This window comes from Quercus suber, unplaced genomic scaffold (assembly GCF_002906115.3).
Source record: "Quercus suber isolate HL8 unplaced genomic scaffold, Cork oak 2.0 scaffold_101, whole genome shotgun sequence".
NCBI classification, from domain to species: Eukaryota; Viridiplantae; Streptophyta; class Magnoliopsida; order Fagales; family Fagaceae; genus Quercus; species Quercus suber.
In genome coordinates, this window is record NW_027069566.1 from 667,713 (window position 1) to 739,801 (window position 72,089).

At 34.7% G+C, this 72,089-nt stretch overlaps 2 protein-coding genes and 3 long non-coding RNA genes across 11 annotated transcripts; 3 read left to right on the plus strand and 2 right to left on the minus strand.

Moving 5' to 3' along the window:
- Positions 1-1,636: 1,636 nt before the first annotated feature.
- On the plus strand, positions 1,637-6,454 carry LOC111985113 ((-)-germacrene D synthase). Its single transcript, XM_024016766.2, has 7 exons — positions 1,637-1,859; positions 2,045-2,321; positions 2,614-2,986; positions 3,084-3,302; positions 4,770-4,908; positions 5,000-5,248; positions 5,940-6,454. The coding sequence occupies exons 1-7, from the start codon at positions 1,731-1,733 to the stop codon at positions 6,231-6,233; spliced, it is 1,680 nt and encodes a 559-aa protein (XP_023872534.1). The 5' UTR covers positions 1,637-1,730; the 3' UTR covers positions 6,234-6,454.
- Positions 6,455-12,642: 6,188 nt separating this feature from the next.
- LOC136068143 (uncharacterized) lies at positions 12,643-15,005 on the minus strand. 3 transcript variants are annotated; one of them, XR_010629542.1, is made up of 4 exons: positions 14,929-15,005; positions 13,772-13,830; positions 13,372-13,462; positions 12,643-13,028 (listed from the first exon to the last, which is right to left on the minus strand). It is a non-coding gene; the product is annotated as an uncharacterized LOC136068143 (long non-coding RNA). The 3 variants fall into 3 exon arrangements; XR_010629541.1 differs by lacking the exon at positions 14,929-15,005 and having other exon boundaries at positions 12,648-13,028; positions 13,772-14,343; XR_010629543.1 differs by lacking the exon at positions 14,929-15,005 and having other exon boundaries at positions 12,650-13,022; positions 13,772-14,343.
- A 1,985-nt stretch (positions 15,006-16,990) lies between these two features.
- Positions 16,991-20,653, minus strand: LOC112023797 (uncharacterized). 5 transcript variants are annotated; one of them, XR_010629560.1, is made up of 6 exons: positions 20,276-20,652; positions 19,311-19,481; positions 18,971-19,050; positions 18,597-18,666; positions 17,482-17,564; positions 16,991-17,279 (listed from the first exon to the last, which is right to left on the minus strand). It is a non-coding gene; the product is annotated as an uncharacterized LOC112023797 (long non-coding RNA). The 5 variants fall into 5 exon arrangements; XR_010629559.1 differs by having other exon boundaries at positions 17,482-17,676; XR_010629561.1 differs by lacking the exon at positions 16,991-17,279 and adding an exon at positions 19,732-19,815 and having other exon boundaries at positions 17,376-17,676; positions 20,276-20,653.
- A 325-nt stretch (positions 20,654-20,978) lies between these two features.
- LOC112023823 (uncharacterized) lies at positions 20,979-27,573 on the plus strand. The gene is made up of 5 exons (XR_002884073.2): positions 20,979-21,301; positions 22,215-22,285; positions 24,402-24,461; positions 25,785-26,939; positions 27,054-27,573. It is a non-coding gene; the product is annotated as an uncharacterized LOC112023823 (long non-coding RNA).
- Positions 27,574-30,865: 3,292 nt separating this feature from the next.
- On the plus strand, positions 30,866-34,846 carry LOC111992065 (uncharacterized protein At4g37920). Its single transcript, XM_024023863.2, has 6 exons — positions 30,866-31,211; positions 31,548-31,825; positions 32,161-32,326; positions 32,886-33,130; positions 33,984-34,171; positions 34,289-34,846. Exons 1-6 carry the CDS (start codon positions 30,968-30,970, stop codon positions 34,503-34,505), a joined length of 1,338 nt encoding a protein of 445 aa, XP_023879631.2. The 5' UTR covers positions 30,866-30,967; the 3' UTR covers positions 34,506-34,846.
- The last annotated feature ends 37,243 nt before the right edge of the window (positions 34,847-72,089 follow it).

Here is a 72,089-nt window from a genome sequence, read left to right on the forward strand (position 1 = left end):
CATTTCAATTTGTGAGAAAAACACATAAGAGCATATAATTCTAGAAAAGAGGGAATGGCTTTTGTGAACTATTGTTTTACACTTATTAGGTGAGTTAGGAAGCTTATCTAATTTGCGTTCTATAGAGAGGTAATTAATTAATTAGCACAAAAAAAAGGTCTATGAGGGGGAGGTTCTAATTACGTGCCGCAGCTGTATCTGTAAGTACCTAAGCGCATAATCTCTTTCGTTCATGCTAGTGTTTGAACTTTGTAGGACAAGAGGCACACATTAATAAGGCTTAAGTTAAGCCTCTGCTCAATTTCCAAACATTACGGGGAGACTATTTCCTCTCTTATTCTAATGGCTCCGAGGTGTATGTATATATATCTATATATATATATATATTACGTGAAAAACTATCATTAATTATGTACATATGTAAAATAGGCTTGATAATAGTTGCTTGTGTTTTTGGATAAAATAATAAGATAACGTATGTAACCAAGACAAACTGTTTTGCATCTAAAAAATGAAGACGTTAAAAGTGACATCTCTTTTGACAAATTACCGATTGTAGAGTAAAATATTGAATCAAACTCAAGACTCTCTGTTTTAGTACCATGTTAATTTACCCATCATCTGAAAAGTTTAAGCTATTAGCAATAATTCTAACATCTTTACATTCAAATTCCTATACTAACTTACTTTAGTATGAAATTCATGTGAACCATCTTCACATATATCATTCAGATGATATTAGAAGGCCAAAATGGGCTTTTACCCTTTTTTTTTTTTTTTTTATAGATATCCAGCAAAATGCCCCCTATCTGAAACTATTTAGAGAAATGACCCTGTTTTGAAAATTGATTTTGTAAAAATTGTGTTTCAATTTAAAACTTGATTTTTGGACAATCGAGTTATAACGAATTGAAAATTAAAAAAAAAAAAAAAAAAAAAATTCTTGGAACTCGAGTTCAAGGAACTTGAGTTCCTTGAAAAAATCAAGTGGAACTCGAATACTTCACATGGAACTCGAGTTCATGGAACTCTTGTTCTAGAAAAAAAAAATTTCTAAGCCAACATTCGCTATAACTCGATGTTCCAAAAATCAAGTTTTACATTTGTAACTGAAATTTTAGAAAATCGAGTTTCAAAATAAGGGTATTTTCCTAATTAGTTTCAAACATGGGGCATTTTGTTGGAAAGTTTGTGAAAAATGGGTAAAAGCCCATTTTGGCTAACATTAGAAAGGAGAAAACTATGATTCTCAACTCAAAGATAGAAGAGAAAAGGGGAGGAGCTGTCATTGATATATGTTTTTTCATTTTTCTTTTAGTCCAAGAAAAAACGAAAAAATCTCTTCCAAATTTCGTATTGGCCACAATTTTATTGCCATAAGTTTTGCTCACATGCTTCTAGAAAATCAAAAAAATACAATAGTCAATTGTATCATTATAAAGCTTTATAGTTGTGGTTAATTAATGTAAGATACTTAAAGGTTGAAAAAAAAAATCAACCTTAATTAAAAGTTTCAAAATAACACCAAAAATAATCTATTAAAAAAAAAATGAAGGAATGCATTCTCAAATAGACTTACCAAATGTAACCAAAGTGCATGCCTCAGCTATATCTATAAATACCTAAGAAGCTCTTCCTCTCATGCCAGTCTTTTGAAGGACGAGAAGCATACATTAAAGCTTTTGTTAATTGCACCATTTCAACACTAAGTTGTTCTCTCACCTCCCAAAATGTCTCACCAAATTTCCATGGCTATTGCTCAAACCCAAAATCCAGATGCTAATGTACATCGTCCCTTAGCAAATTATCGTCCAAGCTTATGGGGAGACCATTTCCTCTCTTATTCTAATAAATCTGAGGTATGTATGTCTTCCACCTAACATGTTAGGTTGCATAATAAAATTAATATTCTAATATAAATTGTGATTCATTTCATAGCCAATATTCAAATGTCATGGTCTTAAAATACATCATCTTTAAATGACAAATGATGCTTATAAACAGTGGTAACATGTTAATTTTTTACTTCGATTTCCAATTTTAGGAAACTATTGATGACTCAGAGCAAGTCCAAGGGTTGAAGGAAGAAGTGCAAAGGATGTTGATGGCTCCCATTGATAATCTTCTAGAAAAGTTGGAGTTGATTGATGCAATCCAACACTTAGGAGTGTCTTACCATTTTGAAGGTGAGATTGATGAAGTATTACAACAAATTCACAAGTATCATTATACGTGTGATGTCCAAGAAAGTGATGATGCTCTTTACACCATTGCACTTCATTTTCGATTACTTAGACAGCAAGGTTATAACATTCAAAGTGGTAAGCACTCTTTTGATTGGTTATTTTTTTATTTAAGAAAACTCACTCTATGTTTGGATGGGGGGAGATGAGAGAAGGGAAGGTCATTGGAATGTGCTAAATTTTAATATATTCCAGCTTCCTTAAATCCTTCTCCTCTATTCTCCACACCTCTCCCTCCATCTCTTTTCATTCCAAACACATCCTTAAACAAGCTAAAAGTTAATTTTCATGATCAAGCATTCACTCACATCATTATTTTCATATCATATACTAACGGCTCATGCATGTCTTGTGCTGGGTGGTAAAGTAGATATCTTCAACAAATTCAAAGACAATATGGGAAACTTCAAGGAATCACTTACTAACGACGTGAAAGGAATGTTAAGCTTTTATGAAGCTACACATATGAGGGTGCATGGAGAAGATATACTTGATGAAGCACTTAAGTTTACTACCACTCACCTTGAATCAATGATGATTAATTTCAGCCCTCCTCTTGCCACACAAGTAAGCCATGCTTTAAATCGACCTATTCGAAAGTGCTTGCCAAGGGTAGAGGCTAGGCAATACTTTTCTATCTACCAAGCAAATGCTTCACATAATGAAGTTCTACTAAACTTTGCAAAATTGGATTTTAACATGTTGCAAAAACAACACCAAAAGGAACTTAGCCATATCTCAAGGTAAGTTTATTAACTATATCTCACTACATTGGTGTTGTACTTAAGCTTTGATAAGACATGATTTGACCAGCCAATTTTTGTTGAAATTGTAATTTAGGTGGTGGAAAGGTATAGATGTTGCGACAAACCTATCTTTTGCACGAGACAGGGTGGTGGAGTTATACTTTTGGGTTTTGGGAGTATACTTTGAACCCCAATACTCTCTTACTAGGAAGATACTAACCAAGATAATGTGCATGACATCAATCATAGATGACATATATGATGCATATGGCACATTTGAAGAACTCGAGCTCTTCACAGACGCAATTAAAAGGTTTAATACAAGCATCTAGGATCCTCTTCATTTCCATTTGAAATGGATCAATATCATGGTTAAAATTAAATATTATAAATATAAAGATGTATCCAATACGATATCACTTAAAATTTTAAATGACAGAGTACTCTATACACTATCAAATCAAGAAAATAAAATCATAACCATGAAATGGATTTTCTCAATTTCTAGTGCATTGGAGAATACAATTTTTCAAGGTTAGCTCTACTATATAGGCAAGTGAGGCAATTGCCTTAGACCCCAAATATTAACTAATAAGAATGTATCTTTACTTTTAAAAATATTAATTAAGCCCATATTAGCCAATAGATAAAGAATAATTTTTTAAAAAATTAAAATGCTAAAACTATTACAACTTTTACCCAAAAAAAAAAATTATCTTCTTTTAATGTATAACTAACTGTTGGTTTTATTCATGTGAGAGTTTTAGAGTATAGAACTCATAGTGTTCCACACACAAAAGCTAGAAAATCTCTCTCCCTCTCTCTCTCTCTCTCTCTCTCTCTCTCTCTCTCTCTCTCTCTCTCTCTCACACACACACACACACACACACACACACACACACACACACACACACACACAACAAAACAAAATTGAAATTTGCAAATTAAAAAAAAAAAAAGTCTCAAATCTCTCTTCTTCTTTTTTTTGGGTACATATTGTTGGAAATTTTACCACTCTCTCCATTTAAAGCATAAAAAGTAATATAAGCTTCTTTGTAGCTACATTGGACCTTCTTTTTTGTTCCTTTCAGGTTTGGCTCAGCTTCAAATTTCTATTAAAACTCTCTCTCTCTCTCGTTGTTTTTATAGGAGATCTTTTACTTTGTGTTTGTTTTACCCTTGATAGTGGTAGGAGACAAAGAAGGAGACCAATGTTTTATCTTGATAAAATGGATTTATTCACTCACTCATGTTTAGCTTAGCTTTAAGCTTTTACACAATCCATATTTATTATATTGTTCATCATTCACTATTTTTGACATAGCCCATGCAGCCATTCAAAGTTTGGGGGGTGATGTAGCATGAGTTTTATGGTGAGGGAATATATATATAGATAGATAGATAGATAGATAGATAGATAGATAGATAGAGTAGTTGTTGACAAATTTAAAAATAAATTTTGTGAAAAAAAATCAATTAAATATATATATATATATATATTTAATTACTAGTTAATAAATATAACATTTTAAGAAAGATTAAGTGATTTAACTATATTATCAATTTAAAAATAGATGTTAGAAAACTTGAATAAAAAAAAAATTAATTCATAATTTTTCATCTAATTAAACAAGCAAGTAGAATAATTTTATATTAAAAAATTATTACATAATTGATATATATATATATATATATATATATGAAGCCGGCCCTGCCCTATTTTTAAAATTTTGGGGTTAAAGTCAACATTGCAAGCATGATTCAAATGTTTACATTTCAGGTGGGATATAAGTTGCATAGACCAACTCCCAAAATACATGAAGTTGTGTTATAAAGTACTCTTGGATGTTTATGAAGAAATTGAAGAAGAGATGTGCAAGGATGGAAGATTATACTGTGTTTACTACGCAAAAGTTGCAGTATGATTATTAATTCACTTGAAACCACTATTTTTTTTCCCATTAGTTCTCATTTTATAGCTATTAATATTTTATATTTTAATGTAAGTAGATGGAAAAACTTGTTCAAGCCTACTTTGAAGAAGCCGTATGGTTGAAAGAAAAATATATTCCAACAATGGAGGAATATATGAGTAATGCACTAATATCTTGTGGTTACCTCACGCTTAGTATAATATCTTTTATTTGCATGGGAGATATCGTGAACAAGGAAGCATTGGAATGGGTCATCAAGGAGCCAAAGATTGTTAGAGCAGCATCAATCATAAATAGGCTAATGGATGATATTGTTTCCAATGAGGTACATTTAGCAAATGTTATATAGCACACATATTATTAGTGGATCTTATTGAGCATTGTGACTAAAATCAAGGGACGTTAATTATTCTATATATTTTTCTTAAAAAAAAAAAAAAAACTTGAGAAAAATCGTTACGTCACATTTGTACTACACCTTAAAATAATTATTCTTGTCACACTTGAGTTTTTTGTTATTATTATAGATTCCAGATCCACCCAATATATATGTCTAATGGACTCAACACACACCTGCACAACACATAATCAATATTCAATCAATTCAGGCATCACAATTTTAGTCCAATTAAAAGATCCTCCTACATGCAGTATGTACAAAAATTAAAAAATATATATATATATAGAGAATATACAAATTCACTCGTAATAACTATCCTTTTTTTTTTTTTTTTTCAGTATTTTTACTTCAACAGTGTATATGAGAGACTAGTTCAGTACTACAAAGAATTGGATCCATGTCTACAGATTTATGACATGGTTCAAATTTTGTTTTTGAATCTAGTAAATAATAGTGTACATATTGTTAGGTCTTAAATAATGCGGTATTAGATACACCTGTAAAATTTTACTATTTAAAGCAAGAAATTGATTCATTTCAAATGGATCCACAAATCCATTTAGGCCTAACAAAAAATGACACTCATTACATATTTTGGGAATTTATTTTTTTACAGTTTGAGCAAGAGAGAGGGCACGCTGTCTCGGGCATCGAGTGTTACATGAAGCAATATGGTGTCTCAAAGCAAGAGGTGCATGACGAATTTCGAAAGCAAATCGTGAATGCGTGGAAGGATATAAACAAAGAGTGTATTAGACCTACTGAAGTGCCAGTACCTTTCCTTACATGTGTTGTCAATTTTGCACGAGTTATGGATTTACTCTACAAGGATGAAGATGCATACACACATCTTGGAGGAGTGATGGTAGAGGGTATCACCTCAATCCTTGTTGATCCAGTACCAGTTTGAAGATATTGATGCTAGTGCTCATTATGAGAACAAAATTATAACTAAGTTGGTTCCTTAAATAAAGATTTGATAAACTGTCCTACGAAGTCAATAAAAAATATATGTGTAAGTTCTAGAGTGAAAATTTTACTTGAACTCCAAATTACTCTTAAGTTAAGTGGTGGTACTTCAGAATAAATATTGTTTCAATAGTTGATAAATGTGTGAGAATTATTTCTACATTACTTTTCTCATACCATTCCATTTTGTAGAATTCTGCTTTGTTAATCCGCAATAATATATGTTTCTTGTGCATGTGTTCTAACAACGAACAAATTATTCAATGTGACAACGCACTCTCTTCTACATAATAATATTTATCTTTTTTCTTCTCCTTTTTTGCTATTTTAAACTTGTTTTTATTTTGTTTATATTTGATCTCTGAATTTGAATTTGTAATTTAGACAAAATAAGGATTAATTCTTTTAATTGTAGTAATTGAAAATCCCAAAAACCTAAGGTGACTAAAAAAAAAAGTTATTTTATTCACTGTGGATTTAAACTCTCCACACTAAGTAAGGCCTAAATTATGACATTTTTAATTTTTAAGCAGAAGGTAGAATAGAGATAAGATTCAACTCAACATCATTGCTTTGAGATAATAATGAAATATCGGGGAAAAAAAGTAGATGAAAAGGAATAACTGAAGAAATTAACATGATTTGGTCACTAAAAGCTATGTTCACAACATTTCATTGTTTCTTGTCATCTTTTTAATATTAAGCATGTGATTTATTTATTTTTTTAAAAAAATTGTTATCTAAACATATGAATCTTGTCATGAAAATTAGAAATTTGACTAACTAGCTAATTAACAAGTACAAAAGCCATCAATGGTGAAGTGAATCATGAAGCATTGATAACAACACTTTCCAAACTTAATTAGAAATGTAACATATCCGAAGCACATGTACATTTATTTTTGAGATAGATAGATACTTTAGTCTAATCTAAGTGTATATGTATGTGAAGCTCTCTCTTGGAAACTTAAACCCCTACTCTTGCCCTCCACACTCTACAAACACTTATATTTGTGAAGTGACCACTGCACCAAGGGTGCACAATGGTGTAGCACATGTACCTTGACACTTAGAGATTGATCAATATGATTGCATGGGTGGCGCTATGCATAGTTTAGGGGTTCAAATGAACCCCTAAGCTGGCAATTGTTATTTTTAATATATAATTTATTTATTTACTTTTATTTAACCCTCATAAAATAAAATTTTAACATCCTGGCCTTAATATATTTTTTTTAAGCCTAGTTGAAATAAGCTTAAATTATATGATCCTCTTAATAATATTTTGGTCTTTTTAAACGCAAAATAAAAATTCCAACAACAAATTAGTTTTATCTAAAATCTGGAGGATAAAAAATAGTAAGCTCAATAACAAAAGTAGAAATTTGTTCATCTTAAAACTTAGAAAAACTTATTTAAATCTTAACAAATTTGAAATAAACTAATGGAAAATTCTTAATTTACATTGTATTATCAATGTAAGATTTACATTGCCTCTAAACAAATACGTATAACATTGTACACCTTTATGCAAATGTGTATAATATTGTACACTTTTTGCAAATGTGTACAAACTTTTACACATTTATTTAATCTACAATGTAAATCTTACATTGATAGTACAATATAAACATATAATTGTCCTAAACTAATATGATTAATTTAATTTTAAGTAACAATAATTAGTATATTCATTGTAATAAAAAAACTACATAGACTATAAAATTTATATGTCTCTAATCTAAGATTCATTTTCTTACTGGCCCCCTTAGAAAAAAAAAAAAAAAAAATCCTAAAACTGCTATTGGTTGATAAATGAAGTCAAAGTGTTTAATTGAACTCTTTGCTTTCAAAAATATAAAACACATGAGAATTGATCATTAATAAGTCATTAAGCACATATGTAAAATAAAAATCACACCAATTGCTTGTTACTTTGGATAAAATGAGAAGATAGTGCATGATATATGACCAAGACAAACCGTTTATTTGTATTTCAAAAATAAACATATAAAAGTCGACGTAATCTTTTACATCCAAAATCCTGTAGTAACTTAATTTAATATGGGATTTATGTAAAACCTCTTCTCATATATCGTTAAGATGACATCAGAAAAGAAAAAAATTATGACTCTCAGCTCAAATATGGAAGAGAAAAGGGGAGGAGCTAACTCGGTTATACGTTTGCTCATTTTGATTTTAGTCACAAAAAAATAATAATAATAATAATTGAAAAAATCTCTTCGAAGTTCCATATTGACCACAATTTTATTGCCATAATTGTTGTTCACATACTTCTAGAGGTCAGCAAAAGACATACAAGTATACGACAACCAACTATTTTCGTTATAAAGCTTTATAGTTGTGATTAATGCAAGATACCTATTAAAGGTGGATGAAAAAAAAAAATTTCAATAGAGTGAATTAATGTAAATGTTCATTATATAGTTATTATATTTTATGTTTTAATGTAACTAGATGAAAAAACTTGTTGAAGCCTACTTTGAAGAAGCCATATGGTTGAAAGAAAAATATTTTCCCACAATGAAGGAATAAACGAGTAATGCACTAATATCCTGTGGTTACCCCATGCTTAGCACCATATCTTTTGTTGGCATGGGAGATATTGTGATCAAGGAAGTGTTGGAATGGGTCTTCAAGGAGCCAAAGTTTGTTATTGCAGCATCAATCATAAACAGGCTAATGGATGACATTGTTTCCATGTTGGTATGGGAGATATTGTGACCAAGGAAGTGTTGGAATGGGTCTTCAAGGAGCCAAAGGTTGTTATTGCAACATCAATCATGAACATGCCAATGGATGACATTGTTTCCAATGAGGTATGTTAATCATAAACAGGCTAATGGATTACATTGTTTCCAATGAGGTATTTTAGTGTATCCCACTCTCACATTTCGCAAATGTTATTTAGCATATATTATTAGTGGATCTTATTGACACTAAGTTATGGGTTACAGACCCCTCAGACCTATAGTTACAGGTTTTAGGCTATGGCTGAAAACACAACTATAGGCCGAATTGAACTATAGCCACGTTTTTAAGAGCTATAGCCGCATTTTAAAAACACGGCTATAGGACCTTTTTTTTTTGGTAGAGCACATGCTAGCTCTTTATTGTGACTAAAATTAAGAAACATTAATTGTTGACCTGAGGAAAAAAGCTAGTTACATCTGTGTTGTATCCCAAAAGGACTAGTATAGTCACAATTAGGGCTTTTTGTAATTCTTAATAAATTACAGATCAACCCAATATATGCCTAATGTAGTGGGACTCAGCGGAAACCTAAACAACACAAAATTTTATTCCAATTAAGAGATCCTTCACATGCAGCCTTGTTAGTGCCACCTGTACTAAAATTATATATAATATAGAGGATATACAAATTCACTCAGAATAATTATCTTTCTTTTCCATTATCTTTACTTCAACAAGGTATATGACAGGTTAGTTTAGTGCTGCAAGGAGAACAATCCTTGTCTATGGACTCATTTCATGGTTCAATTTTAACCTAATAGTGTACAAAGTTTCATGTTTTTTAAAATTTTAAATAACATGGTATAAGATTCACCTTTAATTTATACTATTTAAAACATGAAATGGATTCATTTCAAATTGACCCACAAATCCATTTGGGCCTAGAAAAAATAATGACACTCATTATATAATTTGGAATTTTTTATTTTATTTTATTTTTTTTTTTTACAGTTTGAGCAAAATAGGGTGCACGTTACCTCAGGCATCAAATGCTACAAGAAGCATTATAGTGTCTCAAAGCAAGAGGTGCATGCCGAATTTCATAAACAAATTGTGAATGCATAGAACGATATAAACAAAGAGTGCATTATACCTACTAAAGTGCCAATACCTCTTCTTATACATGTTGTCAATTTCGAACGAGTCATGGATCTACTTTACAAGGATGAAGATGTATACACACATCTTAGAGGAGTGATGGTAGAGTGTGTCACTTTAATGCTTGTTGATCTAGTAACAATTTGAAGATATTGATGCAAGGTCTCAATATAACTACAAAATTATAACTAAGTTGGTTCCTTAAATAAGGGTTTGATAAAATGTCCTACCAATTCAATAATAAAATTAATGTGTAAGAGCATTCGCATCAGTGTGTTTAAAGTCATGTAAAATCATGTAAACCTCAATTTTTACACATTTTTGCTCAAAAATGCACTCCATCAGCTCTTCTAAAATTGTATAAAAATGTGTATTTCTTTACACGAGCTACAGTAATCGTGTAAATATACACGGTTACTGTAGCTCGTGTAAAGAATAATTTATTCATTTCCATTCGCTCGTTTTTTTCTCTCTCTTCTCCGGCTCAACAAACTCAGTATCTCATCTTCCTCTTTTTCCTAAGATGCACACAACCAGACAAATCAACACACAAACACATCCAGACAAATCAACACACAAAACAGAGATACACTTGCCTTAAAAAAAAAAAAAAAAAAAAAAACACAGAGATACACAAACACGGAGATCGGAGATCGGAGATGCAGATCGGAGCTGTGGCAGATGGGTTTTGTGATTTGGTGGTGGATCGGTGATGTGGCTGTGGAGATCGGTGATGCGAAGCTTCGGTGGTGGAGATTTGGTGGTGGATCGGTGGCGTTTGGTGGTCAGAGCTGTGGCAGATGGGTTTTGTGATTTGGTGGTGGATCGGTGATGTGGCTGTGGAGATCGGTGATGCGGAGCTTCGGTGGTGGAGATTTGGTGGTGGATTGGTGGCGTTTGGTGGTCGGAGCTGTGACGGATGGGTTTATGGTGGATCGGTGATGCGGGGCTGTGGAGATCATTGATGCGGAGCTTCGGTGGTGGAGGGTGGTGGATCGGTGGCGTTTGGTGGTCGGAGCTGTGGCGGATGGGTTGGAAGAGAAGACCAGAGAGTGGGTGTAGAGAGAAAGAGAGTGAGAGCGTGAAAGAAACCAAAAAATGAAAGAGAGAGAGAGGGCGCGGGTAATTAAGGGAGGTAGGTAAAAAGAAATAATAAAAAAATAGAGTGTAATGAATATTTTATTGAAATAACTTGTAAAATAAATGAATTGATGTGGGTGTTTTGTAAAAGTGAATGTGTAAAATAGAAAAAGTAAGTTTTTAGTGTAAAAATGAATGTGTAAAATAAACACAATGATGCGAATGCTCTGTGACTAGAGTGAATCACAAATTTATGTGAGCCCCAAATCATCAATTAATCAATATATATATATATATATACTAGTCACTTACCCGTGCGATGCACGGGAATAGCTATAAGATGAGTTAAAAATAATAATAATAATAATAAAACCCATTATTTTTGAGTTGGAGCAGTAAGCAAAAATGCATGAAATTTTTTTTATAAAAAAATGATATTGAAAGAAATAGCACAAAGGTTTATTAGTTGTACAGAAGAAAGCAATGTTGTTTTATTTATTTGTTTTTTGAGAGAAGAAATAAGAGACAGAATGTTAAGTCTCTAGCTTAGTTTGTGTTGTACATATAGGTATATATAGGATATGTTGTATAATGTATACACCAAAAGGTAATTATTGAAAAGTCATAACCCTTCAAATTGGATATACCAAAAAAGATCAATAAGTAAAATATAAATTGACCTTATATTAGAAGGAAACTCCCACTCCTTTACTGCGATAACATACAAAACCTAAGAGGCTTGAGAGAGTTGATATTGATTGACTTCATGTTTCAATTTGCAGAAATATTTGTAGATTTCATAAGGTTTTTTTGCCCCATGTAAAACATTTGATCATGGACATTCTCCCCTATCAGTTTTGTTAATTAACTATTTAGACTATAAAACTTATACAACAAATGCAATAAAGATGCATTGGTTTGAAAAATTTCTTATAAAAGTATTGTTTATACATAAAAGCTTTCTAATTTTACATTAACTATCATAATTTTAATAATGATTGTAAAAAAAAAAAAGGTGAACATTCTACATTGTATGAATACAATATTCAAAAAAGTTATATAACATATTATAATTCCAAAGGTTGAAAAAGAGCACTTGATTTAATTATTTCAATGATTGTTTCGGCTTTTTCCATCACACAATAGATAATAATGTGTCACCAAGGACAATAAAAGAGATGAAAAATAAGATTCATGCCTTCACAAAATCATTGCTAATTGATTTAACAACAAACACAACAATTTTAAAAAAACTCTTCCAAACTATTGCTTTCAAGTCAATATTTTAAAACTCTCCAAACTATTGCTTTCAAGTCAATAACAATTTGCCAAGGACAATAAAAGAGATGAAAAATAAGATTCATGCCTTTACAAAATCATTGCCAAATGATTTAGCAACAAACATAACAGTTTTAAAGAAGAAACTCTTTCAAATTATTGCATTTAAGTCAAGAACAATTTGTTTGTGAAAGCAAAAAAACATGTACATAACAAATAAAATATTAAATACTTTGCTGCATATGCACATTACACAATAATCAACCACGAATGACTAACCTATGCACTTTTACTTGCTATCTTTCCTTTTGCATATCCATTGTCCAGTTGATATTTGGCCCAAAAGAAAACACCACCACCAACAAAAAAATAAATCAGCTGCAACTACCCCACACTGTTACAGATTTTGGCTTCAGTCTTCTTGGAACCAAATCCCTCAGGCATAACCACCATCAACCAAAGGCTTATTTAACATCAGGTTACTACAGCAGGCCACAACCTAGTTCTAGAGAAAAAAAAAATAGCAATCATAAGTACTAAGTACTAATGTTTGGTCTATCTTTTACTACATGCTAACATAGTGATATTTAAGGAAACATTTAAACTTACTGGAATATGTAATAACAACTAACTAAAATTAAACCAAAAAAACCAAAGATTATTGACGGTATAAAGAGTTCTATAGCCTAAAATTATGGCAGAAAAAACTGATAGTAAACTCTATACTCTAATGAAAGTAAGATAGAAATATTAAAGATGAAACAAATTAGCCTCTAATGATGAAGAAATAATAACACAGAAACATCAAGTAAAATTGTATCTAGACACAACTATTCGATGTATCTTACAGCATTAGACTCATGTCCATCTGTCAGTTTGATCCAGTAACTCTTCTTGCAAAACACCAAAGTGTCGTATCTGGCAAAGAACCTTAGAAATCTGTGTTTAAACAAAGGACAGATCACAAAAGCATAGCAAAAGGAGAATGCACTATATAAAAGAGAGACTACAAAAAGAAGCTGAAGCAATCATTGTAAGTAATTCGACCACAAAGCATAGGAAAAAAAATCATAACAGTTTTACAGTTCAGTTGAATACAAAATAAGAATTCATTGAATTAAAAAAAAAAAATGAAGAAAAAGCAGATTAAAATATGCAATTTAGAGGCAAATCAAAACCAAACAGATCAATGGACAAAATTTAATTCAAATTATGAGATAAATAGAGGGAAAATCAGGCTATCCTAACCTCTTAGTTTGATGCAGCAACTCTTCTTGCAAAATGCCCATGTTGTACCTGGCAAAGAACTTAGTATTCAACAAAATGATAGGGTAAGAAGTTTTTTAAAATCACAGTAAAAAAAGATGAAAGAGAGACTACAACGAAGTGGAAGCAAACATTGTAATATGGTTTGAGTTGCAAAGATATGAAAGATTTTTCCCATAACAAAGTAATTTATCAGTCCCAAAAAATATTTAAGCATTAATGTGTAAACATACAACATATTTAGTGAATTGTCCGCACAATGTTAAATATTTTGTTGGTTAGTTTTTAATAATCTGTTGTCTATTTCCCATATGATGATGGCTAAGGATTTGGCTTCCATTAGCCAAGTATATATAAAATAAATACTTAAAGCAAGATTAACATCAAACAGTAACACTTTTTGGCACAAACTTGAACTGGAAAGTTTGTTTTCGTCTTATACATAAAGATTTTGAACAATCCAAGGTGAAATTTTACTTTTAACTACAATAAATCAAAGGATAAGTCCCAAATGTTACCAAAAGAAAAAACCAAACCAAAGCATCCGAAGAAAGAGAAGAATCAACCAATCTATTTTTTAAAAGGGTAAAAGAAAACCCTAGACAATTAAGCAGGGGAAAAAATTAATATAGATATATTGAAGAAGAAAAATGTAATTCGAGTAGTATAAGCATCAGATTTAAATTAAAATATACATATATTGAAGATTGAAGATGCTAATTCAAATAGGAGAGAAACAGTGAGATGAAGCAAACATCAAACACACATTAATTTCAATGCTCCCAAAGAGAAAAATCAAATCTGACTAAAATATGCAAAACAGTGGCAGTAGTCTAGTGGTATTTCTCTCTGCGTCTCACTGAATATGGAACCTCTGTTTCTCTCAGTGTATTTTGCTTGTTCATATTGTTTTGTTTGTGTTTTATTTATATTGAAAAGGTTTAAAACCAAGCAATTCCTTTTCTTCAAACGGTATTTTAACTTGAATACCCCAAACTAAAGCATTCTTACCCAAATTCTTTAATCAAAATCAAATTTAATCCAAACCCTAAATCAATATCAATCCGACACAAATAACAAATCTAAATAAATTAATCCATAAATTTTAACAATGAAAAAGAAAAAAGAAAAAGCTTTACTAAGTCTGATGGTGGTGTGAGATCGGACTTTGGCAGGCATACGGCCTAGTGACTCCCTCTCTCTATCCTGGTCTTCTTTTTCTTTTGGTTTGTACCGGAACGATTCTCTTACNGCAGTAAACAAAAATCATAGTTATCACAAGATTTAGGTTTTTACTTATAAAAATTTATAAAAAATCAAAAAACAAAGAAAGCAAAAAAAGAAAACTCACTCCGTAACAGTTCATTGCCGGTTGGGGGCAGCAATAATTTTGGTGGTCAAAGTCCGACGGTGGTACTGGCCTGAGATGTCTCTGACTCTGGCCCTTTCTCTATTTCTTTCTCCAGGTCTCATCGCCTCTCTATATCTATCTTCGTGTAGCAATCCTTTTTTTGTTTTTTTTTCTCTAAGCGGTTAGTTTCCTTTTATACCGATAGGGCTCTCAAACAGTGTTTTAACGTAATGAAAACAATGTCTCTAATTTATATAGGCAAATTGAACACAAACGTTAGTAAAAAATTCACTGAAACGGTTTGTTTAATCAGTCAATCCAATTGATACAATTTTTGGTGTTTTTAAATGTAATCGTGTCATTAAATTATCAAGCCACGTGGTGTAATGAGGCGCGATCAACAAAAAGTCAAACGCTTCGGCTATTAGTAATACTAGTCGCCAACCCGTGCGATGCACGGGAATAGCTACTGGATAAGTTTTAAGGGGGGGAAAAACCATTATTTTTTAGTTGGAATGGTAAGCAATAATGCATGAAAAAAAAAAAAATCTGATATTGAAAGAAATAGAACAAAGTTTAGTTAATTAGGTAGAAGAAAACAATGTTGTTTTATTTATTAGTTTTTTGTAGGGAGGAATAAGAGATAAAATGTCGCATATATAGGTATATATATATATATATACACACACACACACACACAAAAATGTGCATATTGAAAGGTCGTAACTTTTCAAATTGAATATACCAAAAGATGCCTTTTGAAATGTCATAACTCTTCATATTAGATATATTAAAAAGTGTCTATTGAAAGATTATAACATTTTATATTGGATATATATTAAAAATGTCTATTGAATGAAAATGTGCCTATCAAATGAAAAAATGCTTATTAACAGAAAATGTACCTATTGAATGAAAATATGTCTATTGACCAAAAATGTACCTATTTAATAAAAATGTGCCTATTGAAGGGTCATAATCCTTTGGGTATAAATAGTTGTTTATATTTATTTGGTAACTTCTTCTCTTTTATCTTTCTTAAAAACATAAGAAACCTGTGGGTCTTCTCCAAAATTGCTCTCTCTCTCTCTCTCTCTCTCTCTCTCTCTCTCTCTCTCTCTCCTAAGTCCTAATCTGAATGAAAGAATCTCATTTTGAAGCGCTTTCTCTCTCACGATCCAAACTCTCATCCTTATCACTTTGTGTCTGTCTTGCCTCTTTTTTTGGTATGTGTTTTTATTATTTAATCTACCACCCCTAAAAAGAAAAAGAAAAAAGACAAAAAGGGTTTTGGAGTTTGTTTTCTATTTTCGAGTTCTAGAAGGTTCTTGGTTCCACAGGAATAGATCTAGTGAATTGAAATGTATTTAGTCTTTGTGTTTGGTTTTTCTAAAAGAAAACGGGGGAATATTTCTTTATGATTGCCTTCGGCTTCCCTTTTTTTTTTTGTTTTTTGCTTGTCTTGAGAAATGCTTATAAGTTTTATTATTTTAGTTTTTTTGGGTGAAAATGTGAGAATCAAACATGCATGTGAGTTTGAGATCGCCTAACATCAAGAACCAAATGACTTTTGAAAACTGAATGCTGGGTTTGAATTTATTAACAATTTTGCGTTGTTTTGGAGGTTATGAACAAACAAAATAGAAAGGCACAATTGTTTGGCATTTTTAAATGTAAGCGAGTGGCACTAACCTATATAGTTACGTGGCGTAATGAGAAGTAGTCAACAATAAGTTACTAACTCATGTGATGCACGGGATAGTTAAATAAAAAATTAAAAAAAAAAAATTATTTTGCTACCATAACTTGGCTTAAAAAAAAAATGTTATGGTGATGACTTCACACAATGCTCAACTGCAATTAAATCTGCTATTCACCATCAATATAATCTACATTATCCTACACATTTGTTTGCATAACAAACAGGTTGTTTTCACCTTTTTAATAAAACAATCTATGGAGAGGAAAGAGATAAACTGTTCCATTGAAGGATTCATGATGAATGTCAACTTTCCCAACTTGTTTAGTGTAGAATGATGTTCTCTTTCCTCTTCTTTTGCACTGCACTACATTTGGGTAGTGTTCAGCACAAAGGATTGCACAGAACTTCTCCTAATCACGGATGTTTTGGTTGTAAACCTATGCACATATCATAAAGAGTAAATCCTACTTTGGATAGATATATTATACAATTATTCAAATGGTTAAATTAAGAAGGAAATAAAGAAGAAAAGTTGCCCCAGCCACAAACTCAATTAAATTTCTCTTGAATTAAATGGCATTATAAAGTGTTATAAAAAATGAAAAAAAAAAAATTTGAGAAAGGGGAAGGAATACTTACACTTGAAAATAGAAAAATTGAAAATCTACAAATTCAATGCTTGATAATAGATCTACAAATAGCATTCTCATATCCTCCATCTTCTGCAAGTTAATTGGATATAATTAAAAAGTTTTCCCAACAAAACGCTCTTTCCTTTCCATTATGCTTTGCATATTTTCATCCTTACAAAGTTTAAGAAGCGCTCTGTAGTCACTACATAAAGAGTGTGTGCACAAGTTTAAAATCAGTAATAGAATTAAGGTTAATCATTAAAAAAACCTGTCAACCTGCAAGAATCACCAATAAAGGATCTTCTTTAGCATAAATGGATCACAATGTGCAAGAAAATCTACAATTTTTAAGGTTGGATTGAGGCATTAAAAGATCAACTCCATAAGAAGCATCTTTCCAATATTTGGGTCCTAATGGTACAGTGCAAAGATGGTGACTTGTTACACACAATGTTCTTTTTTTTTTTTTTTTTAAATTACAGTGAACATCCTAAAGCTATTAACCAATACAGAAACTTGTATCCAGTGGTATATACCAAGTGGAGTAAATGCCTCTATATCATCTAGAGCCCAATTTTTTTAAAGCGTTTTGAATCGCAATAGCATCTGATGGCAAAAGTGCTTTTGCCAAAAATGATCAAATAGTTCTAAGCAACAAACTTTTATTATGCAATCATAGTTCTTGTAAATCTGACAATCTTAGGTAACGGATACTGAATCAATGCATTATTGATCATCTTTGCATACAATCTATAATAAATAAACGACAAAAAAAGGAAGAAAGAAAAGGTTTAAATTAATCAATAAACAAATTAGGCTAACTAAGTTGGAGAAACATGTTTCATAGAAAGAGAATCTTGTATTTGCTAATTAACCTTTCATGGTGCTACCTCAATACACAACAAAGATACGAAATTTTCATTGATCTAAATGCTCAAAAAAATAGAGAGAGTTGAGAACTATGATATCATTTAATTATGTGTGTCTTAAATTTCTTTGTTTCTATAAGTTTTTGATCTTCACTACTTACAAGAATTGCTAAGCATGAACCACCATTAAATTTTGGCTTCAAAAAGATTTATATGCTTATATAATAGTGGCTGTGAACATTAAATATAATACCTATTTCCAAAGTTTTCAAGGGCTTTAGCTAACTCCTCATACTTATACTCCATCTCCACCTCTGCAATATCTTTTAAATTAAAGCATGGACACAATAAAAATTAGTGAAAAAGATCATAAATTTATGTAAAAATTCAAAAATTCAGGAATTTAGATTCAGATTCTGTAATAAGAACAAAACGGTCGGGTATTTTATCTTAAAAGGTGCTGTCTAACACAGAACAGATTGGATTTGCCGGGTTGTTTTTTCTTTATTTCCCACTAACAAAAGTAGAGTATTGTTTATGAGAAAAGTTTGAGTTGAAGCTAAGAGAAGAATTTTTATAGATACAAAATATTATGGGAAATTCATATTGGAGTGGAAGAGATTGTACCTGTCAGAGTCTCTGTTTCAACACCTCTATAAAAAACATCCATTGGGTTTGAAGTTGACCTTCTGGGAGCCTGGCCAAAACTGCAGTATTGATTAAAATCTTATTACAATTCTAAATCTTGATGCAATCATTATTACTTATACAATATCTATTAATCCAATATAGCAACTATTTTGAAGTATCTGTGCTTCCTATTTTGAAGTATCTTTGAAACCTATTATTTGAATTATTTTGCCATGCAACAACAAGAGTTTGAAAAAAGAATAAAAAATATTATAGTATGGAAGGGCAAAAGTTAAATATAGAAAGCTTAAAGGAGAAAAAAATGTATAATTTTTACCTATTTTCACACAAAGATTGCGAGCCTCATTCCAATCTATCTCATGATAAGGGACCGTATAAAGCTCCTGTCTCAAAGACCGGATTGTGGACGTGATAGGACCAACAAATCTTTTCCCATATAAATAAGACATGGACAAATACACCATTCAGCAATGACACCACATCCTTCCTATTAACAGAAAAGATGGAAATTCATAACCAAGAAATTGAGGACAAAGCCATTCTACTGCAATTAGCAACCCCCTCAGTTGATACTCATGAATCAGAGTTCTTCCTCACAAATTTTAACAGAGAATATACAGATTGAACAAATTTTAAGTGATATATGACATTTTCCCAATGTTTTCTAAACCATATTAGTAAGATTTTTAAACCGTAAGCAATACATGATACTTTTTACTTGACGAAACTGAACATACATTGTGTTAAGGGAGAAGGTAAGGGAAGAGCCATATTTCTGGCAGCAGTGGATTATTCCTAGACCATTCATACACTCCAAGTACCTAAAACCAGAGAAAATCAACCACAAGTTTTTTGTTTTTTGTTTTTTTTTGGAAAATGTACACGTTTTCTAAAAGAATAGAATCAAAAGAAACCTAAAATCAAGTTCAAAGAATAGGTGCAATCCATAGAAGCCAGCAATTCATTTTAAGTTGGAGAAACAGAATCCAAATAAAAACTTTTGTTGGCAACATTTGTCATAATGTATGGAAAATGCCATTTTTAAAGAATGCCAAAAAAACTCACTTAAGAATTTTATCAAACAGTTTGTGTGCATGTAAAAGAAACTACATTATGAAAATGTGCAATCCACGAATTGGGTTTTATGTAATACTTCAAAATAAGTAAAAAATTTCAAATCCCACGTTCAGAATTAGGACATTTCATTCATATAGCAAATTTCAATGAAACCCACCAAACAAAAAGAGGGAAAAAAGAGTTTTGATCTTTGGAGTTATAAACCTGTTGGGCAACCTTTAAATCATTGTGCAGGACATGGGATCTGAAATCTCATTGAGGCCACACTCCCCTTCAACACACCGTTGTCAACAGCCTCAATTTAAATAGTTCGAATTCAACATGCTTCTTCATCGTTGTTAGATCCAGAGAAAGGCGAGAGGTAAGAAGAAGGACGGGTTGTAGAATGAGAAAAGGTTGCTTTGGCGCTTTAGATAGAGGGACAGAGAGAAGAACGTAGAGAGAAAAAGAGAAATACTTAACGCGGATGAGAGAGGAATTGCGGACAATGTAGAGCGTGTTTGTGAAAAAAGGAATTTGTTTGATATTTTGTAACTGCTGGGCAAGTGAAAATATAAGTAAAGCATTTCCTTTATTTAATGAAAAGGCACAATATTTAGTGTAACGTTGCAATAATATAAGCCAAACCCTCTTATTCTGTAAAATGAAAAGATACAACTGTTAGGTTTTTAAATGTAGGCATGTGGCATAAATTTATGTAGTCATATGGCACAATGAGGAGCAGTCAACAAAAAGTCAGACGTTTCGACTATTAATTATTATATAGATAGATATAGATATAGATATATATATCTTGCAATTAAGGAGGTAATAGAAAAAAAAGCGTCTTAAAATGCTACCACGAATACAGCTTTTAAGTTAAACCAGCCGCACGTTGCACCATTTGGCCATTTAAAAAAAAAAAAAAAAAAACCTCTGCCATGCTTGCAATTAAAAATGGATAAATTATATTGTTTCGTTAGGTTACGAAAATGCTCTTAACACAACCTTTTATAGCATCTCAGTATAAAAGGAAAAATAACCGGTTAAAATACAGTTTAAAGGCTTGCAATACTCCAAAAAAAAAAAAAATAAACGCAGGATACAGAGAGGAAAACTATGTTCATAAGCCGTCAATCGCCAGACTAGAGCACCACAACTGCAAGCACATGCATAGAGAAAGAAAAATCTATGGGCATCAACACCGTTAGGCTATCTATCTGCGACCATCAGATCGTCGAACCGGCTCCGGTACATTTTTCTCCATTTTTTTAGATTTGGATATGAAATATTACTTTATATTGAGTTTTTTTGTTGGATATGTTTAGATTTGATTTTGATTTTGATTCCTTTTTGTTTCGGGTTTTTGGGTTCTCCATGAAAATGTTTGTTTTCTCAATTTTTCTCAATTTCCTTCTTTTTTTGTTTTTTTTTTTTTTTTTCCCTATTTTGGATTACAGAAATCACTAAAAATATTGATCTTAATTTTGTACTTCCGTTTCTAATCTTAACAAAATAAAAAACTGGAAAGGTTGTGACTTTAAAACATTAAGCGTTTCAATTTCATTCTCTGAATTTTTTTTTTCTTCCTTCTTTCTTTAATTTTCAATCCTTATATGATGGTTGCTGTTGAAAGTTAGAGACAGAGTTATGTTCTGTTTTTTTTTTTGTTTTTGAAATTTAGGCATTAATTATGATTTACATGTGGGTATTATGGTTCAGTCGGTTATGATTTAGGTTTTTTGGTTAGGAATAGTTTTGTTTTGGGTATTTTGGATGGGAATCGAATTTGCATATTTGGATTTCACCTTCTAATTCAGAGAAAGATGAAGTTTTGCTCTCCACACATCATGCACAATCAGTTATGAATGTATTTTAGCATCATTTATTATTATGTTTGTGAGTTTTGTTTTGTTAATTTGCAAAATCTGTTTATTATTAAAAAATTCTGCCTTTCTTATGTTTTTTTCAGTCTGTTATATTTAGCTATTAAGTTAATTTACCAAGAATTTTATTTCATATAATTTAATATTTGATACCTAATTTGTAAACCTAATTTATCATATTTGCCTTTTGTTTTGAAGATATTGCGAGTGTCACCCTTGATTTTAATAGTCCAATCTGAAAGCTTAATTCTGACCCTGTAATTCTATTGAAATTACAGATATGTTGAGATCTTTGTCAATTACAACACTTGGGTAATTTCCAAGAAGAGTTGCTGGAACAAACTGATAGGTTAGGATGGTCTGATTTCCCTTCTACTAATCTCATACTTCGTATTAGATTTTGTCCATTTAGTGTATTTGTGTTTGAATTGGCCCTGATTTGCATGTTTTAGCAAGCTTTTTTCCTTACAGATTGATTTTATTAGCCAAATCTGAAGTTTAGAGTGAAGATTTTGTTAAACCCTGTGTTACTGCATATTAAGGAATTATTTACCAGAGTTTTTTTTATCTTGATATTTATATTCAAGCTAATGAGGACAATGTAATCGTTACTATCATGTAAGCTTCTTGAGCATCAATAACTATATGATATAAACCCTGTTTTGAATTCTATAAAAATACTATATAGAAACAATATTTTTTATTATTTTTAATGTTCTTTATATTAACTTTGACTAAGAAGATTAATGAAAAGGTTAGGCAATGGAGTTATTCTTAGAAAGAGGATGTAAATCAGCAGTTTATCTGTATATTTAGTTATCTGATTCCATGAAATTTCAAGTTAAATGAGTCACAAGTGAAAGGAAAAGATTTGAAAATATATCATAAATTTAAGAATCAAAGAAGACAAGAAATAGAGAAAATATATTTCTGCTTGGAAGAATTTCATCTTCACAGTTAAAATTAGAGTAGCTCATTTTTGAATATGCCATTTTTTTTTTCCTGAATTTGGGGATGAGATATGACTTTTCTTTGGTTATTTTAGTTGTATTAGTTTTGATTTACATGTTTGAGTTAGATTTGTTTTTGTTGTGGGTTTTTGTTTCTCTCTCAAAATGTTTGGCTTTCTACAATAAACCTTCTCAATGTTATACATCTGCTTTTGATATATTTTTATAGATTATAGAAATTAAAAAAACAGATTGATTTTAGTCTTGGTTTTACATTGTTAAGAAACAGAGTCTAAATGAAATTTCTCTTAAATTTAATAAATAGATTGTTTCACTCCAATATATATCGTTTGCTTTAATGGGAGAACAACTCTCACACTCTAATTTTGTTTGGTTTGGGAATTAAATAAGAAAGTTGAATGAAATCACTAACAAATGCATAACTTGCATAATATGAATTAAATTTGGTTGATTTGTAGTTGGATTAATATTGATTAACGTGCTTGGTTAATTTTGCAGATATATATGCCAATTTTGGTTGTATGAATGTTTTGTATACTTTAGTCAAATTTTTTTTTCCTAACAAAAGTGGTTGGATTCAATTAGTTTTTATTCTAAGTTCAATTGACCTGTAAAATTGTTACAATTTCATTAACTTTTACCCACCTTTTCCCGGTAGCCAAATAGATTGTTAGAGTTCTTTTTATTTTGTTTTACTTTTAAAAATTTTAGGCTATGCTTTGTAATAAATTTGGCTTATTTGTGTTTGTGCGATCTTACAATTCAGTCTAGCTTAGCAACAACTTTGTGTTGGGTTTTGAGAGATTTTAGTTTGTAATGGTGAGGGTTCTGTAATTGCTAATTTCAATTTCAAGCCATTATTTTGTATTTGATTTGTGGTCTCTAGCATTTTAGTTTTTCAGTGTTTGTGGTTAAGCTTATGATTCATAAAACATTTCATGCACCGGAACTATTGATTTTTGAGTTTTTATATATGGTTTATGGTCTCCATAATTTTCCCCTACCGATGTTTGTGAGTTTTGGTGTTTTGATTTTCAAGATACTAATTCTAAATAAGTTGGTTTCCTGTCAAAATGATTGGATATGAAGTTTTATGTTTTTTTCCCCATAAATTAGTTAATTAATATAATGCTTAATTTCATTTGTATTGTCCAAGTATATATATGCTCAATTTTGTGAATTCAGTATGTTACTATGATATGAATGGCGTTCATTATAACCACCATGTTCCATTTTATTGACCACTTATATTCTAGATGAAGTAGAAATATTAAATTGTTAAACTTGAGTTCGGTTTACTCAGCTTTCAAATGTTTTTTATTTTTTACAGTTCATTTATTTAAACCTGCCATGTTTTATGGATTTTAGATAATTATATTTGATTAGCCAGCATACGGTAAATGAAACCCAAAACTTCTATATTTTTTTTCCCTGTGGTGTCATGGTGTATAGGAACTCAGTTTCTAGAGCCTCATTTACATTGATGTCTATCAGGTATTTTTTTGAATTCAAAGGCAAAGGAAATGAAGACCTAGACAATTCATTGCAGAATAGGTATGTTCCTAAATTCTTGGTAGAAAATTTCCGTCATAACGTGTTATAATGAATCTCAAGTTCTTTTAGCTAAAATAGTATCAACAGGTTGGTATTATTGGCATGCATGATTTATGTTAGAAAAGCATTATATCTAACAGATGATGAGAAAAGTCATTGTGTTTCAGGGATGTTAAGACATTGTTTCTATGGCATATCTAACGTATCAAGTTATTAACAGAAACTCGAATCAACGTACTTCAAGTATGAAAGAAATTGTCGGAAACAACCACCAACAAACACTGCCTAAACAACTGTTGTGTCTTTCAGCCCAAACACCAAATAGTACTATTACAAAAACACTTCTTACCATAATTCATAACTTATACAAGCTAACAAATTGAGAATAAAAACTAAAGAACATTTTTAAGGCACAGAGAGAGAGGGATCACCACTATTGTCATACCAGCACATTCAGGCCGACATCCATCAAAATAACCCTGGCACTACTATCAGTAAAGGTTTTTTTAATATATAAAAAATTTGACGTTAAGTATGCTAGGTACAAGTTTACTTGATGTTTCCCTGTGTTGTTATTTTTTTCATCATGAGAGGTTGATTTGATTCATCTTTAATATTTCTATCTTAGTTGCATTAGAATATAGAGTTTACTATCATTTTTCCTGCTGTAATTTTTTAGGCTATAGAACTCTTTATACCTTCAATTTTCTTTGGTGCTTTTGTTTTAATCTTAATTAGTAGTTATTGCATATTCAATTTTAGTTTAATTCTTTTTCATAGTGACACTATTTAATCTATATATTCCAATTCAAAATTGCTAAAGCTTAGAGTTTTAATTGGTTATGATTGAACACTGATACTATCTCGGTTCAAAATTTCAAATTAGTTATCTTTTTAAGAATGTTATTGGAATTCTTATATCTCTATAATATTATTGGAATTATATTCACTTAAGTATTTAAAATCATTTAAACTGAACAAAACATTAAACAGTTTAGGACTTAACCTAGGAACTATTTAGTCTTTTCTTATAAATCAAACTCAGAAGGCTCATATAATGGTTTTTATGTTGTGAAATTGTATAGTAAATTTTCCTCCTGCTATCATCAACTTTTGTCAAGCTTGAACTTCAATCCAATTAAGATAAAAATTGTCAACCCCATTTGTAATCATAAAACTTTAGTTCTTCACATAAGTGAGTTTATGTTGTCCACATTTATTTTTAGGTCAACTCAAACCATCTTTTGTTCATTCATTAATTATTTTCTTATGTATGATGAAAGACAAATAATTATTCTTAATTTACTTTTTTGCAATTGTAAGTTACATCTTGATGAAATTAAAAAAAAAAACAACTCAAGGAGCTACATGGAGGTGTATATGCAACTCTGCTATATTGAAGGTACTGGCAGTGGCAAGCATGGGACCCCTCATGAGTTTAGGTGACCGGAGTGACATGTATTCATCTTAGTATCAGCTATTTGGTAATTATGACTTTGTGTGTTTTAAATCCCAAGTCCAAGCATCTCACCTTCTCCTCAGTTTCTCTTTATCTAAGCAATGGTAGGCATATAAATTCGTATCAGTGAGTAGTATTTTAAGCAACAGAGTTTCTCCTCTTGCTATTTAAACAATTCTTAGCTTATTGTACGTAATTTAGTAGGCTACTGTGTACAGAATGAAAAATATGCTAAACTTTTCTACTTTATTTTTGGAGCTAGGAGTCAAGAAATTCTCTTTAGGTATGTTCTATATTGTCAATTTCAAGGCATGGCATATAGGTAGAACCAAGTTAGTTCTTTCAATACTTCACAAGCTGAGCAGTTGCATTGATAAATTATAATATGTTCTGGTTGTTTGCCTGTTATAAAAACAATGTGTGTTTTGGTGGTTTAAAACCCCATGAACAAGCTTTAGCTTTGTTAAGCAGCAGCAACAGAAGCACAAAGTTTATTTAAATAGATTTTTTATATTACAATATTTTTTGAAGCTTGCTTTGTTAGCCTCACTTAGAATTACAATTTTTTTTTTTAAATGATATGAACAAATCATACACATTTAGAGGAGGAGGGGGGGGGGACTTCTAATATGCAGCATCCATAGGTCACAATCTACTTTCTTGGCAAAGAATGCGACATAATCTACACACATGTGGACATAGATAGGTGTACATATTTGCAATGTTATGTAATTAGGACACATCAAGAAACTCTGTATGCTAGGTTAAAGACCCATTGCTTTCATGTAACAATGATAGAGGATGCTTACCATATCTCACCTGGAGTTTCTCAATTTATAGTTTTTTAATGCTTATGTTGCGATTGTTTTATATAAAAAGCATGATTTGATAAGCTTTTCCTGTCATGAATTAAGCTTTTAGACTATTTTTTTCAAGCTGGATTTTGTAGAATCTAAGTGCACAACATTTCATTTGGAATCAAACAACAATTGAGTTCTTGAGCAGATTTCTTACCATTGGTCCGTATTTTTTATAACAATAATTATCTAATCAAAATTAGTATTAAAATTTGATGTCCAATTTTCTGGACTATTTGCAATTTTATCTTAGCTTCATTTGATCAATGTCTTTAGATGAAGAAGTATTAACATCAACGACGTGCAAATGACAACAGCCATGCTTCTCTATCAAAGGATATTCTTACCATTTCCTTTAACTAGGCTTTTTTTAATTGATAGAGAAATATTGTCTCCATCACATATGATGTTAAAGTTCACTATAGTTGCTTACAATGTGTTTAAAATATTTTATTTGTAAGAAATATATTGTTACATATATCGTATAATGATTCTGGACTCATGTAATCTATATAATTTGATTATTTTTGTTAATTGAAAACAAATGTCCTTAAGACTAAAGTATAAATATATATAATTAATCAAGAATGCCCATCTAACTTTCAGTCACGTCTACATATGAAAAAAGAAAATTCAGAAAAGTTATAGTCTTTCGCATGTCTAAATACTCAAAACCAAATATAACACTGGTTTGGTATTAAACTGTTTGACTTTTGGTTTATTTTAGGATTATAAATGTTATTTTGAGCTATGAATCTAAATTTTTATGTTGTTATGAAGAAATGTATTTGTTTTTCCACTATTGTAAGTTTGATTTTTTTCCGTTATTCAAAGTTTGTTAATATATGTTACTATGATGAAGTATGATTTGATTTACTTTTGAAGAAGTTATATAAAAAAGAAAAATACTTTTGAGATGCTATAAAAATCAACAACAAAATTATAAAAAATTTTAAATAAAATTTCCGTGCATTTGCACGAGTTACAAGCTAGTACATATAATAGCAGAGACCTCATGCGGGAGTGCATAAGGTCCTATCCTGTGGCGTTATAGTTTTGCATTTAACATTTTTTATTTTACCTCTTTTCATTAAGTTTTTATTTTTTATTTTTAATATTACTCAAAAGTTAACATTATTTATTTATTTTTTTTATTGTTATCTCATTAATTTCTTGAGCTTGCACCACACATTTCTCTATTCTTCATGTCTTTTAGCATATCCGCCGTTTTATTATTAAAAACAAAAGCAAAAATAATAATAATTAAGGACTAATAATAATAACTAACCAGATAAGATTTTGGGAAGAGATAGAGAGACACAAAAAGATTATGGATTGTTTAAATGAAATGCACTATTTCAGTATTATCAAAATAAAAGACCTAAGATTGACAAAGCATTTGTAAGAGAGAGAGAAGAATTTAAGGGGCCTTACCTCCGTTATACTAGCTTCTCTCTACCATTAAGCTGCTGAAACTCCTATAGGTCCTTTTTTCTTTCTTTCTTTCTTTCTTTTTAAATTAGGGGCTTAAATATGATTTAGACTTAGGTAATTTGGTTGAATAGTTTTTGTTTTGGGTTTACAAGTAGAGAGAATATTTGGTGCTCAATGTAAAGTCATATTCTACCATACTTTTAAATTATCTATAAGATACATGCATGCACACTTGCCTATACTATATCTTAATGTTGCACTATTGATGAGTGGAAAATAGTGAGAGTTGGGCATATTTTCATTTCATGGTATGCAATCTGTGAACACAACACAAATTAATTGATTTTAATGGTCTTGTTACTCTTTTGCATTTATTTTTGGCTTCACGATTTTTATAAAATAATAATAATAATATTAATAATCTTACCTTAAGAAGACTACAAATTTGTAGTGAAGTTATTAAACTAATTTTTAATATCTCAAAATGTATATATTTCTTTAACCTAATTTAGTTTACTTTATATTTATAATATATGTACAACATTTTCCAAAATTTTCTTACATAAAATGTCACAAAATTATCTATGCATTGCTCGGTCAACTTACTGGTTACTCTTAAAATTAGGAGCTCAATGCTTTTGAACTTTAAAATAAGTGTTCCATGGATTATATATATGTGTTGGTACTTCAAAATAGGTATAGTTTCAGTAAGTGATTAACTTATGAGTATTTTTTTCTACATTACTTTTTAACCTGTGCTGTACATGTGTACTTTTCCACTTGTGCGTGTGTTTTAACAGTGAAGAGATTATTCAATGTGCCAAGGATCTCTCTTACACACACACACATATATGTATATATATATATATATATATTGTAGTTTTAGTTTTGATTTTTGATTTTCTACTTTTATTTTAAGCTCAATATGAATATGCAATCTAGAAAAAACAAGGGTGCAAGGTTATATTTGAAGGGGATGCTAAGATTTGTTTTGATGCCATAAACTCTCTGAGTCAGTCTTATCCATGGTGTATTCGGACCCAGCTCCTGAATACTATTGCTTTGACTGATTGTTTTTTTTCTTGTTCTTTTGATTGGATTAGTAGGAACTGTAATGGTGTTGCACACCAAGTAGCTAAATTTTCTTTGCTTTCCAAGTTGGCTTTTGTGTTTTTGCATGATAATCTGCCCCCTGCCTTGTTGGCTGTTTGTAAGGCAGATTATCCTCTTTGCGCTTCGTTTTTTCAATAAAACATTGCAGATTATCAAAAAAAAAAAAAAAAACAGTCTCATTGAGCTCAAGGAAGTAGAGGAACACACGGTACCCACTGTCCACTTTGTCGAGGTCTTCGTGGAACTCCAATCGCTGAAAATCGTTTAGAGCTGTTTGTAGGACTTGTAGAGGTGCATTGACATTAGTAGCAGTGTAGTTGGTAACATTGACAGAGAAGGATGATTTTATGGTGGCTGTTGAGTGTTGAATTTGTACTTGGTTGCCAAATTCTGTCACTTTCGTCATGTGGGTACCTGAAATTTGCAAATGTCAATCATAGGCACATGAACTGGACATCTAGTCTAGGTGACAAGCACTACAAAATAGGCAAAAGGAAATGGGAGTTGCTCTTTTTTTTTTTTTTTAAGCCTTGGACTCTCTCTTATTATTGTATTCTAATAATGATATTTTGATTTTTTATTTTTCCAATTTAGCTATTTGTTCGGCTCAATCCTGTGTAGAAATGAGTCCAAATCTTCTATCCCACTTTTCTTGCTCCACTTTATACTCTACTAATAAATATTTGTCACGTGTTCACCTAATTAATTAAATACCACTATTAATTAATAGCTGTAGTATTAATAAGTCAATAATGATAGTATTTAATTAATTAGGTAAATACGTGGCAAATATTTATTGGTGGAGTATAGAGTGGAGCAGGAAAAGTGAGACAGAAGATTTGAACTCGTGTAGAAATATGGTTTTGAAACGTGTGCTGTTTAGCGAACATTAAAAAGAGAGATTCAAAGTTTTTAAGGTCAAACCAAAATCCCAAAATAGAAACATGATAATGTCATAATTAATTTTATAATTATTTAAAATATAAATAATTATATTAATTAGTAAAAATTAAAAATTGACTAAAATAATTCAAATAAATATAGAGTTCTTTCTTTCAAATGTATTTTTTATATCATAACTTTTATAATATAAATAAAAATATGAAACCTAAGCAAACATAATAAATAAAACATATAACAATATCATAGTTGATTTACTAATTATCAAAAGAAAATTATTAATTTACATTGCACTATTCATATTTATATCATAAACTAAATAAATGTGTACAATATTATACATTTTTATGCAAATATATATAATATTGTACACTTTATACAAACTTGGATCACATTACTATTACAATATTAACCAATAATTATTCCGCCAATGAAACATAATTGATTTATCAAAACTACTGTTTAAGTAAACAAATAATAAACTACCAGTATCAAATTTAAATCTGACATAAAATATTACTAAAATATTAACAAATATTACTAAACAAACTGATATCTTTAAGTAATTTTTGATTCTCAAAAAAAAAAAAAAAAAAAAACTTTTGTATTCTAAACGACGACGAATTGAGACATTTCTTCAACGTTGTTGAAGGTTTCAGTGTGAACTACGAAGAACATTTGGTAATTGTTATCTACAAGCTTCATAGCTAGTCCAAGCAAAGCAGCTGTGCTGCACATCAACCATGAGCGTGAGCGTAAGCAATTTTCTGGGATTGGAGCTTTCACTCGCACCCAAACCCTCTTTCTTCAACAACACCCATATCATAAATTCCTTCCCTTTCACTGAATTCCTATCCCCAACTCCAACCTCTCTTTTCCCACACTCCAAACACACCTCTAGCTCTAACTCCAGCTACAAAAGGAGAAGTATTACAACTCACAGCTTCAAATCCCACACTGCCCATTTCAACCCCAAAAGCACGACCAGTGAGTTTTTTACTTTCTTTATTTATTTGCAGCGCTTTTTTGCTCTCACTTTCTTTCTTTTTTAATTTCTGAGAATTGGGTTTACTTTTCTTTGTCAAATTTATGGCTTTCTTGTAAACAAAAACAAAATAATGCATAAAAAAATCAATGATTGACTACTTAGTACTTTCCAATGTTTTATGGGCAACTGAAGAAAGGTTAAAGACCAATGTTAGTGTTTTGTGTATAAGGGTTTTTATGGGTGGTTCTTAATTTCTATTTGTAGTTTTTTTTTTTTTTTTTTTTTTTTGGGTCTCTCATAGAAAAAGCCAAAAAAAAAAAAAAAATGATGTTCAGGTGTTCAAGCCAGTGATATAGCCACTGCTCAAGTGGAAAAGCAGGTAGAGGTTGAGGTTGCTGAGGGTTATACTTTAACTCAATTCATTGATAAGATTATTGAGGTCTTTCTGAAGGAGAAGCCACAATCAAAGGAATGGAGGAAGTATTTGGTGTTCAGGGAGGAGTGGCAAAAGTATAGGGAAACCTTCTACAATCGGTGTTGTTCGCAGGCAGATGCAGAAGGCGACCCTACTATGAGGCAAAAATTGATTTCACTAGGAAGAAAAGTGAAGAAGGTAGAACAATGTCTCTATCTTTCATATATTTGCAATCATGCTTTGTTTTTGTTGCTCAAAGAAGTTTAGGAAAAGCAAAGAAAGAAGAGATTTTTCAACCAGATTTTATAGGTTAATTTAGTTTCTATATTAAAAAAAAAAAATTGAGGAATTTTATCCAATTTGACCAGGTAGTGGGACACAAGCAATTAAATTTCAGGTTTAAGCCTTTACTTTTGTTAATTTTGCTACCTTTCTCAACAAACAAGCAAACAGTTGTTCAATTGAATATGCATATATTTGTTTAGTTTTAGAGGTATCTTCCTGTTCTGTTTCATCAGGGGTAAGCATTGCAGATTGATGATGAAATGGAAGGTCATAGTGAACTTCTGAAGGAGATCCAAGACAGCCCAACTGACATTAATGCCATTGTTGCACGGCGGCGCAAAGACTTCACAGGGGAATTTTTTCGCTACCTCACTCTACTGTCGGAGACTTATGACAGTTTGGAGGACCGTGATGGTAACTTTTAATATTTGGATGAATTTATTACAATTAATGGCTAGTTGGCTCAATTGCATATCATATGACTTGTGAGTAAGCCTCCACTTGAATCAAACAGTAGGAGGTTTATAGAAGCTGATGCAAAGTCCAGTATGAATTACCCTGAGGTTACAAGAGTGAAAATGAGCAATAACTAACTGAGATTTTGATTTTTATGCGTTTGGATTAGCTTTTTTTGCCGAAATTTTATTTCTTTTTTTATTTAAAGTTAGCAAGAGTACAGTTGTACCTAAAAAATGTGAGTTTTTAAAAAACTATACATAAGCAAGTGAAAAGCTAATCCAAAGTCACCTTCATCTGGCCTAAAATAAGTCTGTATTGATTGTTCATGACATTTTAACCTGAAAATAAAAAGAAGGTCAATTTGTGTATAGCTTGGTCTCGTCTCTCTTATAACATTGCTCCATATTTACTATATATTTTTTTTTTTTTGACAGCCGTGGCAAGACTGGGGGCCAGATGCTTGTCACTTATAACATTGCTCCATATTTACTATATATTTTTTTTTTTTTGACAGCCGTGGCAAGACTGGGGGCCAGATGCTTGTCTGCTGTCAGTGCTTATGATAATACGCTGGATTATGTGGATACATTAGAGGTTGCTCAGGCCAAATTTGATGATATCCTTGACTCTCCCTCAGTGGATGCGGCATGTGAGAAGATTAAAAGCCTTGCCAAAGCAAAGGAACTAGATTCCTCATTGATCTTGTTGATAAACAGTGCTTGGGCTTCTGCAAAAGAATCCACAACTATGAAAGATGAGGTATGGATGGCAACCTTTTATTGAGGATATTCCCCTTGATGGACCAGAGGGGTCACTTCCTAACTTGCTAATGCATCATAAAATGCACAAGCAAGCTGGACGAGACCTTAATAGTCACAAAGTAAACCTTGTTCTAAAATATATATTCCATATAATCTTAGTATAATGCAACATTGGTGGTTACAGCTGTGATGGTATTTAAAGTATGTCTCATTTTTATGAGTATGTTTTGTTAAATAGATTATACACCAAGAAAAAGGATTATATGCTGTAGATCTCCTGAAAAAATGCATTAGATTGTATGGGATTGCCCTCTATGCATATGAGCAACAACTTGCTGAAATTTATGTTATTCTCTTTAGGTAGTAAAGTAGTCTAACCCTCCGTCTCAATGTCATTGTATGGCAAAAACACTTAAATTATTTAGACTGATCATGTAGAATTTTCCTGAATAGAGTAGAGCCCTTCAAAGGTTGGTTTATGTTTCATAGACTAACCAAATACTTTGTTTTGCGTTGCCATTATTTGCTGACACTGGAATAGTTTCATTTCATGGTGCAACATATGTCCTTGAAAACAAATAAATCTGCAGCTATCATGTGACAGATGCACAATTCACAGGCTTTGTTACCATGAATAAAGACTATAACAGCATCAATCGCATGGTTCAATACTTGAGATTGATTTCTAGAGTTGTTAATTCTCACATGAAAATATCTGGACCCCACAAAACCTGACACTTGAAATCAAGCTTTGATTTGTATAATTTCTTTCATTTCAATGTTTTTAAATGCCTTTATTTGCCAAGTTTTTCCTTGTTTTGTATTGTTTAATCTTAGACATGTAACTGCAGGTCAAAGATATAATGTATCGTTTATATAAAGCAACAAAGAACAGTCTTAGAAGCATTGCACCAAAAGAAATAAAGCTACTTAAGCATTTGCTGAACATCACTGATCCTGAAGAGCGATTCTCAGCATTGGCAACTGCTTTCTCTCCGGGTGATGAACATGAAGCCAAGGACCCTAATGCACTTTACACGTAAGAGAGCTTTCTTGTTTCTTTAGGTTACCATAGTACCCTTATGTTAGTATCTGAGAATCAGCTTCTGTTCAGAGTATGACATCCTTGGATTTATCATGTTTTGTTATTGAGCAGTACTCCCAAAGAGCTGCACAAATGGATTAAGATAATGCTTGATGCTTACAATCTCAGTAAGGAAGACACTGACATTCGAGAAGTCAAACACTTGACTCAGCCTGTGGTTATACAGAGGTTGTTCATCCTCAAGGAAACTATAGAAGAAGAATACTTGGAAAGTGGCAGGTTTCAAGACTCTAAAACAGAAGGGACCACTAAATCAGAGGAGTTGTGAGGTGCTGCTCTTTTTGATCCACAGCACTACTGTTAGCTGTCACATTCATTCTACAGATGAATTTGCAAGTTTGCATTGAAGCTTTGAGTTGTAAGTCGTCAATGTTGTGTGAAGGTTTCTCTCTTTTTCTTAGACTTTTCTAAATTGAGAGAAAAATGGGAGTAAGGGAGAAGTGAAAGCTGGAGCCAGAGGGGATATTGGAGGCTGATGTGTTGTGGTACACTTAATTGAGGATTGTTCATCTATATTGTTATGATATCTAAAAGTTAAAGTGTAGTATTTAATGTTGTTACTCTACTTTAAGCCATATCAGCATAGTATTTTGATCCACTTCAGTTCAATCAGTCTATTAGCTCTTGAGTTAATCTAATTATGTTGTCCAACTCTATTAGTTTATGAAGTTATTGAAGCATTTTTTTAAAGTATCGATACTGTCTAGCCACCTCACCACCGTGAGATTTTGACATATAAGGCATAACATTTACTGGGGATTTTGAGCCTTAAAAGAAATAAGGGTAAGATAAGATGGTGAGGTGGCTGGGCTTTCTATCTTTGGTCCATAGATACTGTCTTCAGGCCCTAATTGGTTGAGTGGGATTTGTGTTTGGACCGGTTTATACCCATTTTGATCAGATACTATCTAAGACTAATGGCATGTTTGGATGTTTAAAAAAGGAGGGAGAGTAGAGTAGAGGGAGGGAGAGTAATGCAATTACCTTGTTTGGAAGTTTTTTAAAGAATGAGGGGGAGGGGTTTGGAGGAGTTTGGAGGGGTTTGGACTCCCTCTAGCCCTCAAATTTTAATTCTCCCAAATTGGAGAGATTTGGAGGGGGAGTAGAGTACATAAACTATTGACCAAGTAAATTACCTAATTTATCCTTATTATATTAACAAAATTACATAAGGGAAATGACTAATTACTCCCTTCCCCCTTACTAATTTTAAAAACATCCAAATAAGGTGGAGGTGAATCATTCTCCTCTACTCTCCTCCCCACTACTCCCCTTCCCTCTACTCCCCTCTACTCTCCTCCCTCTCTAAACTTTCAAACAAGCCATAAAAGCTACATAAGCCCCCTCCATTGAAAGTCCCAAGCCAATTCTCTCCATTTAGGCCCAATCTCAATGCCTTTAGGCTCCGGCCCACATCAAACGTTAGTTTCACCCAAGCCCGTGACATTTCTTAATTAGTGACAACTTATATATATATATATATATAATTATTATATGTATAATTAGTGACAACTTTTATATGTATATATAATGCCGCTAAATTCACATATAAATACTTTATAAGGGATGCACTAATTATTTATGCAAAATTACTTTTAATGATTATAGGTATAAGATTTAAAAAAATAAAAAATAAAAACCATTTGAAATTGACATTCTTTCACAGATTGAGTTTATCTAGCAACAATTAAAAACAAAGTGAGTCAAAAGATAAAATCAAAGTGAATTGCACGTAATCAAGAATGTCAAAGACAATAAGCAAAACTTAAGTACGATTCTTTAAGTGCAATATATTAGGTTGCTCCTTTTTTTTTTTTTTTGAAAAATAAGTTGCTTAATTAAATTAAACAGTTGATTGCATTGACCAATGAAGTATAAATAGTGTTATTTTTCTAAGAAAATAAAATTTAATGCAATTAATTCATACCCTTGATTATCCTCTCTTTCTAAAAAGAATTAATATTATTAGAGTTAAACCTTAAAAAGAAAAGTAAAAAAAATGATATGTCCACAACATAAAATAAATTTAACAAAATATTTCAAAATACACCACGTGTCACGCAAAGCATCAACTAGTAATTGATAATTAGGTGACAAGTGAGGAACATGATTTTTCCAATTTCAAATCAAAATGTCTTCCTTCCTAGGTCCACTTAACTGGAATAAAGCAATTCGCTCCATATACCATCTCAAACTTCGTAATACCTAGGACACGAATATAAATAGGGAAATCATTACGAATATTTTACACAAGAAAAAGAAAATGACAGATATCATTTTCTGGTTCAAAAATATGACAGATATCATTTTACACAATTGTGTTTTTTAGCCTTTATTGTGCAACGGAGGCCAACTATGAAATAATAAAATAAACAAAAGCTTGAATGTAATACATCTTCCAAAATAGAATAAAAATTCATGAACCACCTCATCTAATTGGTATTTAATTTTACATTTTATTTAAAGAAAACAATTCTACAGCCCAACAAGTACATTATGTTTGGTTTGAACGAATCAGTTTCAAGATTCTTGTGAGCAAATCATAGATGAGGTGTGTTGAGGCTCATTTTTTTTATGAAGCCCAGCAGGCCCAAGGCCCAGAGTTGCGGGCGAACTGAAAGAAGCACCAAAAAAAAAAAAAAGGCATATGGATGGTTCAAGGGTCCATGAGATGGGTCCAGAAGAAGCAAATGGGCTTGAAGAGGCCCGGAAAGAGAAAAGAAACAAATCCATGGAAAGGATGAGGAAAAAGAAAGAAAGGGCCACAGCAGGCCTACTGCAATAAGAAAAAAAAAAGAGAGTAACAGGCAAATGGAGAACCTATGAGCCCAAAGGATAAAGTTTATAGAGAAAATTGGGCCAAGGAAGCCTAAAGTGAGTTAGTAAAAAAAAAAATCCATGTGTGAAACAAAACCAAAATGGGCCAGGGATGCCCACAAGAAAAGAGGGACGTTGGAGCCCACAAGAAATAAGAAGAGGAACCCAGTAAGCATACTGGGAGGGAAAGCACACGGTAGGCCCAAAGGGGCTCGGTAGGATTAAAAATGAGCAGCAGGAATAGCAACTTGGCATGGCAGGAGGCGCAAAGCCATAAAGCGAAACGCCCAAACTAAAGGGAAGCCCACTACAGAGCTCAACCCTCTAAAGAAAGGGACAACACATGGGAGTTGGCCTGCCGGAAAATAATCCACACCAGAAAATGCCAAAAAAGCGCACGGCAGGATATGCGCACCCATTTTCAGACCTCGGCAAACGAATGAAATATCAATAAGGTAACGCATGTGAATGACCCAGGCATCACTAGCCTATACCCAGCCACTATGGGAAAAGGTGACGTCATAGGTGAGGGCACGGTTTGGCGGTGGGGAGAGGAGCGGGAACCCGTTTTGCGTTTCTTGCCCAGACTCTTTCGGTAGGCACAGTCCTGCTGGGATGACATGCCACCCAAAAGAGGCAAGGGTGGGTAAGAACCGCTGGGTGCATGCCATGAGAGACCGAGAGAAAGAGAGGACACACTGGACAAAGTAGAAAAGGAACCTTCGTTGTCTGAAAGCCACAGGTCAATGGTGGATCTGAACCACTTTGACTCGGTAAGTGGATGGCAAAAGGTTACGATAACAGAACAGGGCCATAGGAAGGCTAGAACAGTAAAATCGGCCACGGCAGACCCTATATAAGGAACCCGTGGCTGTGTGCAGAAAGGGGAGGCTGAAAAAGAGAAGTCATAGAGAAAACAGAGAGAAAAGAATTGGAAGAAAGAAAACAGAGAGAAAGGAATTCTAAGAGAGAAAAGAAAAACAGAGTGTTTATGGCAGGCATGCACCTAAATGGGTTAACCCCCCTCTCTCCCTCAATAGCCTTGTCCTCAATAGGAAATACAAGTCTATACCTGGGCGCATACCATTTAGGACCGTCCTCTCAAAGCAATTAATTTCATCAAGTGAAGTTACTTGCGTTGAGGGAGTGGTTTTCCCTTCCGTGGTTGGAATCCTGCGGCAATACTTAGTCTGGCAGACTCGTTCTTTTTTACTCTACTAATCCCGCTCTAATCCTTTGTTTAAGTGTTATTCTTTAAAAGCGAGGCCTTTTAAGTTGTTTATCTTGTTTATTGTGGCAGAAATAGAGACTGCATTTTCTTTACGCTTTTCTATATTACGTCTGCCTGCCATAACTTGTTAACAATAACTCTGCTTGCTGTGGACTCCTAAATAGACTTTGCCAGACGCGGCAAAGATTGTGCACAAGCCGGGCCAAGGTGTGCTCCAATTGGGCCGGTCCCGACTCCTCACCCAGAAACAACTTGGGCTTGGCGCGGCAGGAATTTGCCCAACATCTCCATCAAGGCCCACCCCCTTACAATTGGCGACTCCGCTGGGGAGTTGGGAAAAAAAAAGTTTAGGGACAAAGTACGACTTCCCTTACAAATAATGCCACCAAAGTCCAGAACGACGCGAAACATGAGCGCCGTGCCATCACAAGCAGAGTCCAGGCCAACTACACCTAGCCAATAGCAGGTTAACCAAACATAAGGCGCTAATGGAATGGGGGCTGGTCCCCAGCCACCGCCAAGGGATCCCGCAGACAACGCAGACAACACCAATACTTTCATGGAAATGTTACAATCACTGCAACACTCCCAACAACAAATGATGGAAGAAATCCGTCAGCTGAAGGCAGAAAAGACAAAAGAGAAAGGGAGCCAACATGTCCTAGATCATGCGACGGACAAGGAGGAAACGCCTGTCCCGCAGAATACAGAGCAACGCTTCATCACCATGGCAGAAGTAGCAACTCTCCTCGAGCAGGAGAGAGCTAGAGCGCTTAAAGAAAGGTTTTATGCACGCAAACCACCTTATCCATTAAAGGTGCTCAGCAAGCCATATCCTGAAAGGTACGAGCCACGGGCTTTTGCCCAGTACGATGGCAGGAGAGGAAGTGCTGTTGAACACGTAAGCAAGTTCATAGATACTCTTGGTCCTTACGCGGCAGACGAGGACTTGTGTCTGCGGGAATTTTCTAAATCACTATGCGACCGAGCGTATACCTGGTACATTGGCCTAAAACCAGGATCCATCCCAACTTGGGACGACATGGTGGATGTATTCTGTACTAAGTACTTTCATGGAGAGGAAACAGTAACGCTTGCAACTTTGCAAGCAACCAAGCAAAGGAGCGGTGAAAATTTAATGAAATACATAAAAAGATTCAGGGACATAGCGCTTGACTGCTATGACCATTATGAAGAGAGGACCTTGGTAGAAATGTGTATGACCAACATGATACGGGAATACAGAGCAGTCTTGGAAAATCTAGACATCTCCTAGTTCGCATAGTTGTTACAAAAAGCCAGAAAGACAGCCCAGTCGGTAAAGCCAAGCGCTGACAAAAGAAATGCTCCACAAGCAATGACGGTGACTACTGGCGAGTGAAGAAGGAAGACGGAGGGGAAGGAATATGATACTCCCCCACCCGTACCATGCACTCCAAAGGAACTAGACGTGCTGCTGGATAAATGGATAGCAGATAGGGTCTTTAAACCCAACCAGGTCTCAAAAGAACCCACGGAGGAAGAACGAAGGGACCCACGCTTCTGTCGCTTACACAACAATGTGTAACACCCTACCGCAGAATGTTGGGCGCTTCACAGGCTGATACACCGCAGGATAAAAGAAGGGACCCTGGAGTTGTCACAGTCAAAAGTCCAAAGAAACCCACTCCCAAATCATAAGGGGAAAGGTGTAGTGGCGGTCGTAATCTGCGCGGACCCAGGAAGGGATGAAGAGGAGAACCTAGCTCTGCTTGCCACGGCTATCACCACTTTACAACAGAGTACCAAGTTCAAGAAATTGTTTGACCAACTGGGGTTCACTATGGGAGAACGAAAGGTAGCCACAGAGGCTTTGGTAAGTATCGCCTCCGGAGCAGGGGTAGAGTGTTTAACCACAGAAAGCACAGGGGACAAGGCCCTCTTACAAGAATCAAGTGAAATCACTTTCAGCAATGAAGACATGGACGTGGAATATCCAGATCATTGAAGGCCACTTTACTTGGCGGCATCTATAAATCAAGTCCCTATAAAGAAAGCCTTGGTGGACACAGGCGCCTCTGTGAATCTCATCCCGTTGAGCACTTTGCAAGCAATGGGAATTTCGGAAAGAAAAATCCAAGGATGCCCAATGAAGGTAACAGGCTTTGGCGGAAGGGGAGAATATACCGCAGGATACATTCAGCTATGGTTAACAACGGGAATTTCGGAAAGAAAAATCCAGGGATGCCCAATGAAGGTAACAGGCTTTGGCGGAAGGGGAGAATATACCGCAGGATACATTCAGCTATGGTTAAAAGTAGGCCCTATAGCTTCTCTAGCTCGATTCCATGTAATAAAGATAGAAGTTTCATACCATGTGCTACTAGGGAGACCCTGGCTGCACAAGCACCGGTTAGTCCCATCCACCTACCACCAGTGTGTAAAAGGAAGGTTAAATGGTAAGATGATACGCATAACGGCAAACCAGTCAACGTTTGAGCAAGCATAAGCCTATCTCGTCGAGACTATGTTTTATGACCAATGGGCACCACCCGGAGAAAGTTCATTAGCAAGGCCACTTGGTACCTTTGTACCTAGGTGGGGGGACATTCAGAGTGATCCAGAGCCCGGTTTGAGGGAGTTGTTAGCACAAAAGAAGAAAAGAAAGACAGCACCCGCTGCAGGAACAGAAGACGCACCACAATGCGTTAGAATCTGAGGTCCTGATGGCAGAATTATTTACAAGTTATGAAGGTGCGCGGGGCCCACGAGTGAGACACAAGCGGGCCCCAGGCGAGAGTGGCAGCACAAGAGTCTGGTGTGTTGCGCGATTCAAGATAGTTCAAAAGAAAAAGATAGCGAAGAAAGTCACGAAGAAGCTATGGCAGAAAAGGATCCTCAGGTTATGGCAGAAGAAGAATTAGAGGAGGTCAACCTGGGGTCTGACTCACAGGAACCAAGACCTATTTCAGTTAGTTCAAGATTGTCGGAAAAGGAAAAGTCAGAATTGGTGCAATTGTTAAAATAATTCAAGGATGTTTTCGCATGGGACTATAGTGAAATGCCAGGACTTGATCCAGGACTAGTAGTGCACACGCTGAACGTTGATCCAGGAGCTAAGCCAGTAACCCAGCCTGCCAGGGTATTCCACACGAAAATAGAAGGGCTGATAGTCAAAGAGGTGCAGAAGTTGCTAGCCGCAGGATTTATTAAACCCATCCAACATCCACGCTGGCTATCCAATATAGTGCCAGTAAAGAAGAAGAATGGACAGATAAAATGCTGCGTGGACTTCAGAAATCTTAACAAGGCTTGCCCAAAGGATGAGTTCCCATTGCCAAACATGGACTTGTTGATAGATTCTGCAGCAGGGAGTGCTATGTTCTCATTTATGGATGGATTCAGCGGATATAATCAAATCAGGATGGCACCAAGGGATGCGGAGAAAACTGCCTTTAGAACACCCATAGGCAATTTTTACTATACAGTAATGCCATTTGGATTGAAAAATGCAGGTGCAACTTATCAACGAACAATGACGGCCATATTTCATGACATGATGCATAAGGAATTGGAAGACTATGTGGATGACATAGTGGTAAAGTCAAAGAAGAGAGAGGAACACTTTTACACGTTGAAGTAGGTGTTTGAGAGATGCAGAGCCTTCAAGTTGAGAATGAATCCCCTCAAGTGTGCGTTTGGGGTGTCCTCAGGAAAATTTTTGGGCTTTTTGGTCCATAGCAGGGGAATAAATGTGGATCCTGCCAAAGCCACAGCCATAGCAACTATGAAGCCGCCAGCCACAGTGAAAGAATTGAAGAGTTTCTTAGGAAAAATCTCATATATTCGGAGGTTTATCCCTGGACTGGCATCAATTACTTCTGCTTTCGCCAGACTACTCAAGAAAGGGGAAAGCTTTGATTGGGGAGGAGCACAGCAGGTAGCCTTTAAAAGACTACAGCAGATCATGATGAACCTCCCCACCGTGCAAGCCCCAGTCTGCAAGAAGCCCTTGCTACTCTACCTGGCCACCAGTTCATCCGCCGTAGGGGCGCTGATTGCTCAGGAAAATGAAATTAACGTGGAACAACCAGTATACTACATCAGTCGCGCTCTAAAAGATGTGGAAACTCGCTATCCAAGAGCAGAAAGGGCGTGCCTGGCCGTTGTGTATGCCTCCCAAAGATTGCGCCATTACTTCTCAGCTTATGAGTTATGGCTGATGACCAAGTCCCATGCTATCAAGGTTTTGTTGCAACAATCGATCCTCTCTGGCAGGCTATCCCAATGGTTGTTACAGTTAGCACAATACGACTTGAGAATAGGGACACCCAGGGCAGTGAAAAGTCAAGCGATAGCGGATTTGTTGGCACAATTTCCAGGGGAAGAAGAATTCCTGCTGGATGATGAAGTCCCAGGGGAGGTAGCCATGGCAGAAAAAATGAGAGAACAATGGATAATGAAATTTGATGGGTCTTCTACTACCCAGTCCGGAGGGGTGGGAGTAGTCCTGTATCGTGAGGAAGACAAGGCAGTGGCACTGTCATTTAAGCTAGAATTCCCTTGTTTAAACAATACAGCCGAATATGAGGCCTATTTAACTGGGCTAGCTACAGCTCTCGAAATCGGGGTCAAACATTTGAGGGTACTAGGTGATTCGAACCTAGTGGTCTGCCAGGCCAAGGGAAGTTTCTCCCTAAAGGAACCCAACCTAGCTCCGTACAGAGCAATGGCCCAGAAGATGGAGGAAAAGTTCTTTACCTTTGAAATAGAACATGCCCCAAGGAATGAAAATCGATTTGCAGATGCGTTAGCAGTGTTAGGTTCGCAGATAACCTTTGAAGGAGATAGTGCCACGGTAGAAGTCAGTAAAAGAAGAGAATCTATCATCGAAACCTTGAAGGAAAGGTTCCAGGAGAAACAGGACGAGAAAGACTGGCGGTTCCCCATAAGAGAAGCTTTGATGAAGGACGAAGATGCGGCAGAACTAAAAGTGTTAAAAGACTACGCTTTGGTAAAAGGAGAATTGTACCGCAGGATGCCAGGAGGAGTCTTGTCTAGGTGTGTGGGGTAGGAAGAAGCCCAGAGAAAATTAAAAGAAGTACGCGACAGGACCTGTGGATCCTGCGGAGAAATCAGTCTTTACCACAGGCTCCAAAGAACAGGCTTTTATTGGCCAAGTATAGGCAAAGATGCAAACTAGATTCAAACTCAATGTGGGACCTCTCAGCTTGCGGCAGACAGGGGAGAAAGTTACGCTGTATTGACTAGCGAAGACTGGAGAAGCCCATTAAAACTATACCTAACAAAAGGCATCCTGCCACAAAAGCATTCTGAAAGTTATAAACTCAAGAGATTGGCAACACGTTATTTCTTGCATGAGGAAGTCCTTTTCAGAACAGGGTATGGTGGAGACCCATTAAGATGTTTGGGCCCTGAGGAAGCAAAGGAAATAATAAGAGAAGTGCACTCAGGGGAATGTGGGGAACACCAAGGGAAGAAGAAGCTATACAGATGTCTACTGCAAATGGGGTATTATTGGCCTACCATGAAGAAGGATGCAGCAGAATTTGTAAAAAAATGCCACAGCTGTCAAGTACAGGCCAATCTCATTCATACCCACCCGCAAAGCTTGCATAGTTTGGTTACTCCATGGCCCTTTCACACTTGGGGGCTGGACTTGGTAGGACCAATCAACCCTCCATCTCGCGGATATATATGGATTTTGGTAGCCACTAAATACTTCACCAAATGGGCAGATGCGATACCACTTCGCAAGGCCACAGGAGGGGCAGTGGCGAACTTTATCAAGGAAAATATAATTATAAGGTTTGGGGTGCCGCACATAATCATCAGTGACAATGGTACGCCATTTTTCAATAGTGAAGTAAGAAAAATGTTGGAGTTTTACCAAGTTAAGCATCACCGTTCATCACCATATTATCCCCAAGGAAATGGGCAAGCAAAGGCGACTAACAAAGTGCTCATAAAAATCATCAGTAAGATGAGTCAAGAGTATACAGGAGGATGGGCAACGCACTTGCCAGACGCCCTTTGGGCTTACCGAAAATCACCCAAGTCCGCCACGGGATTCTCACCTTTTTCTCTGGTATACGGAACAGAAGTTGTGAGTGTTGCGGAAATAATGATCCCGTCGCTAAGAGTCATGCAGATACAGGGAAAGGAAGAAAAAGAAATCTTTGCGGCAGAAAAATGTGAAGATTTGGAAGGGCTGGACGAAAAAAGGGAAGAAACCCAGGAATGTGGCCGCAGATACAGGCAAAAAATGGCAGAAGCCTATGGCAAGATCATTAAAGAAAGAATATTTGCGGAAGGGCAACTCGTGTTAAAAGTAACGGACTATGTCAAAAGGGGTATGACAAGACCATCCAAGTTTGCACCAAAATGGGAGGGGCCCTTCGTGGTGAGAGAAACCTACCCAAATGGATACTACCGACTAACTCAAATGGATGACAAGAACTTGGTGGATCCCATCAATGGGAAATGGTTGAAGCGTTACTATGCCTAAAGTTGAGAACAAGACGTTACTCTCCCTCTATGCTGTGTTCAACTAATTCCAAGTTTGGCTTGTTCCCTTCCCTGCTTTGTTATTTTGCTTTCCTTCAAGTGACCATGTCACAAGACAAGTTTATAATATGTTTTCATGAATTGTGCAATGAAAATTATGCTAAGTATTATATATAAAAAAAAAAAAAAAAATCTCATAAATAGTAGCAAAAGATGACAAAGTGTAGCATATTAAGTTACAAACCCCAGATTGTATCAGTCTTGCCAAAATAGTTAAATAAGTATCCCTGAAAACCATAATAAAGTGTGCTAGACAAAAAAAAAAAAATTGGCGACTCCACTAGGGAGTTGGGAAAAAAAAAAGGTTAGGGACAAAATACGACATCCCTCACAAATAATGCCACCAAAGTCCAGAATGACGCGAAACATGAGCCCCGTGCTATCACAAGCAGAGTCCAGGCCAACTATCCCTAGCTAACAGCAGGTTAACCAAACAGAAGGCGCTAATGGAATGGGGGCTGGTCCCCAGCCACCGCCAAGGGATCCCGTAGACAACACCAATACTTTCATGGAAATGTTATAATCACTGCAACACTCTCAGCAACAAATGATGGAAGAAATTCGTCAGCTGAAGGTAGAAAAGACAAAAGAAAAGGGAGCCAACATGTCCCAGCTCATGCGACGGACAAGAAGGAAATGCCTATCCCGCAAAATACAGAGCAACGCTTCATCACCATGGCAAAAGTAGCAACTCTCCTCGAGCAGGAGAGAGCTAGAGCGCCTAAAGAAAGGTTTTATGCACGCAAACCACCTTATCCATTAAAGGTGCTAGCAAGCCATATCCTGAAAGGTACGAGCCACAGGCTTTTGCCCAGTACGATGGCAGGAGAGGAAGTGCCGTTGAACACGTAAGCAAGTTCATAGATACTCTTGGCCCTTACGTGGCAGATGAGGACTTGTGTCTGCAGGAATTTTCTAAATCACTATGCGACCGAGCGTATACCTGGTACATTGGCCTAAAACCAGGATCCATCCCAACTTGGGATGACATGGTGGATGTATTCTGTACTAAGTACTTTCATGGAGAGGAAATAGTAATGCTTGCAACTTTGCAAGCAACCAAGCAAAGGAGCGGCGAAGATTTAATGGAATACATAAAAAGATTAGGGACATAGCGCTTAACTGCTACGACCATTGTGAAGAGAGGACCTTGGTAGAAATGTGTATGACCAACATGATACAGGAATACAGAGCAGTCTTGGAAAATCTAGACATTTCCCAGTTCGCACAGTTGTTACAAAAAGCCAGAAAGACAGCCCAGTCGATAAAGCCAAGCGCTGACAAAAGAAATGCTCCACAAGTAATGATGTGACTACTGGCGAGCGAAGAAGGAAGACGGAGGGGAAGGAATATGATACTCCCCTACCCGTACCATGTACTTCAAAGGAACTAGACATGTTGCTGGATAAATGGATAGCAGATGGGGTCTTTAAACCCAACCAGGTCTCGAAAGAACCCACGGAGGAAGAACGAAGGGACCCACGCTTCTGCCGCTTACACAACTATGTGCAACACCCTACCGCAGAATGTTGGGCGCTTCGCAGGCTGATACACCGCAGGATAAAAGAAGGGACCCTGGAGTTGTTACAGTCAGAAGTCCAAAGAAACCAACTCCCAAATCATAAGGGGAAAGGTGTAGCGGCGGTCATAATCTGCACGGACCCAGGAGGGGATGAAGAGGAGAACCTAGCTCTGCCTGCCACGGCTATCACCATTTTACAACAGAGTACCAAGTTCAAGAATTTGTTTGACCAATTGGGGTTCACTATAGGAGAACGAAAGTTAGCCACAGAGGCTTTGGTAAGTATCGCCTCCGGAGCAGGGGTAGAGTGTTTAACCACAGAAAGCCCAGGGGACAGGGCCCTCTTACAAGAATCAAGTGAAATCACTTTCAGCAATGAAGACATGGTCGTGGAATATCCGGATCACAGAAGGCCACTTTACTTGGCAGCATCTAAATCAAGTCCCCATAAAGAGAACCTTGGTGGACACAGGCGCCTTTGTGAATCTCATCCCATTGAGCACTTTGCAAGCAACGGATTTTGGAAAGAAAAATCCAGGGGTGCCCAATGGAGGTAACTGGCTTTGGTGGAAGGAGAGAATATACCGCAGGATACATTCAGCTATAGTTAAAAGTAGGCCCTATAGCTTCTCTGGCTCGATTCCATGTAATAAAGACAGAAGTTTCATACCATGTGCTACTAGGGAGACCCTGGCTGCACAAGCACCGGTTAGTCCCATCCACCTACCACCAGTGTGTAAAAGGAAGGTTAAATGGTAAGATGATATGCATAACGGCAAACCAGTCACCGTTTGAGCAAGCAGAAGCCCATCTCGTCGAGACTATGTTTTATGACCAATGGGCACCACCCGGAGAAAGTTCATTAGCAAGGCCACTTGGTACCTTTGTACCTAGGTGGGGAGACATTCAGAGTGATCCTAGAGCCCGATTTGAAGGGAGTTGTTAGCACGAAAGAGAAAAAGAAAGACAGCACCCGCCGCAGGAACAGAAGACGCACCACAATGCGTTAGAATCCGAGGTCCTGATGGCAGAATTATTTACAAGTTATGAAGGTGCGCGGGGCCCACGAGTGAGACACAAGCAGGCCCCAGGCGAGAGTGGCAGCACAAGAGTCTAGTGTGTTGCGTGATTCAAGATAGTTCAGAAGAAAAGGATAGTGAAGAAAGTCACGAAGAAGCTATGGCAGAAAAGGATCCTCAGGTTATGGCAGAAGAAGAATTAGAGGAGGTCAACCTGGGGTCTGACTCACAGGAACCAAGACCTATTTTAGTTAGTTCAAGATTGTCGGAAAAGGAAAAGTCAGAATTGTGCAATTGTTAAAAGAATTCAAGGACGTTTTCGCATGGGACTACAGTGAAATGCTAGGATTTGATCCAGGATTAGTAGTGCACACGCTGAACGTTGATCCAGGAGCTAAGCCAGTAACCCAGCCTGCCAGGGTATTCCACACGAAAATAGAAAGGCTGATAGTCAAGGAGGTGCAGAAGTTGCTAGCCGCAGGATTTATTAAACCCATCCAACATCCACGCTGGCTATCCAATATAGTGCTAGTAAAGAAGAAGAACGGCAGATAAGATGCTGCGTGGACTTCAGAAATCTTAACAAGGCTTGCCCAAAGGATGAGTTCCCATTGCCAAACATGGACTTGTTATAGATTCTGCAGCAGGGAGTGCTATGTTCTCATTTATGGATGGATTCAGCGGATATAATCAAATCAGGATGGCACCAAGGGATGCGGAGAAAACTGCCTTCAGAACACTCATAGGCAATTTTTACTATACAGTAATGCCATTCGGATTGAAAAATGCAGGTGCAACTTATCAACGAACAATGACTGCCATATTTCATGACATGATGCATAAGGAATTGGAAGACTATGTGGATGACAGTGTTAAAGTCAAAGAAGAGAGAGGAACACTTTTACACATTGAAGCAGGTGTTTGAGAGATGCAGAGCCTTCAAGTTGAGAATGAATCCCCTCAAGTGTGCGTTTGGGGTGTCCTCAGGAAAATTTTTGGGCTTTTTGGTCCATAGCAGGGGAATAAATGTGCGATCCTGCCAAAGCCACAGCCATAGCAACTATGAAGCCGCTAGCCACAGTGAAAGAATTGAAGAGTTTCTTAGGAAAAATCTCATATATTCGGAGGTTTATCCCTGGACTGGCATCAATTACTTCCGCTTTCGCCAGACTACTCAAGAAAGGGGAAAGCTTTGATTGGGGAAGAGCACAGCAGGTAGCCTTCAAAAGACTACAGCAGATCATGATGAACCTCCCCACGTGCAAGCCCCAGTCCGCAAAAAGCCATTGCTACTCTACCTGGCCACCAGTTCATCCGACCGTAGGGGCACTGATTGCTCAGGAAAACGAAATTAAGTGGAACAGCCAGTATACTACATCAGCCGCGCTCTAAAAGATGCGAGAACTCGCTATCCAAGAGCATAAAGGGCGTGCTTGGCCGTTGTGTATGCCTCCCAAAGATTGCGCCATTCTTCTCAGCTTATGAGGTATGGCTGATGACCAAGTCCCATGCTATCAAGGCTTTGTTGCAACAACCGATCCTCTCTGGCAGGCTATCCCAATGGTTGTGTACAGTTATCACAGTACGACTTGAGAATAGGGACACCCAGGGCTAGTGAAAAGTCAAGCGATAGCAAAAAAAGACAAGAATAGTCTTTATTCGCATATAAACCGCTGGAGCATTTCATATGCTCAGGGGGCTAATTGTTGAGGCTCATTTTTTTTATGAAGCCCAGCAGGCCCAAGGCCCAGAGTTGCGGGCGAACTAAAAGAAGCACCAAAAAGAAAAAGAAGGCATATGGATGGTTCAAGGGTCCATGAGATGGGTCCAGAAGAAGCAAATGGGCTTGAATAGGCCCAAAAAGGGAAAAGAAACAAATCCATGGAAAGGATGAGGGAAAAGAAAGAAAGGGCCACAGCAGGCCCACTGCAATAAGAAAAAAAAAAGAGAGTAACAGGCAAATGGAGAACCCATGAGCCCAAAGGATAAAGTTTATAGAGAAAATTGGGCCAAGGAAGCCTAAAGTGAGTTAGTAAAAAAAAAAAATCCATGTGTGAAACAAAACCAAAATGGGCCAGGGATGCCCACAAGAAAAGAGGGACGTTGGAGCCCACAAGAAATAAGAAGAAAAACCCAGTAAGCATACTGGGAGGGAAAGCACACGGTAGGCCCAAAGGGGCTCAGTAGGATTAAAAATGAGCAGCAAGAATAGCAACTTGGCATGGCAGGAGGTGCAAAGCCATAAAGCGAAACGCCCAAACTAAAGGGAAGCCCACTACAGAGCTCAACCCTCTAAAGAAAGGGACAACACATGGGCGTTGGCCTGCCGAAAAAACAATCCACACCAGAAAATGCCAAAAAAGTGCACGGCAAGATATGCGCACCCATTTTTAGACCTCGGCAAACGAATGAAACATCAATAAGGTAACGCATGTGAACGACCCAGGCATCACCAGCCTATACCCAGCCACTATGGGAAAATGTGACGTCATGGGTGAGGGCACGGTCTGGCGGTGGGGAGAGGAGCGGGAACCCATTTTGCATTTCTTGCCCAGACTCTTTCGGTAGGCACAGTCCTGCTGGGATGACATGCCACCCAAAAGAGGCAAGGGTGGGTAAGAACTGCTGGGTGCATGCCATGAGAGACCGAGAGAAAGAGAGGACACACTGGACGAAGTAGAAAAGGAACCTTCGTTGTCTGAAAGCCACAGGTCAATGGTAGATCTGAACCACTTTGACTCAGTAAGTGGATGGCAAAAGGTTACGATAGCAGAACAGGGCCATAGGAAGGCTAGAACAGTAAAATCGGCCGCGGCAGGCCCTATATAAGGAACCCGTGGCTGTGTACAGAAAGGGGAGGCCGAAAAAGAGAAGTCATAGAGAAAACAGAGAGAAAAGAATTGGAAGAAAGAAAACAGAGAGAGGAATTCTAAGAGAGAAAAGAAAAACAGAGTGTTTATGGCAGGCATGCACCTAAATGGGTTAACCACCCTCTCTCCCTCAATAGCCTTGTCCTCAATAGAAAATACAAGTCTATACCTGGGCACATACCATTTGGGACCGTCCTCTCAAAGCAATTAATTTCATCAAGTGAAGTTACTTGCGTTGAGGGAGTGGTTTTCCCTTCCGTGGTTGGAATCCTGCGGCAATACTTAGTCTGGCAGACTCATTCTTTTTTACTCTACTAATCCCGCTCTAATCCTTTGTTTAAGTGTTATTCTTTAAAAGCGAGGCCTTTTAAGTTGTTTATCTTGTTTATTACGGTAGAAATAGGGACTGCATTTTCTTTACGCTTTTCTATATTACGTCTGCCTGCCATAACTTGTTAACAATAACTCTGCCTGCTGTGGGCTCTTAAATAGACTTTGGCAAACGTGGCAAAGATTGTGCACAAGCCGGGCCAAGGTGTGCTCCAATTGGGCCGGTCCCGACTCCTCACCCAGAAACAACTTGGGCTTGGCGCGGCAGGAATTTGCCCAACATCTCCATCAAGGCCCACCCCCTTACAAGGTGGTATTACCATTTGGACAAATGCCAATGATTAAACCTTTGTTTTGTTTGGCATATGTTAAAAAACTTGAGTTGATTTCTTATTTAGTTATTAACTTATTATATATTTGTCAAATTATTTTTACGTTAAACAACTTAAATTAAAATTACTGAATTATTTGTAGTTATTATTGCTCTTAAATTGGTGTATATTTACCATTATATGAAAATATATTTAATAATTTGTAAATAAATAAATAAATAAATATATATATATATATAATAATTTATTAATAAATGTATCCTGCCGTATCCACACCCTAATTTTTCAAAAATTGCCGAGTCTTACACTCGCATCTGCACCCACACCCAAACCCAAATCCGCACCCATGCTTCATAGTCCAGACCTTTTGTCAATTCACTCTCATTCCACACTAAATGATCATAATTGCAATCATTGAAATCAATTAGATGAAAAGTGGATCATCCAGACTATCATCAATTTTATTTAGCTGAAAGTATGGGAAAAAGACAACACAAAACAACTTGGTAGCTATGGACTCAATGCCTTAGTCCAAAATATATAGTGCAAAAAAGAATTTGCCACTTGCAAGTATTAGTCCAGAATCCATAATGCGAAAAAGAAAGTCTGATCATTAACATCCAAAGGTAGTACAATAGAATCCGACAGGATGGAAAAAATGTGCAACACTTGGTAGCCATGGACTCGATGCCTTAGTGGTCCTCGTGCTTCACCTCAAAAAGCCAATCAAAACCTAGATCCCAAAAGAAAGACACCAAATAAATTTGTTTGACATGTGAATAATAAAATACACAGATATCTGGAAGTAACATCAAAAGAATATGTTTAAAGGATTGATAAGAAGGAAAAAATAAATCAATAGTCATGCTTCATTTAATCAGCTTAACTCACCTAATCCCCTTATTTTACTCCAAGAAAGAAAAGTTGTGGAAGACTATTTGCATAAGTTATGAAATGGTTTCAACAAATCATGTTGCAACAGTTGTAACCTATGGTACTTCAACACCTCAAATTAGAAAGACAGCAAAAAGTACTTACACAATGAATCTCAAAATAGCAAAGCCCTAAAGTCAACCAAATAGAGACAGCTGACAGATCTAATATAATTAAATCAAATGCAGCAACATACAAGGTTACTTAGAGGATAAAAATAAAAAATAATTCAAGGAAGCCAATGAGTAACTAGATCACAGCATCATATTTTATAGCTCTCAAACAACAAATGGAGATATTACCACGCAATGAGAACAAGCAAACAAATTGATTACAAGTTGGCTACACTTCCTAATTAGGAGGAAACAAATAAGTAGTTCTAGCAAGACTGAAATGAGGAGTACAAGGACCAATGAAAACTCAAAGAAACAAGTCCTAAACCGAGTCAATGACATACACAACCAACCTGAATATATATTAAAACACTAGAAACTTCACTACAGCATGCCAGCAAAACAAAGTTGAACTTCAATAACCAATACTATGAATACATAGTGTCAACAAACAAGCTAACCGAACCCTAACAAAACTATTGCATATTAAATCTAAGTTAAAATGGGATTAATGGGTTATAGTATGAGCAATACGTTTAACCCAATTATACTCAAACCTAATAGAAGCTTTCCAAGATAAAACCCTAACCTTATTCCTAAATTTCTTTAGGGGGAATTACACAAGAAAATTTTCCTATGCAGAATCCATAATATGAAAAAGAAAGTCTGATCATCAACATCCAAAGGTAGTACAACAGAATCTGACAAGATGAAAAGAATGTGCAACACTTGGTAGCCATGGTCTCAATGCCTTAGTGGTGCTCGTGCTTCACCTCAAAAAGCCAATCAGGACCTAGATCCCAAAAGAGAGACACCAAATAAATTTGTTTGACATGTGAATATTAAAATACAAAGATATCTAAAAGTATCATCAAAAGAAAATGTTTAAAGGATTGAAAAGAAGGAAAAAAATAAATCAATAGTCATGCTTCATTTAATCAGCTTAACCCACCTCATCCCCTGATTTTACTCCAAGAAAGAAAAGTTGTGGAAGACTATTTGCATAAGTTATGAAATGGTTTCAACAAATCATGCTGCAATAGTTGTAACCCATGCTACTTCAACACCTCAAATTGGGAAGACAACAAAAAGTACTTACACAATGAATCTCAAAACAGTAAAGCCTTAAAGTCAACCAAATAGAGGCAGCTGACAGATCTAATACAATTAAATCAAATGCAGCAACATACAAGGCTACTTAGAGGATCAAAATAAAAAATAATTCAAGGAAACCAATGAGTAACTAGACCACAGTATCATATTTTATAGCTCTCGAACAACAAATTGAGATATTACCACACAACGAGAACAAGCAAACAAACTAATTACAAGTTGACTACACTTCCTAACTAGGAGGAAACAAATAAGTAGTTCCAGCTAGACTGAAATGAGGAGTACAAGGACCAATGAAAACTCAAATAAACAAGTCCTAAACTGAGTCAATGACATAGTCAACCAACCTGAATATATATTAAAATAATAGAAACTTCACCACAGCATGCCAGTAAAACAAAGTTGAACTTCAATAACCAATGCTATGAACACACAGTGTCAACAGACAAGCTAACCAAACCCCAACAAAACTATTGTATATTAAATCTAAGTTAAAATAGGATTAATGGGTTATAGTATGAGCAATATGTTTAACCCAATTATACTCGAACCTAACTGAAGCTTTCCAAAATAAAACCCTAATTTTATTCCTAAATTTCTTTAGGGGGAATTACACAAGAAAATTTTCCTAGGCAGAATCCCTAGTGCGAAAAAGAAAGTTTGATCATCAACATCCAAAGTTAGTACAATAAAATCTAATAGGATGGAAAGAATGTGCAACACTTGGTAGCCATGGACTCGATGCCTTAGTAGTGCTCGTGCTTTATCTCAAAAAGCCGATCAAGACCTAAATCCCAAAAGAGAGACACCAAATAAATTTTTTTGATATGTGAATAATAAAATACAAAGATATCTGAAAGTATCATCAAAACAATATGTTTAAAGGATTGATAAGAAGGAAAAAATAAATCAATAGTCATGCTTCATTTAATCAGTTTAACCCACCTCATCCCCTTATTTTACTCCAAGACAGAAAAGTTGTGGAAGAGTATTTGTATAAGTTATGAAATGGTTTCAACAAACCATGTTGCAACAGTTGTAACCCATGCTACTTCAACACCTCAAATTAGAAAGACAATAACAAGTACTTACACAATGAATCTCAAAACAGCAAAGCCCTAAAGTCAACCGAATGGAGGCAGCTGGCAGGTCTAATATAATTAAATCAAATGCAACAATATACAAGGTTACTTAAAGGATCAAAATCAAAAATAATTCAAGGAAACCAAAGAGTAACTAGACCACAGTATCATATTTTATAGCTCTCGAACAACAAATGGAGATATTACCACGCAATGAGAACAAGCAAACAAACTGATTACAAGTTGGCTACACTTCCTAATTGGGAGGAAACAAATAAGTAGTTCTAGCTAGACTGAAATGAGGACAAGGACCAATGAAAACTCAAAGAAACAAGTCCTAAATTGAGCCAATAACATACACAACCAACCTGAATATATATTAAAACACTAGAAACTTCACTACAGCATGCTAGCAAAACAAAGTTGAAGTTCAATAACCAATACTATGAACACACAGTGTCAACAGACAAGCTAACCAAACTCCAACAAAACTATTGCATATTAAATCAAAGTTAAAATAGGATTAATGAGTTATCGTATGAGCAATATGTTTAACCCAATTATACTAAAACCTAACAGAAGCTTTCCAAGATAAAACCCTAACCTTATTCCTAAATTTCTTTAGGGGGAATTACACAAGAAAATTTTCCTAGGCAATCCCTTTAAGGTGAAACTATTCATAAAAGTAAGCTATATTTGGAATTTATGCATGACACTAGTTGCTTATTACATACAGCTAAGAAATGATTAAGCCTATGTACCTGACCAATAATAGCCATGGATTTGCTGCAATCACTACAAGAAAAAATGTTAATGCAACGAAAAAAACCATTGCAATAACATTAGAGTCATTGCAATAGTTGATACAAGATGTTGCAATAAAATTTGAGGTAATAGGTTTATGAAACAAAATTTTTTGTTGCAATAAACTCCAAATATTTTAATAATAACTTTGATGCAATGATATATATATATATATATATTGTTGCAATAAAAAATTTACTATTTTGAATATCTTGTAAGAATAGGCTATTACTTCACGAAACTTGTTGGAATAGATTGCCAATAATTGAACAAAATAAATTGAATTAAATTGCTGCAATGTTATCTTCATTGTAATAGATAATTAATTCATTTTGTCATTGACTATGAAATAATTGATACCAAGTTATTGCAACGATATATTCGTTGCAGTTATATGTTTGTCATTGCAATAGATTGTAAAAAAATTAATATCAAATAATTGCAACGGTAACTTCGATGCAATAAGCTATTAATTCAAAATTTTCATTGCAATAGATTGCAAAAACAATTGGTATCAATTTATTACAACGATTCTTTCATTTTAAGTTATTGTAACAATTTTTCTTAATATATTAAAGCTTCTATTGCAGCTAAAAATTATAAGTTATTGCAACTTATTATTGTTGATGTAATAATTTAACACTTTTAAGTTACTATTGCAACAATTTTAACTTGTAAATGCGATATTTTGTATAAAACTACTATATACATATTTTGTTGTATTAACACTTGATGTAATAGACATTTTTTGTGGTAGTGAATGGTTGCCCTAGTCGCAATGACAGCATCCATCCTTCCCTTTATCTTTGCCAAATCAACATTAATATTGTTGATTCCCCTATTAACAATGACCATGTTACGATTAATTTGTTAAACTTTATGCTCCAGGCTTCCTAGCCTTTTGGAAATTTAATAGGTAGAAAGTTCAAAAGCTAAAATCTGGGTTCCATGTTGAATGTAACCCTTATATTTGGACTACCACAATGCAAAACGAGCAGCTTGAAAGAAAAGACCAGCAACAAACCTGTATAGAAACAACAACAAAAATAATTCAAATACTTGTCAAATTGGAATTAGAATCTTCCCCCTCTCTCTCTTCTCCTCAATTCTCTCACTTGAGCTCTCTGACCAAAGAAAATGGAGCTTCATGACAAACACCAGCAAGAAGAAATAGAAATAACCTAATGAGACTGGATTTTGGAATCAATCAATGTATATATATATATATATATATAAGTAGAGAACTCATGTTGGAGAGTATAAGGTTATGCCTTGTGGCATATTCCTTAAAGTTTTCTTCATTTAGTGTTCTATTTCAACAAAATTTGTATTTATATTAAAGTATTAGTTCATTGAATTAGCCAATAGAGTAAATACATATATTAATTATCTATTGTTATGCATTAAATTTTTTTTTTTTAAAAACTCTTAGAACAATAGCATTAATTATTTATATTAAATGAATTTATATGATTATTTTTATAAACTCTATATAGAAAATAATTTTTAGTTGGAATAATAATAATAAATTTAGAATATGACATTCTTATTCATGTTTAGCTGTTTTGATGACAATTGTCACAAAAGCCATAAAAAAATTAAATATTTGTGAATTCATTAAAATTAATCTTAATCCTTTAAATTTCCTAACTCCTTTGTGTGTGTGCGCACATATGTTTTTTGTGGAACTAACACTATAATATGTATTCTATGTAATTAGAAAGATTACTAATATAATAAATATATGTATTTTGTTATATTAATTATTTTTAACATAATGACATTTTAATACCATTTTTCTAAGATTTATATGAGAAACGATTGGTTTTTTTTTTTTTTTTTATGTGAGAAACAATTGATTTGAAATATGGTATTTTTACTCAAATTTAGTTGTTTTAGCAACAATTGAAACCATGTCCAACAAAAAGGGAAAAATTATATAGTAACACACAATCAAGAATGTTAAAAAAAATAATAATAATAATTGCAAAATGTAGGGTTAGGATTTGTGGCCCAAGCCCAAAACAATAAATTTGTAGAGAATGGGTGGAAGAGCTAGGTTGATTATGGAATCGACAACAATTAATCACAACCCTCAAGCATAAACCAACATGAATTTACTCGTAAAGAATTGGTGTCCGAAGAGGCATATTATTGATTATGTGGTGAATACAGATCCTAGGGTTACAATAAAACTTTTTTGTTTTCTTCTCCCTCGTTCTCCCTCCCCTTTTCTCAGGAGCTTCTTTCCTTCATATAGCCTCCTTCCCCATCATCCCCATCGTCCACTTGTTCCTCATTTGTGACTCTACTTGAGTATATGTCATGTCAAGTATTTCCTCTGGCTCTCTGTGAGTGGCGGTAGGTGAAGTTATATTGTTCAGAGGTCTTCTCCACATAAATACGGCCAGAGAAGTTGCTGCAGTGCCTTAAATGCGGTGATAGCAGCTTTTCCTTTAGATATTTCTCCATTCTTATCTTCTCCAGATATACCCAGAGCTTATCTTGATCGTTGGAGTTGCTAGGAAAATCATTCGGACCTTCCACACGTTTGATCAATCAATACTATTCACGTCCGAGGAATAAAATCTCCTCGGATGGCAGGCGGTCTCCTCGGACAGCAACCATCCTTCTTTCCGGGGATCCTTCTTCCAGATGGGCCTTGCCCTTACCATCTCCTTCTCTTCAGACGCACAGTAATCCTCACATGGGGCTCTAGGCCTACTATGTTAGATTGGCCCTTTTTCCCCCCACACAAGATATATGCATTTTTTAGTAGGCGTAAAACATGCCTATCTATATTAGCTACTATATCATGCAATTTTCAATTTGTAAACACATATATATAGTATGATCAAATCATTATACTACTCTTAATATATTCCTATTTTGTCTATATATAAAATAACTAAAGATTACAATTTTTCACAATGAAATTTATTGAAACATCTTTTTTATACATTAATAGTTGGGGTTAGAGATCTAAATCCTGAATGTTTCTATTGGAAATTGAGATATCAATCAGTTGAGTTACAAAATTTTTGGCAAAACTTATCGAAATATTGAAGAAAACTAATAATAAGTTGCACCGCACATTGTGCGGGAACTCAACTAGTGTTACTAATTGGAGGAGTACTTTTCGGGAGCCCTGCACCAACAATTGAGCTGTTTCCTTCGGTTTTGTTACGCTTGAAAATGCCAATAAGAGCCCTTCACACCAATCGAGCGGACAACTGAGCAGACATCTAGTAGAAATTGAAATGCTATCAAAATGATTAATACAAGTCAAAAAGAAAATTTAAGAGTAATCAATTTAAACAGAATTATTCGTTAAAACTGAAATGAAAATTTAAGAGTTCTCAATTTAAACAGAGTTATTTTATCAAAATTGAAATGCTATCAAATTGGTTAATATAAGTCAAAAAGAAAATTTAAGAGTTCTCAATTTAAACAGAATTATTCACGTAAAATTGAAATGCTGTCAAAATATTAATACAAGTCGAAAAGAAAATTTAAGAGAGAACCTGAGAGAAAGAGAAAAAGAATGAGAGAGAACCTGAGACTGAGATGAATTCTTCTGTGATAGATAAAATTGCAAAGCTATCAAAATGATTAATACAAGTCAGAAAGAAAGATTAAGAGAGAATCTGAGAGAGAGAAAAAAAAAGAGTGAGAATTTATCAAAATTGAAATGCTATCAAATTGGTTAATATAAGTCAAAAAGAAAATTTAAGAGTTCTCAATTTAAACAGAATTATTCACGTAAAATTGAAATGCTGTCAAAATATTAATACAAGTCGAAAAGAAAATTTAAGAGAGAACCTGAGAGAAAGAGAAAAAGAATGAGAGAGAACCTGAGACTGAGATGAATTCTTCTGTGATAGATAAAATTGCAAAGCTATCAAAATGATTAATACAAGTCAGAAAGAAAGATTAAGAGAGAATCTGAGAGAGAGAAAAAAAAAGAGTGAGAGAGAGAACCTGAGAGTGAGAGAGAACCTAAGACTAAGACAAATTCTTTTATGATAGGTAAAATTGCAAAGCTATAAAAATGATTAATGCAAATCAGAAAGAAAATTTAAGAGAGAATCTAAGAGAGAGAGGGAGAGAGAGAGAGAGAGAGAGAGAGAGAGAGAGAGAGAGAACATGAGTGCGAGAGGGAACTTGAGACTGAGATTGAGATAGAGGAGCTTGCTTGAGATGCCCTGAAGTGGTTCTGAGGTTGTCCTGAATTTTTCAAATTTAAATATTTTGGCTTGATGCGAGTCAGTTAGATTTTTTTTTTAATTAGAAATTTCATTTTTAATAATAACTAGCCGTGAACTCGCACGTTGCGCGTAATAATTATTTTTATGGTGGTTTTATTAATCATTTTTTTAACAATTTAAACTAATGTAATAAAGAGTAGTGTATTTCATAATCATATTTTTATTTATTATAGGAACACTCATCTATATATATAATAATAGGTGAAGCAGAAAGAAAATCCAATTAGATTTCAATTGGATTCTCAATTTTGTGCCACTTGTCCTAACCAAAATTCAAAAAAAAAATCTAATTAGATTATAAATTTGACTTAAATTTTGTGTCATGTATTTTATCTAAATTTTTTAATTTTTGTGCCCAAATAAATGATACATTAACATTTAACACGGAAGCCAAGAAAACCACAATAATAATGCTCATTAACCTAAGCAATAACATCTTACCTGCACACTTTTATGGAGATTATAAATTGGACTCCAATTTTGTGTCATGTATCTTATCTAAATTTTCTAATTTTTGTGCCCAAATAAATGATGCATTAACATTTAATACGGAAGCCAAGAAAATCACAATGATAATACTCATTGGCCTAAGCAAGAACATCTCACCTGCACACTTTTATGGGTGATCTCAATAGAGTCTAAAGCTCTTCTAATTCCACAACCAGAACTAAGGAGTCCAATGAGAAAGACTATAAAAGTAAAATATCATCTCCTCCTAATTCCATATCGCCATTCCATGTCTCCTCCTCTCTCAACCTCTACCAACTAGATCCACACACTACCCTCTCCTCCTCCTTACGGATTTCTCAGAGTAAGGCTGGGTTTAAACACAATGTTCAATCTCACTCTTCCTTACTTCACACTCTCATACATTAGCGCTTCATTGGTGTCTCCAAGAAGATTCCAAGCTCAATGATAAGTTTTTATTTCTTAATGTCCCTTTATATATTTTAAATAATAAAATGCAATATTCTCTTTTTTTCTTCATTGTAGCATCACTTAAATAATAAAATGCAATATTTCTTTTTTTTATTCATTGTTTTATCTAATGCTATCCTATGTATGATAAACCAAAAAAAAAAAAAAAAAAAAGACCAATAGCATTACTTAAATAATAAAATGCAATATATATTTTTCATTATTTGATTTAATTTTATCATCTGTGTCATAACAAAAAAATTGGCTAATAGCATCATTATAATTAACCAGTCTCGTGCGGTAGCACGGGGTCACATACTAGTAAATATAATATAGGAACAATTATAAATCATAAATATAAATTTTGTTATGTCAAATGAAAACAATACAATTTTCTCAAGAATTCAAAGGCAAGTTAACAGAAATATTCATTTTTAAATAAAAGTTATTTATAACATTTTGTGAATCATTAAAAAGAATATAAAATTTGGAAATTATTCTTTTATTTTTAAACAAACTTTTTGAAACCTTATTTGTTCTGCCTACAATCCAAAATACCGAAAAACGTAACTAAAAGAATTAATAAAGCTTAACAATGATTAATTGGACCAATTAGGAAAACAATTTGCTATTGATAATCTATTAAAGTTATTTTCTTTACAGAGATTGTAATTTTGTCCACCCAAAACATATTAGCAGATAAACAATTATTAGCAAAATCTAAGAATTAAAACTTCTATATATACATTGTTATAAAATAATAATAATAATAATTAAAATAAAATTGCAAAAGGTAAAATTTGTCACCCATTCGATTATTTTTTATTGGCTACCTTTTGCTTTTCTCTAAATAAATGGCATTATAGAGTACTTCTAATACAACTATTAAGAGTAATTTGTCCACCACAAAGGAATAAAAAATAAATAAAATTAGTAAAGTCTCATACATGCTATGTAATAGAATAAGTACCAAATTACAATAAATACCAAATTATCCAAATCAAGCTATGTAATAGAATAATATTATATTTCTGTATGCTATATTTAATTCTTTATAACACAATAGGTTAACATTTAACAATAAAAAAATAAAAATAAAAATAAAAATAAAAAAACAACAACAACAACAACAACAACAATTTAAAAAACTAAACTAAATCACATTAACTCAAAGTAAAGTTTTAAAGAATATAAAAATTTATCAACTTAAAGCAGAGATGCAAGAAAAAAAAATCCAACAAAAAGAGAGAGAGAGAGAGAGAGAGATAACCTTTTTATTGTGAGGTAAAACTATGCATAAAATGGAAGAGATAGTGACAAATTTATAGTAGAGGGTGTGAATAAAAGAGACAAAAATAGAGGAAGATGAAGGGAAAGAGAAAGAATGATATTAATGTAGAGGATAGTGGAGAGATAAAAAGGTAAGGGAGGAAGAAAGGTTGGAGAAATAGTGGGGAGATGAAAAGGTAAGGAATGAAGAAATGTTGAAAAAGTATAAATATTAAAAAATAAAAAATAAATGCTAAAAACAATTATAGGAAAATTGGAAAGAAAAATAATAATAATAATAATGTAAACGCTGATGTGGCTCAACTGGAGCAAAGAAAAAATAAATGCTACGCTTCAATTTTTAGATATATATATTGTGGGGGATAAGAGGATCAGGCCCAAGTTAATGGGCCGAATACCCACGAGAGGACTGTTTCACATCCGAAGAGAAGGATGCGGAGAATGCAAGGCCCAGGGTGGGGTGGAATCCTCTTGATAGAAGATCATCGCTGTCCGAGGAGGATATCTCCAGTCCGAGGAGGATATCTCTTGTCCGAGGAAAATGTGTTACTCTGATATGATATCGGAGACTAATTGAGTAGGGAAAAAGCCTGATTGACTATCCGAGGACTCCACCTGATCAAGATAAGCTCAAAACATATTCAGGAACGATAAGGATGAGGAAATATCTGAGGGAAAGGCTGCTGCCACCATTTGGCAGACGTGACAAAGATTGTGCACAAGCCGGGCCAATGTGTGCTCCAATTGGGCCGGTCCCGACTCCTCACCGAGAAACAACTTGGGCTTGGCGCGGCAGGAATTTGCCCAACATCTCCATCAAGGCCCACCCCCTTACACATGTCAATTAAAAAAGTAACAGATAGTATGACTTTAAATGAAATAGCCAAATCTAAATTTTTGGGACTAAAACTTCGTTCTTGTTAGAAGTATACAACACTCCACTTACATATATGAGTGAGATATTGTATATTCCCGAGATACAAAATTAAAAAAGGTTTAGTTAATGACATATATTAATCATTCATTTTAAGAAAATTTTTATTAAAAATTGAAAACGTTGTCAAAAAAGTTAATCACTTTTCATTTTTCTATATAAAATTTCTTAAAATGATTTACTAATGTATACCTAAAGTCATAGGTTAGTAAAACCCAATAAAAACAAAAGGTATAACCAAACACATCCAATCATTTCTTGTTATGTTAATAATTGAAAAAAAAAAGATAATTTTTTTTATATCCATAATATTGCTCAAATAAAATGTATTTAAAATAAAAATGGGTGCGAGGTAAACAATTGTGAATACTTAACAATTCTTGTGAATCGCTGGTCCAGTTTTGTTGAATTGACAATTTGGCATTAGGTAATGTTTCGTGTCTCAACTCTCAATCAATCGGTCACGGGACCATAATATTGAGGTCATTATTTTATGTCTTGGAGATTTGCGTGTGCTATTTTGAGACACTAGTCATTTTAATTCTTATAGTTGTAGCTTTTGTTTTTGTTGTTGTTATTGTTGTTGTTGGTTTTTTATTTATTTATTTATTTATTATTTTTTTTTGCTATTTTGAGACACTAGTCATTTTAATTCTTATAGTTGTAGCTTTTGTTTTTGTTGTTGTTATTGTTGTTGTTGGTTTTTTATTTATTTATTTATTATTTTTTTTTTTAACTTTTTGGCTAAATTGAATATTAAAAACCAAAAGGAATACAAACGACTGTCACATTTTTGGAGAAATTATACTTTATTACCTTAAATTACACTTCAGATTACACCTTGCACTATAAACTATGACTTTTGTTACACCCTACACCTTGCACTATAAACATGTGCGCGGACAAGCTGGCTAGGATAGGTCTTAAGCAATCAATAGATTTTGTTTCCTTTTCTAGTTCGCCTGTGGACTTGATCCCTCTCGTTGAGGCAGATAAGTGTGGTTTGTTCATGAACAGAGTAGGCCCTGTTGGTGCCTCTGTTTCTTAGTTTGTTTATTTGAATTCCAGGTTACCAAAAAAAAAAAAAAAAAAACACCCCAATTTTAATCTTCTATTATATTGGACCAAAAGCTCAATCACATGAGTTGCATGGGACTCTTGCTTAAGTGGAACAGAGCCTAAAGACCTAAATGCCCCTCTTCCAACCCAATAGCAAGCCACTTTCTCCCTCCAAACTCTTCCACGGTTTTTGGCCACACACATCGTCGCACAACCACCAATTTTCCGTAGGGGTGGCAAATGGGCGGGTTTGGGTGAGTTTGGGGTGGGCATAATTGGGTTGGGTATATAAAACTCATTTACCCATTTAAAACCCATTTAACTAATTCTCCAAAATACCCCTCTAGAACCTAAAAATGACCAAAATATCTCCAAAACCTTTAAAATTACCAAAATACCCTCCAAAACCTAAAAAATGACCAAAATACCCCTGAAACCCAGAAATGACCAAAATACCCTAGAACCCAAAAAATGACCAAAATACTCCTGAAACCTAAAAATTACCAAAATACCTCCAAAACCCATAAATTACCAAAATATCCCCAAAACCAAAAAATGACGAATATACCCCCGAAACCTAAAAATTACCAAAATATCACTGGAACCCAAAAAATGACCAAAATACCCCTAAAACCCAAAAATGACCAAAATACCCCATAAACCCCAAAAAATGTCCAAAATACCTCCAAAACCTAAAAAATTACTAAAATACCTCTGAAACCTAAAAAATGACCAAAATAACCCTGAAAATTAAAAATGACCAAAATACTCCCGAAACTTAAAAAATAGCCAAAATAACCACAAAGTCTAAAAATGACCAAAATAACCTAGAAACCTAAAAATGACCAAAATACCCCATAAACCCAAAAAATGTCCAAAATACCTTCAAAACCTAAAAAATTACTAAAATACCTCTGGAACCTAAAAAATGGCCAAAATAACCTTGAAGCCTAAAAATTGACCAAAATAACCCTGAAAACTAAAAATAACCAAAATACTCCCGAAACTTCAAAAATGGCCAAAATAACCACGAAGTCTAAAAATTGACCAAAACAACCTAGAAACATGAAAATGACCAAAATACCCCCAAAACCTAAAAATGACCAAAATACCCCATAAACCCAAAAAATGTCCAAAATACCTCCAAAACCTAAAAAATTACTAAAATACTTCTGAAACCTAAAAAAAGGCCAAAATAACCTCGAAGCCTAAAAATTGACCAAAATAACCTTGAAAACTGAAAATGACCAAAATACTCCCGAAACTTCAAAAATGGCCAAAATAACCACGAAATCTAAAAATTGACCAAATAACCTAGAAACCTAAAAATGACCAAAATACCCCATAAACCCAAAAAATGTCCAAAATACCACCAAAACTTAAAAAATTACTAAAATACCTTGAAACCTAAAAAATGTCCAAAATAACCTCGAAGCCTAAAAATTGACTAAAATAACCTTGAAAACTAAAAATGACAAAAATACTCCCGAAACTTCAAAAATGGCCAAAATAACCACGAAGTCTAAAAATTGGCCAAAATAACTAGAAACCTAAAAATGACCAAAATAGCCCCTAAACCTAAAAATGACCAAAATACCCCCTAAACCTAAAAAATAATCGATGTACCTTCGAAACCTAAAAATTAACTGAAATACCCCCTGAAACCTAAAAAAAGACAAAAATACCCCTGAAACCTAAATACAACCAAAATAACCCCTAAACCTTAAAATGACTAAAATATCCTTGAAACCTAAAAAATGACCAAAATTCCCCGAAACCTATAAAATGACAAAAAAGCCCCTTAAATCTGTAAGTCGATAAAAATACACCCTAAACCTAAAAAATTATCAAAATCCCTTGTAAAACTAAAAAATGACCAAAATCTCCTTAAACATAAAAAATGACCAAAATACCCATAAACCTAAAAAATGACTAAGATACCCCAAACCCCTATTTTGGTAATTTTAAAGGCTTCGAGTGTATTTTGTTCATCTTATAGGATTAGTTGTATGTTGGTCATTTTAGATATTTTGAGGGGTATTTTGGTCGTTTTAAGGTTTAGAGGTATTTTGGTCGTTTTAGACGTTTCAGGGTATTTTTGGAAATTTTAGAGGTTTCACGTTGTTTGTGGCCATTTTAGCGTTTTGGGTTTATTTGGGTCATTTCAAAGGTTTAGGGGTATTTTCGTCACTTTAGAGGTTTGAGGGTATTTTGGTCATTTTTTAGTTTAAGGGGTATTTTGGTCACTTTTTAGGTTTAGGGGGTATTTTGGTCATTTTTAGGTTTCGGGGTTATTTTTGTCAATTTTTAACTTCGGGGTTATTTTGGTCATTTTTTGGTTCCAGGGTTATTTTGATCATTTTTAGGTTTCTAGGTTATTTTGATCAATTTTTAGGCTTCGGGGTTATTTTGGCTAATTTTTAGGTTTCGAGGGTATTTTGGTCATTTTTTAGGTTTTAGGGTATTTTGGTTATTTTTTAGACTTCGGGGTTATTTTGGCCATTTTTTTAGGTTTCGGAGGTATTTTGGTAATTTTTAGGTTTCTAGGGTATTTTGGTCATTTTTTGGATTTCAGGGGTATTTTGGTCATTTTTAGGTTTCGGCGGTATTTTGGTAATTTTTTTTGGGTTTTAGGGTATTTTGGTCATTTTTAGGTTTCGAGGGTATTTTGGTCATTTTGGGTTTTAGGGGTATTTTGGTCATTTTTTGGTTTCAGGGGTATTTTGGTCATTTTTAGGTTTTGGGGTATTTTGGTTATTTTTGGGTTTCGGGGTATTTTGGTCATTTTTAAGTTTCGAGGGTATTTTGGTCATTTTTGGGTTTGGGGATATTTCGGTCATTTTTTAGATTTCAAGGGTATTTTGGTCATTTTTAGGTTTCGGGAGTATTTTGGTCATTTTTTTGGATTTCAGGGGTATTTTGGTCATTTTTTGGGTTTTAGGGGTTTTGTCATTTTTTGGGTTTAGGAGTATTTTGGTCATTTTTAGGTTTCGGGGGTATTTTGGTCTTTTTTTGAGTTTCAGGGGTATTTTGGTCATTTTTGGGTTTATGTGTTATTTTGGTCATTTTTTAGGTTGAGGGGGTATTTTGGTAATTTTAGTAGTTTTGGGTTGGGTAATTGGGTACCCAATTAAAACCCAATAAACATTTGTATTAATTGGGTTTAATTGGGTTAATACCCATTTAACCCAACTAATAATTGGGTGGGTTTGGTTTATTTTAAGTGGGTGGGTTTGGGTGGGCAAATGGGTTTGGGTTGATTTTGCCACCCCTAATTTTCCGGCATGAGATTTGCAATCAAACCACAAGCTTTCGGCAGTCTCACAATCAAAAACCAGATCACAAACATAAATTCAGGCTGACCCATATAAGATCCACAAACACTAATCTCAACCAATCCATCACCAAGATCTGCCGAGAGAGAGAGAGAGAGAGAGAGAGAGAGAGAGAGAGAGAGAGAGAGAGAGAGAGAGAGAGAGAGAGAGAGAGAGAGAGAAAAGCTAAATCATACACAGCCAAAACCCAAATAGGATCTGAATCGGGACCTAAGCAAAACCCAAATCAGATCTGAATTGCGACCAAAACAAAACCTAAATCGGACCCAGCCACCATCACCCACTACCATCTACTGCCCAGCCACTGTACCACCTTCCATCTCCGTCAATCTGTGCATGCAAGAGGCCCAAAACACCAAGTCATGGGTGAGAGGGATTGCCTGAGACCGGAATGTGTAAAAGACATAAGGAGGGTCTTTTGAGTTTTGACTTGGAAGAGGGCATTTAGGTCTTTTGCCTTGGTGTTATTTAAGCAATAGTCATGTGCTAGTCATGTGATTGAGTTTTCCATCCAATATAATAGAAAATTTAACTTTGGAATGCAAAGTGTAACAAAGGTCATAATTTTAGGTGCAAAATATGTATTCGAAAAGTTTAGGATGTAAAGTATAATATAGGTGGTGGTAAAGTGTAATTTTTCCTAACTTTCTAAAAAATTCATTGTTCGGAGAAAAGGAAAAGGTTTAATGTTGGGAGGCTAGTTATATTATAGAGTAATGCTACATATATAGATTATTTCACAAATATTTTTTCAATGTGCAGATGTGAAATGGTTCATGTTAGATTTAAATAAACCTAAAATACACGTCAGTTTAAAAGAAAATAAATTCCATATCAAAGTCTTAAAAAAAAAAAAAAAATCTGAAACAGACTCTCACATCCTCGCCGCCCCAGACCCCCGTGACCACCAGTCTGCTCTAGCTGCACCTAAAGGAGGCCCACCTCTGGTCCTCTCGCACTGGTGGTGTTCTTTCTTTAAGGGAATATGAGGTTTGAGTTAAATGAGATTAGATAAATCTATAAGTTACAGGAGAGAGAGAGAGAGAGAGAGAGAGAGAGAGAGAGAGATAGGGAGATTGATAGTGATGGTCAATACCAAGAATTAATAAAACGGATAGGAGAAAAAAAAAAAAAAAAAGCTAATACCAGGGAAAAAAATAAATAAACATAAGAAAATTAGAAAATAGAATATTTCTCATGAAAGTAGGAGCTAATGCTTGATGGTTAAACCCAGCAGAGTTATATATCTAGAAAGTGTTATTCCCTTAAATCATGCAACGAAACTAGCTGATTGATGTAATATATAACGGTGAACGTATGTTAAATGCAAAAAAATGCTCGATTTTGTAATGATTTCTAAAGAAGGGCTTGAAACTTTAAAGATAAAATAAAAATATAAATTGTTTAGGATAGGCGATTAAGGCACATATAATCAATATCATGTTTCATTAAAAAAAAAAAAAAAATCAATCCATATCATGAAAACTCTAAGATAGGCAATGAAGCAATCAAACTTCGAAGTATTTCGTAGGTCGTGAGACTCGTGACCGGCTGCTCGTGACTATTTTTTTTTGGGTCCGTCTTGTCAGGTTGACAAAGTATTGGAGGTTTCACATTTGTGTTGTTAGAGCATTCTAAGGAAATGTCATTTATCTTATTTTATCATTTTAAAAAGTTACTTTATTAATTATACCATATCATTTTACAATATATTTAACATTCTATTTCTTATTTATATCATCTATTCATTAAAATATTAATTTCACAACTTCTTTTCTCTCTCTTCCTCTCCCCCTCTTGTCTTTTCTCTCAATCTCTCTTCCTCTTCATTTTTCTGGGTCTAAAAGATCACCATCATCGTAAAATCTTGACTTAAAAATCCAGCCACCACCAAAAAAAAAAAAAAAAAAAACTAACAACCACTGTCACTCATAGCCTAGCAAACCCACCACACCACTAGCTAGCAACCACCACAACATCCACAATAGCCACCATCACGCCACTACCATGCCAACCACCAAAATCCATTAAAAAAACTCCCAAACCCATCGCCAACAACAACCACCACAAAACCACCAGAGNAACAACCACCACAAAAACCACCAAGAGAAAAAAAAAAAAAAAAACACAAAGAAACCGCCAAAACCACAACCAACAACCACAAGAAATAGCCACTACAAGAACCACCAAGAGATAGAGAGAGAAAAAAAAAACCCATAACGCCGATCTTGTCGACAACAAAGAAACACACTAAGAGATAAGCCACCACCGCTGATCTCGTCAACAACAACCACAACATCGAATCCAGAAACCCATCACGCCGATCTCCAACTTAACCACGCCACCATGCCGATCTTGCCGATCTGGAGTTTTGATATGGGTTTGAGACTAGGTTGATGATCATGGTGGAGCTTCATTGACTGTAGAGTGAATCTAGAGTCTGGACTATGGCAGTGGTATAAGGGAGAAATGGTGAGATAATAGAGAAGAGGGAGAAAGAGAGGATAGTGAGTGAGAGACAGAGAAAGACAGAGAGAGATGAGAGACTGTGAATGAGAAAGAAAAGCCTGATATGAATAAAATATTAATACAATATTTTGGCATAGTGCTATAGTACCATTATACATTTATGATGGCACTGTAGCACTATGCCCAAAAAATTTACAATTTTTCAAGTTTAGCCTTCTAGCTGGTGAGACAAATTGGGCCTTAATGCTAAAACATGCTTACATTTAGCATTTACAAGCTCAACTATGAATGCTCTTATTCATGGGGGGTCTATTTCATAAGAATGATATAATAAGATTATATTTATATGCAAATATAGTTTAGTATTAAATCTAAAATGTCTTAATCAATCACTAAATGCGGAACATGTCATCTTTTAAAGGTGTTGGTGCAAACATAATAATAATAGAAATAACATAAAAAGAAACTGAATCAATATTTCTCAATATTATTTCTTTGAAATAAAAAAAACACAACACTATTTGGATTGAAGCGTGACACTTACTCTTTTTAAGGAGATTTAAACCTTTCGTTGACTAATCTTTGTAACCTATGTAAACCTTCCATGACTTGTCTCTCTCAAGAGACAACAACCTAACAAATGTCACATGATTAGGATAACATCTACACAAAATGTTCACGCCCAAAACTCCACCAAAAAGAGCACCATTCCTTGCCAGGGATCTCTCTATTTTTTAGTTTATAAGAATGCTTGTGTGTGTTGTATTTTTTGTTATCACTTGGATTTGGTTTGAGTGAGTCTATTTATAGGCTCAATGGGCTTTACTAAATTTATTACCCAAATTAGCCTTACGAAATTAGTCACCTAAATCAATCTGATTAATTAGGTTCATAATTCTGATGTAGTGGGTGTTATAAGATTCAAGTTCCTGATTTACAGTGGGTAAACTATTGGCCGCACCGTAGGCTCACATTCCATTTTGAGGTTAACTAGTGGCCGCACCATATGCCTCACTATCACACAACTATCAAGTCACTAAAAAGTTTTCAAGTTCCTAATCTACAGTGGGTAAACTATCGGCCGCAACATAGGCTCACATTCCATCTTGAGGTTAACTAGCGGCTGTGCCGTACGCCTCGCTATCACGCAACTATCAAGTCACTAAAAGTTTTCAAGTTCCTGATCTACAGTGGGTAAACTATTGGCCGCGTCGTAGGCTTACATTCCATCTTAAGGTTAACCAATGGCCGCGTTGTACGTCTCGCCATCACACAACTATCAAGTCACTAAAAAGTTTTCAAGTTCTTGATCTGTTAGCTGCGCTGTAGGCTCACATTCCATTTTGAGGTTAACTAGCGGCCGTGCAGTACGCCTTGCCATCACACAGCTACCAAGTCACTTAAAAGTTCAAGTTCTTGATCTATAATGGGTTAACTAGCGGCCGTGCCGTATGCTCACATTCCATCTCGAGGTTAACTAGTGGCCATGCCACATGCCTCGCCATCACACAATTCTCTTTGTCTGATCCTATTCCGAGTCTAACTAGCGGCCGTACCATACGTCTCACCATTTCCGCTATTCTCGACTACCAAGTAAGTCCCCTTACCTATATCCCACACTTTATTTTCAACATTTAAATTCCCACATATTTGCACACCTACATAACATAGACAAAAAGAAAAAAAATATATGCATTCCCCTAAGATAGCATGGCATAAATCATGGCAAAAATATATGCTTATGAGAATTCCAAAAATAAAATAAGCACTAGCATGCATCCTTAGTAGTATTGCTGCTAACGCGTTCTAGAAAAAAGAAGAGAAGAAGAAAGATAGACACTGACCTCAAGTGAAGAAAAGACTGAAACAACAAACTAAAGTTGAAAAGTTGGACCTGCTATGTTCGTAGTTGCTCTAGAGAATTTTTCAGAAGTGGGAAGTCAAACGAAAGGGTGAAATGAGCCCAAAAGAGGTTTTTATAGGCCTTTGGGTGGCTTGGTTGCCCAACACACCTTTTTGGGCCGTCGAGTTAGCTCGGCACACCTTGAAGGGCCGCCGGTCAGTGTTAACCAAGTCAACGTTGACTGGCTGACCTGGTCAAACCTCCAAAAGAGAGGGGGGGGGTTTTTCCTCTCCCAGAGTCCAGAGACATGTTTGAAAAATATTTCAGAACCAGCTGTAGCAGATCAATCTAGTCACATAAAGTTTGGTCTCGATTTGTAAATAGTCTTCGAATGCAATTTGGGGGCGACAAAATTTGAAAGAAAGGGAAGTCGTTGATACCGTATTTTCTCCACCCTCGATTTGTGTGTCAGACCCTGAAAAATTCAAAAATGTTATTTTCTCTTCATGGGGCTGTGAGGACATTCAAAATGACGTGGTGCAACCTGTTCGGACACCGGAGCACCCAAAGTGCCTTGTTTAGCTAAAATAACCAAAATGCCCTTGGCCAACCTAGGGTCGACCGAAGGTCAAACGAGGTCAAAACCCTCACAAAACAACACTTTTCATAGTTTTACATCAAACCTAAGCTTCTCAGAGATTATTGGCAACTTTGACTAAGTTTGACCTAGAGTTGACCCCGAATGGCTCACAAAAACCCTAATTTTGATCCGGCCTTCAAAACTGGTTGAAACCAACGCCATTGTGAAGATAATCAAATTCTCAGTCCAATGACTATTCATAGGTGTAAATTGAAGTTAGAATAGCCGAGATATCATGAAACCAGGTTAACGCACTTATTGATGCATCACTAACTTCTTGGAGCCATAACTTTTGATCCGACTGTTGGATTTTCAAGGGTGTCAAGATCAATCCCATCTAGTACCATTTAGGGCCGCCACCTT

Bases quoted from the DNA above. Each gene is read 5' to 3' on its own strand.
- LOC111985113 (XM_024016766.2), top strand. From the start codon at position 1,731: ATGTCTCACCAAATTTCCATGGCTATTGCTCAAACCCAAAATCCAGAT. The intron at 2,322-2,613 runs GTAAGCACTCTT...GTGGTAAAGTAG, and splicing joins AGGTTATAACATTCAAAGTG to ATATCTTCAACAAATTCAAA. The intron at 4,909-4,999 runs GTATGATTATTA...TAATGTAAGTAG, and splicing joins TTTACTACGCAAAAGTTGCA to ATGGAAAAACTTGTTCAAGC.
- LOC111992065 (XM_024023863.2), top strand. From the start codon at position 30,968: ATGAGCGTGAGCGTAAGCAATTTTCTGGGATTGGAGCTTTCACTCGCA. The intron at 31,826-32,160 runs GTAGAACAATGT...TAAGCATTGCAG, and splicing joins TAGGAAGAAAAGTGAAGAAG to ATTGATGATGAAATGGAAGG. The intron at 33,131-33,983 runs GTATGGATGGCA...ATGTAACTGCAG, and splicing joins CCACAACTATGAAAGATGAG to GTCAAAGATATAATGTATCG.